General features: G+C 37.7%; 5 protein-coding genes across 6 annotated transcripts; 2 read left to right on the top strand and 3 right to left on the bottom strand.

The window, feature by feature from the left end:
* Nucleotides 1-12,839: 12,839 nt before the first annotated feature.
* On the bottom strand, nucleotides 12,840-13,469 carry LOC108103056. The gene has a single exon (XM_017208369.2). It carries the CDS (start codon nucleotides 13,357-13,359, stop codon nucleotides 12,961-12,963), a length of 399 nt encoding a protein of 132 aa, XP_017063858.1. The 5' UTR covers nucleotides 13,360-13,469; the 3' UTR covers nucleotides 12,840-12,960.
* Nucleotides 13,470-14,917: 1,448 nt separating this feature from the next.
* On the top strand, nucleotides 14,918-15,546 carry LOC108103053 (selenoprotein BthD). The gene has a single exon (XM_017208367.2). The coding sequence runs from the start codon at nucleotides 15,054-15,056 to the stop codon at nucleotides 15,477-15,479; it is 426 nt and encodes a 141-aa protein (XP_017063856.2). The 5' UTR covers nucleotides 14,918-15,053; the 3' UTR covers nucleotides 15,480-15,546.
* A 21,804-nt stretch (nucleotides 15,547-37,350) lies between these two features.
* LOC108103087 (synaptotagmin-5) lies at nucleotides 37,351-46,805 on the bottom strand. Of its 2 annotated transcripts, none has more exons than XM_017208441.2 (6): nucleotides 46,427-46,805; nucleotides 40,315-40,522; nucleotides 39,539-39,938; nucleotides 39,239-39,473; nucleotides 38,682-39,179; nucleotides 37,351-38,618 (listed from the first exon to the last, which is right to left on the bottom strand). In XM_017208441.2, the coding sequence occupies exons 2-6, from the start codon at nucleotides 40,500-40,502 to the stop codon at nucleotides 38,440-38,442; spliced, it is 1,500 nt and encodes a 499-aa protein (XP_017063930.1). In that variant the 5' UTR covers nucleotides 40,503-40,522; nucleotides 46,427-46,805; the 3' UTR covers nucleotides 37,351-38,439. The 2 variants fall into 2 exon arrangements, with proteins under 2 accessions (XP_017063930.1, XP_017063931.1); XM_017208442.2 differs by having other exon boundaries at nucleotides 39,539-39,935.
* Nucleotides 46,806-49,185: 2,380 nt separating this feature from the next.
* On the top strand, nucleotides 49,186-50,012 carry LOC108103090 (cytochrome b5). The gene has a single exon (XM_017208444.2). It carries the CDS (start codon nucleotides 49,337-49,339, stop codon nucleotides 49,748-49,750), a length of 414 nt encoding a protein of 137 aa, XP_017063933.1. The 5' UTR covers nucleotides 49,186-49,336; the 3' UTR covers nucleotides 49,751-50,012.
* Nucleotides 50,013-50,127: 115 nt separating this feature from the next.
* On the bottom strand, nucleotides 50,128-52,265 carry LOC108103089 (class E basic helix-loop-helix protein 22). Its single transcript, XM_017208443.2, has 3 exons — nucleotides 51,984-52,265; nucleotides 50,602-51,204; nucleotides 50,128-50,535 (listed from the first exon to the last, which is right to left on the bottom strand). Exons 2-3 carry the CDS (start codon nucleotides 51,171-51,173, stop codon nucleotides 50,409-50,411), a joined length of 699 nt encoding a protein of 232 aa, XP_017063932.2. The 5' UTR covers nucleotides 51,174-51,204; nucleotides 51,984-52,265; the 3' UTR covers nucleotides 50,128-50,408.
* Between the last annotated feature and the right edge of the window lie 3,765 nt (nucleotides 52,266-56,030).

The following is a 56,030-nucleotide window of genomic DNA, read 5'->3' as shown; positions in this document are numbered from 1 at the left end:
TAATAAAAAATATTTTTGGAAAAATTTTATATCAACTTGCCAACGTTTCTGATGCCAAAAAGCAAAGGAAAGTGCATTTTCTAGACCTCTTTATTCTTTTTGCCAACCCAATGTCGTAAACTCATTTCGTATCAAATATTTACCTGTCCGTTGGGGCACTTGTCACCTGCCGATGTTGGATGCGATTCACCCACGCAACTGTGACAGGAAACACGTGACATTTGCGCGCATCGAAGAAGACGAAATGGGTAGTATACCGACCCATAGTAATATATTTTGTGTATTTATTTTCTTTACAGCATCCTTGCTTGCACTTTGCACTTTATAAAAATCACGTAAATTTCATTAACAGAAGAACGGAATTTCCAGAGAGTGGACGCACAATGGCAATACTCGCACAACAGAGAAATAATAATTGCGAGGAGATTTAATTGTGCATGGAGAAGTTGGCTGCCAAAAAGATGCGGAAGTCAGCCTCACACAATGTCACAATGGCGGCAAAGGTGGAAGAGGATATGCGCCATGAAATCCATGTGCTTTTAATGTTGAAAAATGAGTTTGTGAGCGCGTCGCAAGCGGCCAACTGACCCATGGGCGCAGTCACCAAACCCCTCTTGCCCATTTTCCACACACTTTCCACCCTCCCAATTCACCTATTTCTGCCCCTCCCAAATCCCCTTCGCCACTCTTTCTGTGTGCAGCGAAGCAATTTGGCGTGTGAAACGGGTCAGGTCAGTGGCGTCCACACTCGGTAACATTTGCAGTCGGAATTTATACTGCACTTTCGAACAAGTGGCCGCCTTTCACCCGCCATTTCCCCTGCCATTTTCCTACATTTCCCTATTTTTCCCCCCTGCCGAACTGGCTTTGTTGTTGCTGTTTTAGTTCAATATGTGCTGCTGCTACAACTGCACTTGGCCAAGTCATTAAGAGTACGTGCCGGCCTTAATGTGTATGTGTGTTTGGTTCTTTAACTACATTTAATTGAAAGAAATTTTATTCCAAGTGGCTTTAATAAAAGCGAAAAGGAAATCATGAACAAGATTTTGATATTTTATTTCCGTGGCTTGAAAAATTTGTAAAATAAAAAATAATTTTTATTTTGTATAAAATGAAATCAGAAATTTTCTTACATTTTACAATTTGAATGGGTTAATAAATAAATTCTAATTATATTATAAAATTTACCAGAATTTTATTCGTTGAATAATTTATTTCCCAATAAGAAGTTATGTTTCATATTTTATTGAATATTTTAAAATCCCATTTAATTCATTGACATCTTAAGTTTATAACCGAACTAGAGCCATTCCCGCACAACTAATATTTCATAATCCTGTCTTTCCCAGAGAGGAAGAAACTTCTCGTTCGCGTTTTCCAATCCTTTGAGCACAAGGCATAATCATAAATACTTGGCTTGTCATTTAGTGTGCAATTTCCGCAGCTCGCTGGGAAAACTTGCCGGTTCCGTCTGCCAGGGTCATAATTCCTTTTGAGTTGACAGTAAAAGTGGCGCTAATGTGGCAAAGAGTCTCAAAGCTAATCACCCACAAAACTGTCGATGATGATGGTGATGGTGATTATTGGACGATAATGCTGCTCCTTCGGCTGCAGGCTGGTTGCAACTTTAATAAGAAAATGATTTCCGTTTGGCAAATTGGAAAAACGTTTGCGGCGTTTACTCGGTGATTTTTTTCATCATTTTTTTTTCTTCCGTATCCGCCGCACTCTATTTCCATCGCCCCTTGCATCCACCTACTGTAATCCATTTATATGGTAATTTTTGCGTCGCTCGTTGCGCATACGCCACGTGGCCTGTCATAACTATTTCAATTCGCACAACATGTGCTGCAGAAAGTGGCAGTAGCATCAGCAGGAGTAGCGGCAGCAGGAGCAACCGCACCAGAAATCAATAAGAAGCAGTTACCGCCGAACGGAAACGGAAATAAACGCAGCAGGTGAATGCTAAGTTGCGGTTCCTCAACTCCATCCGCTATCCAGGCAATAACTACTTTGCGAAGCTCTCCGTCTGGCCAAATGATTACTTACAGTTTGTTCAACTGCTCCGCTTGTATTTTATTGTTTTCAAGGATAACCACTTTTCGCGCTTGGATTCGGTGTTGCTGTGGCTTCCCACTTTTCCAGAAATTTATATTTCGTTCGGTTGTGCAACCAACAACAAGCTGAGAAGAATGAACCAAAACTTTACCTAATTAAAATTACAAAAGTTAAGTTGAACAACTAATTAGTATTTTAGTTTTGCAGATGCGTTAGAAATTCATGGTTTCGACAAATCCTCAGACAAGCTGATTATTCAGAAGAATAAACGAATTTTTATTCTTCTTTATGTGTTGAGAAAAAGTCTTAACTATATAAAATTTTACATAATATTACTAGTCAAATTTTGTTTGACATTTTAAATATATATATTTATACAATTGTAAATTCTAAAAATTATCTACCAAAACTTTCATTTTATCCACTCGAAAATGCACCCTGCTTTCCCATTTCCACATTATTTCCTCTTGCTTTTTAAAGTCAACACACACCAGCATCAGGTTAACGACATTCTGGCAACAACTGTGGGAAATATGGCAATAAATTAATAACGAATTTAATTAGTTTTGTTCCAGCGAAATAGACAGGGTAACATGGTATCCTGCAAAAAGGAAAGATAGAAGGCACACAGAACGAGTTTTGCATCCAAAAAGGATTTTGGGCCACAGTTGCGTTTTAGCTCCTGTTGGTATTGCTCTTGCTGTTTGTTCCACAGACGAAAACTAATTTGAAAACATTTTAACACTTGTTTGTCCATTTTTGTGCCAGCTCCTCTTAACCCACCGCTTTTGGCATTATTAGTGGCTGGTGTTGTCGTTATTTTATTAGATTTCATTTTAGCTACTACATTTACTTTTCACAGACACACACAGTGTGTTCCTGCTGCCTGGCTTTATATTGCAAAAACATTTGTTCAAATAACGAGCATAATAACAATAACAACAGTGCAAACACCAGCAGCAACAGCATAAAATATGTATCCACTTTTATGGAGTTTTAATTTGTTTTGTCGCCAAAAAACACTTCCGAAAAGGGGCAGGGCACCAAAGTTGGTAATATCCGTTCCACGTTTTGACAAAGCTAAAACACTCAAAAAGTGTAATTACCCAAATGGTGTTATAATTTAGAAAAGTGTGTATGTGTGTGTTGGGGGACAAATTGAAAGGGCTCGGCAAGAAAAGTTGAAGAAAGTTGGTCGTGATGGCAGTTTTCAGATTTTTACCCAGAAATTACCAGGGGTAAATACGTGGCGAAGTTTTTTTAATGGCTGGGATTTCCATGACTGCATTATAATCGCAGCAATTTATTTTAGTTGTTCTCTTTATTAGAAATATATAAACCAACAATTAGTTTTTTGCAATTTAATTTTGTTGATTTTTAAAATCACATTTCCATCAATCTTTCTAGGAACAACATATGTATTTGTTGTTTACACACATCCGACATGCATTTCAAATTACAAAACACGAGGGAAAATAAAGAGAAATAATTTAAGCCATTTTAAATAATTTAAAGTGAAATATAATCTCAATCTATTTCAACTTTAATCCAGCGAGGATAAATACAAAATTTTTACTGAAAAGCGATACCCCAAACACACATTCTTTTTTAACGAGATCAATCAACATATCAGATACTATTTTTTCACTGTGTGACATTGCATCTCAATTTATAATTTCAACTTACAGCAGTTTTATTTTATTCCTATCTGGACTATCTTTCCCCGCGTCCCTGGCAGATTTGCAAATAAATTACATTGAGGGAAACGTGAGCGCAAACTAAACTGAAATATGTTTTGTGAAATTCCGCCGAAAAATTGCGCAAACATTAAATTGGACAACATGTGCGCGCCTTTTGCTGTAGCTTTCGCAATAAATTTCACTGATTTACGAGAATGCGATGCCGTCGGAGTGGCCAAGGGGGGCGGAAAATATACAAGAAGGAAGTAACTAACTAAATAAATGTTGCAACTTTGCCCCATCTGGCTGCATATCAAATTATTTGTTGCACTTTAATAGTGCCAAAGTGGGCAAGAAAAACTTTCCTTTTTACCCAGCCATTTTATTTGTCCGTTTTTTCTCTCTTTCCAAATGAATTGCACATTTGACATTTGGCAAAAGCATTTGAATAATGCAACGGCCCTGGAGGCGGTTTTTTCCAAACAGGTGCCAACAGGTGTCCTCCAATGTGTTTGTGTGCGCAGCCTGGCGAAAAGCTTTTAGCATCTGAAGGTATGCAAATCAGTTGCTACACCACAAAGTTGCAAGCACTTCCAGTTGGGAGAAAGGAGAAAAGAACTTGTCATTAACACCCCCCAGTTTCTACATCGTCCACAACCCTAAAAACGTGGAACTCTCCCCAATTGCATTCTCGACCTTCTGCATTCTGGCCACGCCTTTTATTGCAATCTTTGTAGCAAACTTTTCGCATTAGCTGCCGAGTTTGATACTCCAAAAACTATTATAGAAAAATATTTTTGCAACTCAAGTACGGCAAAGGGTGGTACATTGTGAGTGGGCAGGAGGTTTTTCGGAAGGTTGGTATTTGATCCTGCAGCTGACTGGTGCATTCTATTGCCTGTTGAGGGGTGCGTGCCGCAACGCAACAGTGGGAAAATTTTTAAAAGGTTCTTTACGAAATTGTATTCATTTTTGAAGTTCACGAAAAGTCAAATAGCTTTCAATACAATTAATCATAAAGGAAATAATCTAAAAATAAATTTTAATGCCATCTAGTTTGCTCAGTGATTACATTTTTTAAATGTTATATATTTAAACTCAATTATGGTCAGTAAATTAAAATCCTAAAAATTTATGTAATATTGAAAATCGAATATTGGACAAGAATCATACAAGAAGATATTTTCGTATACCTTTTTGGTTTTTCTTTTTCATCCATGTATGAAGCGTGTTTCAGCAAACTTTCCTTTAAAACTGCCGAATGCTTTTCCTACTTTTCACGTCATCAGTCTGTGTGTGTGTTCTAGATATATAGTGTGTGTGTGTGTGTGTGTTTGGGTTGCATTATGTGTGCAGGAGCCGTAGTTGTCGACGTCGTCTAGATTGACACTCGATATTCGCAACTGCATTCCTGCAACCTCACTGGGCTGTCCCTCCCCTAGTTCTTTTGTATTTTCAGCTTAGTTAACACAAAGGCATATTTACATTACCCCCTCCTTACCCAAAAAAAACTAAAAGTCAAAAAAAAAACCCAAAAGTTACTTGCATAAAATTTGATAAATTCTGGCTGAGACTCTAGCATCTCCCGAACTGACGGCAAATCTAATAAAAAATACCATTCAAGCCTTCAGCTCGGTGTGTGTGTGTTTGTGTCTTATGCCTCAAGCTTCACTGCAGTCAAAAGTTGAAACTTTGAGTGCCATAGTAAGCTTTTTGTTGGCTTGGACCAACTCTTTTTGGCCAACGGATCGGAGCTCAAGTGGCTGAATGGCCTTTTGGCATTTTCTGGTAATTTCCAACATCTTGCATATGTTCGTTGACCTCATCTCACTTGTAGGTTCTCGGTCGTTCAATTACCTTTTAGGCTTCAAAATTATCATCCAGCTGGGCAAACATTTAGTTTCTACCCTACAACTTTAAGCTTAAGCCTTGCAGCCTTCGGTGCTGAACTTGAACCAACTGTTGCCTTGTGTTCTGTGATATGTAACTTGTCAGAAGTTTGCTGACGTGCAGATTAAACGCCGAGTAGTCTGCCAGTAGCAGTGGAAACGCTACTGGAGCCGTGGGATCATTTATCATGAGCTGCGTACTCGAAACATTTTGTTGACACTCCTGACGGCTTGCAGTTCATGGATAACGAATTTCGAGGAAGATGCGTGGGCGATGAAAGGGTAAAGGTTAAGCCATCGTGTGAAATATTATCCTATTTTTTCTTCCACTTTAATTGACACTCTAAAATATTGAAGAAATGTTGAAAACAGCGCAGTGGAAAAAAATTAACAATGAAGATTTTAAACTTCAAATGGCTTATGCCATCAGAAGTTATAGCCCCATTAACAAATTACTCCTAGACAAGATTAATATTAATTGCTTTAGCAACGAACTAGACCAAAGGTCATAGCTGGGTATCCCGCACCTGCTGTGATGGCCAATTTAAACCCATCTAACGGCATGAAATGATAGGACATGGCTAGAAATATCCCGCCAAGCGATATGCAAGCATATAGGAGGAAGGATGCCGTCTGTTCAACAGAGCATTACAAATCACAACAATCATGCGCGTTCAATTGCGCATATTGATTGTAAATGTAATGCCTGCTGCTCGTGTTGATTGTGCTCACAGGTCACATAACAAAGGCTGTGACCCATGGCCCACGCCCACTGACGGACCCCGCACTGCGGGTTAACTAGCTCAAGTCCCCGGTCGAGAGGCGTACTTTTGTGACTGCCTGTGTCTCGGCTGTCATTTGTCTGCGTCGGCATCTGTGTCCGCTTCGTGGAGCTTGTGTTTCCTCCATGGACACAAGAACAAGAGGTTCATCCGTCGCAGATTGTTGCGCGGTTAACCAAAGGTCGACCTCGAATGTAGACCCCTTCATCCTGACAGTGAGAAAAACATTAAAGAAACCTCTTATTTATTTTTTCTTACTTATTTGTTGCTAAGATATATGTCAATATTAAACCAAAATAAATAGAATACAAAATAGATTGTTTAACTTTCCGCAGATATATTTATCTCAGTGCATCCGCCCAACTACTAAACGTTGTCTGTGTAATTGTGCGCACTCGTAGCGACCTCGTTTGTCATTGTAAATTATGCGGTTAAATCGTTCGTGGGCCTAGTTCTGTCCTCCAACAATCCCTTTAAATGATATTTTTTCTCGTTTTGTATTAAAGCACTCTCTGCCAGTTAGTTGTAACCCAAAAATGAATATTCATATAGCTGGCAGAACAAAACTCGTCTCCCAACTACTTTTGTACTTCAGTGCAATTCGCTCAGCACTCGGCCACAATTTACATATCTTTCACATATGCATGCGCAAAACTGGCTTAGAAAAAATATTTTATTTGCTTGCCTTTAAATTCCCAACTTCAGCTAGTCAACAAAAATAGTTAAAGTAGTGCAACTGAAAAAATAGATAAAATTTCAAATAAAAATGTTTAAAGCGCGAAAAGCTATTTTTATTTTGTATGCAATATGTTATATGCTCTATTAATATCATAACCAAAAAGAATATATAAGATAGATAAGATATATTATGACGCAATGTGTTATGTTTTTCTTTAAAAATAATAGTAATTATATATTTAATTTGAATATGAAACATGCCTGGTTAATCCAACTCTTTTTGCAGGGTATTTTAACAAAAATTAAATAGAATAGTATGTACGGATACATAATAGCACTCAAGGACCTTAAGTGAACTTTGACTTTTTCGGACCGCAGAGCCATGAATATTTGTGTTTATGATGAGTGCAAACTTTATACCAACATTTGCATATTCCAAACGGAAAAATGTGAGAAATATAGGGTTAGTGAAAAAAACCAAAAACAAACATTATTAAAATAGTCGACGGGGCTGTTGATTACTTTATTCTTTATGATGACCATAATTAAGGGTTAGCCTGAAAAGCTTTAATAATGTTTTCTTCGACAGTAGTATCCCTACACTTTGGACTCCTTAGAAATCTAGGGACCTTCTGAAGAGAAGCATCATCACCATTTTCATGCGGCAGCTTCCACTTTCTGCGTTGATGGATTAATCTCTATCACATGTAAACAATTCACGTGCTCCGAGAGTTTGCCCTTGTTGTTGTGGCTGATGTTGTTTTTCAGCACTTTGCTACTGGTTTTTCGCCAGGGTTTTTCCGTTGCCGGGTTGCATCATAAAGTCATTTAAGCATATAAATTGCACTTTTATGCTCCGCGCCTGTCACACAAACACAATTACTCAGACACGTTCCACGAAAACGGCAAGTGTGTGTGTGTGTGTTAGCAAGGATGAGAAAAAGGGGTTAGTGAAAGAGAAAACATAAGATACTAAACTGACGATTTAAGAACACTTGTCTTTAAAAAAATGCTACAATTTTGAAGTTAAGAAAAGTTTGCATTTGATAGAAAGTTTCCCAATAATCAAAACGATTTTCCAAGGATATCTTTTTAGACATTTATCATCACTAAATTTCCTCAAATTTTCTCAGAAGTTTACGTACAATTGATTAAGTAAAATCCCTAATGGCCATGCAATGCTTATTTACAGTGAGTCATTTGTATCTCCATTGCCGATGGCCTTAATTACACTTCTTTGGCGCTATTGTGAGTGCAACTTTTGGGGCATATTTCAGGCGTAGGCCTGCAGGGCTATCCAAACAGCAATGGGCTAATTAACATAGGGCGGCCGAAAAGGGGCGTGGCTGTGGCTATGGCAGTGGCAGTGAAAAGCGGGGATTCTCCGGTGGCACAACAAGCCAGAGTTATGCATTAATAATGCAATCGCCAGGCAGCCCAAAAGCCAAAAACGAGAGCAAGCTCATTTGGAGGCACACACATACATACATACGTAGCAGCATGGCCATAGGCTTTTGTCAGCCACTGTGTCGTCGGCATGTAGCGCACTTTTCTGGGCAACACAGTAGCAACAATAGCTGCCGTCTGGCAACAACAAATTATAATGCAATTGCAAATTCTCGTCGTTTGTTCATTTCGGTGTCCGAATGCGTATATGCATGGCTAAAATTTATGCGTTCCCTCTGCATTTCCTGCATTGACATTTACTTGGGGTTATTACCAATGCCAGTGGGCCTTCATTTCGCATAAATGCAAACTGCAAACTGCAAACTGCCATCCATGCAACACACCTCTCGTTCCCTGTCCCCAATATTATTGCGGTTTTCGGCATTTTTCCGCCAATTGTTTTCGAACAGGGCATTCAACACTTTTGTTCGGTTTATGCGGTGAACCGCATTTCCTGAAGGATCCTTATCGATTTGATAAAATAAAAACAAACTCACAATAACATCTTCATCTCTGCGATGGCTTTTAACTTTACGCCAAAAAGTTGCCTAGAAATTCGTCTTTTGTTTTATTTTTGAAAGCTTAATGGCAGACAATTCAAGGAGGAAAACATTCGCCCAGGGGAAATTGAGAAGACAGACATTAAGTGTCTGGCTTAATGCAGAATATGCAATGGTTTAAGCCATCAAGAATGAAAAACAAGTTTAAGACTTTAAGGCTTAAAGGATTATCAATAATTTTGTTACAAAAGTATAGTTTTGTTTTGAGTAATAGCCTTATCTATATTTATTTATTATTATTTATTATTATTTTTCTTAATAAAAATAAATGTGAGCTCTGTTAAATATGTTATTGATGCATTACTAAAGAGTATCCAAGGGATTCGCTAGCATTCATGGCTGCAACCGCACAGTCTGCACTTCATTTGGTATTCTTTCCTCAGTCCAAAAATGAAATTTAAGCAACTTGTTGCAATTACAATACTGTTGATAGGAAAACTTTTAATCGGCTTAATGCATACCGAAACTATACAACTAATTTTTCCGTAGGCAAACCGATAACAGCAGCACAACATCCACGAGCGACCGAAACTTTGTGGTTCGAACTCGATGGCTCTCATACTTGTTTCTTCCATAAACATACACATATGTTTTGTACTCACAGCATGAGTTAAAATATTAGGATTTTTTATAAAAAAATATATTTTTCTACTTGTTGTTTATAATAAATTCCCTTGAAATCGAAGTCTGTAATTAAAAGTAAAACTATTTTTTTAAAACTGCTTTTAGTCTCCATATGTTCTTAAATTCCCCAATGACTCATATTTGTTTACCATATTTCTCCTTTAGTTTCTCCATCAGCATAAAGATTCCTATCTCTGTCGCACTTAGCTGAATGTGCATAAAACTGTAATGGTACATAATTTCAATGCCTGCACAAACTTTAATTAAAACGACTTTGCCGAGCGGTAAACATCAGTGTCCCAGGCGAGAACCATTCACGAATACATATAGAACCAGCGGGAAACATGCAACCCCACATAGATACACAGATACATGACATGAGGCTCCTAATGAAGTGCATGAATACCTTAACAAGATGGAACCACCCAAAATCTATGTGGCAATGTATATGTGTGTGTGTGGGCTCGCACATCCTTGGCTGTGTGCGTGCCCATAATCATTTTGATGGGCACGTAAAATTCAAACTAAAATCACTAGAGCGTTGGCAAACACAGCGACGCATCTGCCACAGGCAAGGAATAGTACAAAAAAAAACACCCACACTATCAGACCATCAGGCAGAGCAAACTAATATACAGCATTCGCACGTGACTTTGATATTGAAAATGCTTAACACGACTGGAAAACATCCGAATGTCGGTACACAAAATAGCAGCTCAACGACAAGAACAACAACCTAGCCCATTTCGGATGTTAAGCGGATTTATGCATAAACTTTTGTCTATTTTTAATAATATTTATTTCTATGGTTTTTGTCCGGAAAGTTTTTGTATTTTATCTCCTTTGCCGTAAGTCAATTTATGACCCATACTTGTTGATACTTACAATTTCAAAACTTGTCGGCCATGACTTCACACAAAACCCACATTAAAGTGTAAATAGTTTTGCCATTGATCAGAGGAACCATTGGGAATACATAGTTGCTGCGAACGTGTTTCGAATTTGTGGGTAAGGAAAGTGCTGGCCTCAGTTATTGGGGAAAGTCTTGACCTCAAGCCAAAGTGAAAATCTATTGAGTTTGTGGTTTCGGTTGTCTTCGTGATTAAAGGGAAACAATAAAACCGGCTGGTCAAGCTTTAACTTATAATAGCTACAGCTGTGCGATAATCTGATGCAATAATTAGGTAATTAATCATATCAGAGGCATTTTCACTCTCCCACACACACAAAGCCAGTCCCCGTCAATTGGCCATTAAGTCGGCCCACTCTCATGCAGCCAACTTGAACCAAGGAGCGTGGGCACAAACTAAACTGCTAATTAAAGACAAACAAAACACTTCAAAAATCACAATGAGGCGGCAAAAAAGGGGATGCCAACCACTTATAGTTATATAAAAAGTTGTAAGGGAAATATTTAATAATAAGCACAAGAAGGCAGACAGAAAATAAAGCGTAAAAATGTTTACCTGTTGAAGACAACGGCGGGTGGGGAAAACCCTTAAGCAAATATGAGAGGGGGTAATGGAATTTATTGTTCAGGTTGCCGGTCAGAAAATGTATTATAATGCAATGAAAAACCATTAAAAAGTACGATCAAATGATGTTCCGTAATAGGTGCTTAACTTTTAATCATTTTTGAAAATTGACAACACATTTATTAACTATTCAATGAAAGTCATTCTCTTCTAACACTAAAAGTATTTTTACCAACTCTAATATCGATTTACTCAGTAAACTTAATGTTATTTCCTACTTTTCTTATTTTCCAATCTTCTTTCGTAAAAAAAAACCAGGAAAACCCTCAAAGAGAATTAAAATCCTAGAACGCCCATAAAACTAAATAACAACCATGAGATGGTTCGCCTGACATACCAATTAGGCTAACACTCTTGATTATGAATAAATTGCGGCAACGAAGAGGGGTCCCGGGATGGGTGCCCAGGACTATAAAGCCAGACGGAGTTGGGTGTTATTAAGAACAAAAGAGGGCAGCTAAGACCGAACAATTTAAAGCTCATCAATTCAGGACAAAGCAGCGCGTTGAAAACAATTGAGCAGTTAATGTTTGTTTACCCCACGTCCGCAAGAAAAAAAATGCCAACAAAAAAAAGCAGATACAAGAGGACGGACTCTTGTGAATTTAAAGAAAAAAAATCCATTTGCGAGTTTGCTTTTCGTTTTTCTTCTTTTCTTTTTCCAAAGGCATTTTGGCGGGAAACGTGCTGGCGGCAGGAACTTTTCATAATTGAAATAAATAAAATACAACCAAGACAAAATTGGAGAAACTGTATATATATATATATATATATATTTTTGGGGTCCATCGGGGAAATCCCCCGATGAGCGGCCATCTATGTTTGTGTATCAATGGAAACTCATTTATTCGTAGGATATTTTATAAATAATGCGGATTCGTTTTATGCCCGCCGGACTCGTTGGCGCTGAAATTTAATCAAGCTTCGACCAGGCGGGCGGTGCAAATAATTTTCGCAAATTCATTTACGCATTTCATTTCCCACACCGCCCTAGTTCGATTCCATCCCCCTTTCACTTCCTCGTCTTGGTTTCATTTTTTTTGCCGCTGGCATGCAAAGCGTTTTTTAATCCCCGGCAACTTCTGGATGCCCGAACAAACGCATTGGCCAATTTGTGGGCAGCTGAAAAAAAAAGAAAAAATAAAGCACGTGGGAGAAGAAAATCTGAGGGCGGTGAGCTCCGAGGAAAATGAATAAGTGAAACTGAAGGTTGAAGGCTATGCCACAGCCCTGTGGCAATTGCAGGAGTTGGCCAACATTGACAAATGGGGCGAGGCCACTGACCGGTTTACTCGGTCATCTATAAGTTCCAGCTGACGAGCTGAAAGTTGCTCAATTTGGGGCCTCGTCCTTGCCGAAAGGCATACGATACTGTGTTGACAATTATCGTAATGAGTCCGCCAGCTAAAAATATCATTTGCCGGAAAAACGTATAAAGTGTAAGTACTTTACAGGCGAGTAAATTAATCTGCTGGTTTCATTTTATTTTTCACATCTAAGTAATCCCATCAAAGAAAATATAAATCGAATACAGCAAAATGATTTTTAAATACATAATTTCGTCTATCTATTTTATCAAAAATTTGAATCGTGAAATATGGTATGAAGAAAAATAATCTGTGAAATATCACGTTTTTAAAGTAATATACGGGAAACACGTATTTACAAAACTACGGGCTATATGGATTGAAAATTAGTGAATTTTCTCTTCACTTTCTATTGGAGCAATTGCAGCAAGTTTTGGAATCTTGATTCGGTCGTTCACTATGTACACCTCTGTGAACTGGTTGCTGTTCACAAATATCAAATTCAAACCGCTTAGGCATTTTAGTGGCTTTTACCTTTGTTATAAAGCAGTTGAATACGAAACAGAATGCCATCAATAAAACTAGAACGCAGCCAAAGCAAATAAGTAGAATGGGAATTTTCCAAACTATGTCTTCTCGGACAATTCTTCTTGGCTTTAAGTTATTCTTTATAAGGCTATAGCACTCATCTGCGCTCATAAGATTGCGATTTTTTTCATATTTACGCTGAACTTTAAAGGCTTCTTTTTTCACAGAAAACTTGGAACGACTTTCTTCGCAAATATTGTTAAACCAATTCATTTTATTAAAATATTTTTTTAAACAGAATATTTATTTTCTTTTCTGATATACTAATCAAGGCTTATTGGATCTCAGTCAGTTTTTAATATTTTGTAAAACTTCTTTACGACTTAACTAAAATAGCTTTAAATAATGTAAGAAAACATATTATCCTTTATTTTTTCATAAAAAACAGTAATTTCTTATCAATACCTCTACTTAATAAATATAACAGCATTTATTAAGGAATACCTATTGACCCTTTTTGGACCCTTTTAAAAAATACAAATTCCAACAACCCGATAAGCTCTCGTAAATCTTGACTTTAAATTTTCTTGGCTTTTCTTGAGTTCAAAGTGAAAGGCAAAGGCAAATGTTTGCAATAAACTACCTAGGCAACTTAAAGCGAAAGTCGAGGACATTCCCATGACTATTGGCGACTGCTTGTTGGGTCTTTTGCCAACACAAACTAAGTAAGTATGTTGATCCAATCAGAGGGAACAGCCGCAACCAATCGTCACAGCGGAAGGAGGCAGATCCAAGCCCCAAGATTCGGTGAATATATTTTCCCTGGGATTTGTGGTGGGACTCAGTTTCGAATTCAGATTCTCCTCCTCGTCGTCGTTGTCGTCTGTCAACTGTCATCAGTTGTGGGTCGGTGGTTCACGTTCCGACCTCTAACCCTTGGTTATTATCATGTAGCTGGGACTGCTGAAGCTCACGACTTGGTCTTACTTTTATTTATTTTCATATTATTCGAGAGGCAGCGTGCTGCTCTACTTTCAATAACTGTGAATAAAACCGAATGAATGAACTGGCTAACCTTGCCGCTGGCTCGACAGTCCGATGGTGCTGGAAAATGAGGCGCTCGTACTTTTCCCATATTTTTTTCTCAGCTTTGTGTTTGGTTTATTAAAATATATACATTTTTTTTCATTTGGCTTCCTTTCTATGCGCAGCAGCATTCTATTTGGCTGTGTCTGTGCGTTTGGCATGCTTTACTCTTTAGCTTGGGAAATTTTGTAGAAAAATGGTTTCTTTTTTCACGACGCCGCAGGTCAAAATGTCAGCAAAAACTGGACAATCTGCTAGATGTACAGTATTTACTCATAAATGGAAACTTTTTTTCAGGATTTTTATAATTTTTTCAAAACAACTTATTGGTATATTTTTAAGTATTTTATGTATTTAACTTCCTTTTATATTTTATTTCCTTTTCTTATTGGAGATATTTTGTAATACAACTATCTCGTACGTATTTATGTGGTTTTTATTAAAAATATATTAAATTGATTTAAGTTGTAGCTGACTTATCTTGTGTTCATATCCAAATGACCACTGTATCTAAGTTGGCTGATTTAATTTTTGTATTCGTTTTAAGGTTTGCGGCTTTTGCATATTTCATGCGCATTTGCATGTTCTTTTTTCCGAGCCTGTTTCGCCCTCGAAGATTTATTTGTCAGATACGCTCTTTTGTTTGATTTATGAAGGTGCCCCCTTAACCTCCATCCGCCAGGTTGAGTGGTCACCGATAAGCTGGAGCTGAAGTTCGAGCTGCCCAGGAGAATTGTGTCAAATCTCTGGGCCTCAGATTCTCCCCTTGACCAGGGGACTCTCTCCTGCAATCCTGCCATGACTCCTGTTCGTCGTAATCCGTAATCTGTAGTCTGTCCAAGTTTCCCACCTGCTGATTCTGTCCATCTGTCCATTTCGAGATGCCCGACAAAAGGCCATTGGATCCACTCCAGCCGGTACTCTACATAGAACATTGCCGATATCGGCAGACATATAGGAAACAGGCATTGCATCTGTATTCTTCGCTAGCCGAGGCTTTGAGGGCCATCCAGCCAAGGGTTAAGCTCCAGCTAAGGATCAATGACAGAGGACCCCCGCAAGATGGATCATTTGAGGTGGCAGTTGCTCTGCAACCAACAGATGACAGTGCTGCCCGCCAAAGTGTATGGACTGGACTGAGGAGAATGCCAAGTGCATCAAAGGTACCCCATGTGGACGACATAATCACTCCGGTTTGCTTTGCCCTTAAACTCAGGGATCCCCACAAAGAATCACATCGAAGGATGCTAACAAATTTACGGCGCAACGAAGGCAGTCGAGTTAGGAGAGGGAAAGACTTTATATAAATCTTACAAAAACGTAATTTATGTTACGTCTTAGCAGGGTAAATTTAAATAAAGTTATAACCGGGTATTTGTATTGTTAGTTTACTCCTTATTTAATATTTTTGCTATAAAGATTGCAATCAAAAATGTCTATCCCAGGTTATGATATCTTTCCTTTAACCCAATTAGAGTCAAGCCAGTCAACCAAAAATTTACTGAGCTAAAAATGTATCTTGCCCTTAAAAAGTAAATTAAAATGGCCAAAAAAAAAAGCCATCAAAAGGTCAGGCTTCATCATTTCGTTAAAGCCAAAGTTCATTTGTAAAGTTAGCCCAACGAATTCCGTTTTTTGGGCAGACACTCAGAAGATAACACTAAAACCCGAAACTAATGAAAAGACAAACTCTGCGCCGGCGAAAAGTGCCACTTGGTGCAACTAAAGTGTGATGTGTAACTGCATACAGGCGGCCGTTATGGCAGCTCCAAAAGAAGCAAATGAAAATTCCAGAAGGCATCCAAAAGTCCTTCGCCTTATTTCCTGCTCATTTTCGACGATTCCCAGTTCTCAGTTAAGATTTTCGGCTCGTAGCAGGGATCTTTGAAGGAGCGACAGAAGCTCAAGTTGAGTGCTGCGTTTCGGCTTCATTGCATCTCGGTGAGCACACAGTGGGCGAAATAAGTTTGTCCCCGGGTAAGGCAGGGACATGGAGGGACGGAAAAGCAACGGCGTTGCATTGGCAAAGGCAAAGAGCACAATAAATCCCCCTTCTTAAAGTAGTTGTATACTATTTTCCTTGCCTGACGGCCCGCCTTTTGCTTTCGTGACTTAAGTTTTCAACACACGCATTGTAGACACATACACACACAGTTACACCGGTGCAGGAACACACGCACACTCATTAAACAAAGAAGCATCGAAGGATCCATAGATACAGTGGTGAAAATAAATATATCTTGAATGCTCGTTTTTATAGTTAATATATATAAAATCGAATAATATATAATTTATGTGCACGTTTATTTTAAGCTTAAATAATTTAAAACAAAAGGTAATATTTTTCCAAAAATCCCATGAATACTACACATAAAATTGCTCAACCAAAACGAGATAATTAACCATTAACAACGTGAGCATAAATAAACGTTAAGCATAATTGTGCAAATAGGCAATACAAATTTAAAAATTTTTTTTACGTCCTACAGTGCACCGTTTCGTGTGTGTGTCCTGACAGGACGTGCCGGACCTGGTACTGAAAGGCAGCATAAGTAGTGGAAAGCGGAAGCATATTAATCTTGCAAACAACAACAGCTAAAACAATAGCAAACAGCAAAGGCCACGAGACATTGCAGTAGAACTATACATGCACTTTTCGTTTTTTCTTCCGCCAGCCAACGGAACATGAAACTAAACAGTTTGTGAGCCCCTCTTTTTTATTTTCATTTTTTTATATTTCTTCACAAAGTAAATGAACTTCATTATAAGTAAAACATCTCTGGAGTTGATTTCTTCTGTTGGCGGCTGCCTTTTTTTATTTTATTTTTCCATCTTCGGCTTTCGGTTTCAGTGTCAGTATTGATAACACAAATGCCGCATTTTGTTGGTGTCTAGCTGCTTGAGCGGCTGCCAAAAAATGTTGCATACTTTTGAGTAGACTGCAATATTTTTAACAGCCCAAAAATCTCGTTTCGCTTAAAGTCTGAATTAAAGTTTATATTACAATTATTATATTACCTATTAGAGCTTAAGATACGTTTACTTGCTAAGAAAAAGATGACAGCATATGCTTTTTAGCCTGCACCCATGATATTCTTTACTATTATCCCAATTATTACTTCCTTGGGTAAAATCTATAACTTTAATCTTGTTAATAAATCAGATTTTATTATTAGAATACATTTATATTTACATCCTCTTAGTTAATTTGAAATTTTAATCTCAAGCTTTAATGACTCCCTTTAATCTGATTAATAAATCAGATTCCACTTACTGAAACCCTTCTTTCTTTCGTGATAATTCTTTCTCCTGCAATTTTAATAATCTTCTTGTCATTTACATTTTTGCTGCCACTGCAAATATTTAAAATAAAAGTGAAAAAAATGAAGAAAAAAATTAAAAAGAAAGGAAAACGAAAGGCAAATTTTATGCTGTTTACGCACATTTTACGACTCATAGTTGAGATCCTTCAAATCCTTCAGCTTCTTGGACATTGTTTTATGAAAAAGGCGAGAAGTGGATGTAAAATGATTTTAATAATATTTCAAATTGACATTGTCGATGGCCCGGATGACATTCAATTAGTGAGCAACACTTTTTCGAGCTGCAACAAATGGTAAGTGATTGGTTTCTGGTTTAGACATCTTTGCTTTTCGATTTTGTTACACTTCATGCGCTCTTTTCTACTGACCCCATTAATCAATTTCGAGAATCCTTGATGGGTGGTTATCATATTTCTTGCTCGTCATACACTACTATCTCTGCCAAAAAATTCCAAAAATTTAATTAAACACAATTCAGATCAAAAAAGCGCTCTCATAATTAAATTAGTTCTATTTTTAAATTCATCTCAATCACTATCCATTTCAAACTGAAAAGTTAATTAAATGTTCCTTTTATATTCATTGATGTATGGATGAAAATAATACAGAAAGCATCGAACACATTTTAAATAACTGAAAATGTTCGTTCATTGTTGCATTCAATTTATATTTGCCAAATATTTTTTAAATGCCTGACCAAAGTGGGAAAGTTTTGAATAGGCTAATTGGCATTGTGTTTTATGTATATTTTGGTGCCAGTTTTTGTTGGCCATGCAATGTTTGCATTGTGTGCATTATTTGGAGGATATTGATATTATTCAAATAATAATCATCAGTATTCTCCGCCTGCCACTTATTTAATTAAAAGAGTTAGCGTTGATACAAGCCACATGTTAACGGCTTTGGTTTTAATCAGCCGTATTAAAACTTTTAAATCTTTACTTGGTTTCACTATTAAGTTTAGCAACAACAAAAACTCCAGAATAGAACAACTGCCGTAAAGTCAATTTCAATTTCAATTAAAAGGCAGAAAATAATCCGGAATATGGCTCGAATACAAATACCATTTTTGACATTTTTCCAGGCCGAATGTTGGTGGTTGGGAGAGGCCAAGGTGAGTGAATGGGAAAGTTCACTCCAGCGCTGCTGACCGATTGACATGTCTCGCAATCTCTGGCAGTCAACCGTGAGACCTTTTCCGATGGCCAAGACATATTCAGATACGATTCGTACATCGGAATCGCAACCACACCGGTCCGTCCTTTGATCTGGTTACCCTGACACATATGGCAAACAGGGTGGCTGGGAAATATTTATTTTACAAATATTTTGTTTAATTGCCACAATTATTTCATAAATGAAATACTTAATATACAAAGTTTCTATAAAGTTCATTCAAAAATTTAGGTCATCGAGCTAATTAGTGATTAGTTAAAAATGTTATAAATGCAACGAAAATAAAATATATACAAAATAGTACGCAAATATGGCTCACAATAATATTAGTAATTAGGCTAAACCTAGTTTCAACAAACAAGCTAATATTACGAGTATAACTGTTATTTTCCAAATATTTGAGCAACTTAATTGGTTTTAAAAAGAAGTCCAACGTTCCGAACAATCCCTTCTTCAATCCTTTATCGCTGGTCGAAATGTCAGGCTATCCGATTGCCAAAGGACATGCCACACACACACACACACACACACCCACAAATATGACAACAACAACTGGCCCTGTCCAAGTGTCATTCGGTGATGATCTATGGATAGGAACATAAATTTTGAGTGCTCAGCTTTGGGGGGCGTGACGGCAGCAAATCGAACATCGATGCTGCGACGAGAATTGAATTGAAATTTCAAATTTCAAAAGTGATTACAACTATACTCGGGCTTTTTGGGGCTCGGCTGTTTGCGAGTTTCAGGCGCTAAAAACTGATTGCCGGAAATGCCTGTAATTGGTTGCACATGCAACCAAATGGGGTGGTGTCTTTATGTTTTTTCGGGGGAAGTGTGTGGTTTACTGCTGATTGGGTGGCCTCCACACATGGGCATTGTGGCTGCAGTGGTTTCGTTGCAGTTTTTAGCATTATTGTTATTATTTTTGCGGCGAACGGAGAACGTTTGTTAATGATTTATGCATTCATTGTGCATAGAAATGACATTGCAGTTGTGTGTGCTGGTTTGTGTGGAGGGTTTAGGGGGGTCCCTTGCTAATTTAAATGCACATTTGGGACACTTTCAGGAGGTTCATGCATAGGGGGAGGTTTTTAGTGGGAGGTGCTGACATCGCAATGCAACCGCATTGCCGTCGACATCGTCGACTTCTGTGATTTATGCTGCGTTTTGGCCATTAGCTTAACATTCTTGTGCCTTCTACAGTGCAGATTTTTCAGTAACAGGAAGAGAGAGCCGAAAGGTAATCTTTTGTAAGAGAAAATTTCCCAAAGAGCCATCACTGTTAGCCGCAGTTTTCTCTCTCTTAGCCACTGTTAACGGATTTAAGAGTTTTCCCAGCTCTTCGACTGTTAGATTTAACATATTTTGGTCGCTTACACTGTTTAACAGCACAACATAAGGTTCGTTGTTCCATTAGTTGGGCATAGGTCAGTAATTTTGGTTGAAATAAATACAAAAAGCAAAGCACGTGGGATCATAAATCACTTTCTTTCGCTTATAGTTCTTCCTGTTTGCAACACACATCTGCATTGAAATTACTCAAGACAGTTTATACTATGAAAAAAGCTGAAGTAAATAACTAAATGATTAAGGCCTTCAAAAGTCACTTGTGCATTTAATGGATTTGTTTTAAAATCTTTATTGTGACTAATTTTAAAAACGCTTCCTAAAACTAACATATTTACCATGAGGTAAAAAATTATCTCGCATTTGATTTATTTAGTTTTAAAGGTTACATTACAATACCTAATTTCTGAATGTCTAAAACTAATTTTCTGTATCTGTACAAAACGATAATAACAAAGATTTACAGCTTTTTCGATAACCAAATTGTAAATTTTATTCTGCTTAAAACCTTAAAATTTTTCAGCAAACGATAAATATAAATTGACCATTAATTACCGTTTGCCAGTAGTCTCCATAAATATTAATTTTCAAAAGCCGTCAGCGTTGTTTTAATTGTGTTTCGATTATGGTCTGCCATTGTCCTGATAATGACTTAATCTTAAATATGATTTGATGGCTTTATCGCTGCCCCTTTTTATGGTCACTTCCTGGCCAGCAAAACGTCCAAAATCCCAACTCAAGCTAGAAGGCATTAAGAATTCAGCTCAGTCATCGGAAGATCTAAGCAAAAAGCCACCAACAAAAGGAGTAGCAATGAAAAGTACAAGGAAACCCGAAAAATAAAAGAAGAAAAAGGATACTTTAGAAAGGCTACCAAGCGAGTGTGTGATTTTCGTATCTGTGTGTTGCTCACGTTGCTATTTAAGATTCATTTAACTGCAAAACAATGGCGGCAAATGGCCAGGATAACTGCAACGAACGTTAGATACTCTGGGCGAGATTTTCCCGCGGAAAATGCACCTTCGTGCACAAGCCTAATCTACTGTTCCTACACTTTTCCGGCTGGGCTTTCTAGTGTATAATAGCGACACGACAACACATTGGCTTCGGCATTGGCTTTGGTTGTTGGCCCTGGCTTTTGGCCGTTGTCGCTGCTGCAGTCGCGGCAAATTACGTGAATCAGCGAATTTGGCAGCAAGATACGGCCAACGATAGCGGCAACAAAAACAGTTACCGGCAGCCACATAACGACGCCGCGGCCAATTGCCGATTAGCATCACTCTTGGCCAAGGCGAAAAGGAGTGAGGGAAAGCTGTTAGCAAACAGCAGGGGGCTGGAAGCGGGGAAAAGGGTGTGAGGCACGGATCAGGAACAGGAGCTACAGGATATTGGTACAAAGGATGCCAGGCGGATATGCAATTGCAAAAGAAAAGAAAACAACTTGGGTATGGGCAAAGCAGAGGACGTGGCGTGGCTGTAAGTGATTGTAAGTGAGTGCGAGTGTCTAATGAAGCCATCGCTGATGACCAAACAAGATGAAGGACCATAGCACTGTGGAAAATTCAATATAAACTTCAGATAGCCTTCACTTAAAAAATGCCACCTACTTTACTTTTAAATTTTGCATAAAAGTATAGCCATGATTTAAATGTAAGGGAATATAAATATATGAGGGAAATTGACTGTTAGCACTTTTTTGTAATTTTCAGTAGTTCTACATATTTTGTTCTTTACTTGTATTACATTTTTCCAGTGATATTGTCCCTTTTTCTTTACATCCTTTGACGTTTTTTCTGGCAAGGCTTTAAGAATGACAACACAAAGGGTGGGCTGCCGTAGGCTGGGCGTAGACAAAAGGACCCCGGCCAGGAGACAATGATGTCGCCAAAATCGTTGACGAGGATCTGCCACAGAGGGTGCCGAGCTTGGATTTGGAGAACTCAATGCCTGCCGCGACGAGTGTCAATATGAAAATGAATGCGTGTGGTTTTCCCATTTTTTTTTGACTGCCGCACCACCTCACTGGTGGCTCTATGTGTGGATATGAATTATTCATAAAATGGCAATGGCACTCTGAGCAGCGACAAGAACAAGAGCAAGTCGTGACGATGCCATTGGAATGTTTGTGGTCCCCAAAAAAGTGGGTGAATAACACTTTTTTGCTTCAGGTTTTTACTAATACTCTTTCAGTATTAAGGGCTTTTAATTTATCTTCTTTAGCTTAAGCTTAATTAGATTTATATTTTTTAACATTTATTAAATATTTTCTTCTAATAGTTTTAAATTTGTAAAAGAGTTTCCGAGTGTGAAACACCTTATAAGAACTTAAAATATTTTTACAAAATAAAAAGAGTATTAGCGCTTACAGTATTTTCCATCCTTTCTCTTGATTTCTGCCGCCGCGACAAGTGCACAACACACGGCAACAACAATGAGACGCCATTTGAGATGCCTTCCACATAGCACACACTCAGACACACCAGCATTTATGCATATATGCAAAAGTAAGTATGTGTATGTGTGGGAAAACTATGCGACATAAAATGTTACGAGGATGGAGAAAAAGGCGGAATTGTCGAGTCACCGAGATGGCCGAGGCCTCTTTGTGGCAGGTTAACCCCAGGCAGGCAAGCACCCTCAACTTTAACCCCCATTTGCCAAAGTGAAATTAAGCCAGAATCTTGTTGCAAACAACTTGCTATCTTTCTAGGAGATTGAGTTGCAGGCCATCGAGTTGCATTTGAGAACCTTGGAGCCCGACTTAATCTCCCCCAGCGAATTTTCACTTAAACCAGCCAGCTAATTAGTAAAATGGAAAAGCTTATTATGCCGATTGCAAAACTTCTACCCTCGTTCGCTGCGTAAATCAAGTGCTGGAAAATGAATGAAAAGGGAAAACGTACCTGACGTTTTCGTTGAAACTCTCGCAATCGACACGATATGAGAAATGTTAAAAATTGGCAACAAGAACTATGCAGTCGACAACAACCCAATTATAGTCATCATCAGCATTAGCAAGAGTTTCCCGCATCTTCAAAAACCCCCCTTAATGCTTAACCCCTCATCCACTTGGCTTTGCATGCATAACAACAACGCCAAATCCATAATGTTTGCGTAATCAAACGAAGCTAAAAAAAATTAATCGAACCACGGCAAAGGGCAAAGAAAAATCTTCCAATAAAAGGCAAAAAAAAAAGGATTCAGAAAAATGAGTTGCGTGTGCTCTTTCTATATATTTGCATATACATTTGCATATGGCTGTGAACAGTGGTAAAATAAATAAAATTTTTTATCAGAAATAATGGATTTGAAAAAATGAAGAACATATTTGTACTAATAAGATTAAATTAAAAAATTTTTTGCAAGGACCAAACATTTTTATGGTTTTATGGTTAATAGCCCAGAAAGCTAAGCTTGAGTTGACCTAAATAGTTTCTATTAGAGAAAAAAGATGATTTATAATTATTTTATGAGCTTATGTTTAATATTTTTATATTTTATATATTATGAAAAAATTTATTTAAGTCGATTCACCTCTGTCAAAAATATTTCTCTTTAGGTTTGCATTGCAAATGCTCGCAACTTGACTAAGGCTTATTCAAATGATGTGAAGAGTGCTTTAGCCAGATAGCAGAAGAAATCGAGGGAATGTAAACAGAAGGGAGTATACCATTGTAGGCCAAGTTGGCCGAGACCTAGAATGGCAGCTTAGTAATTAGCTCAATGCTTCAGAATATTTCAAAATTTCTGGCGCAGTTACCATTTCATTGCGGTTCAACGAAACTTTTAAGACCACCTTTCTCCTCTATTTTCTAACCAAAAACTCTCTGAAAACATAACACCCAGTCACTCCCACTTTCTGCCTAGGCACACTTCATTTGCGCTGTAATAGTTATTTGCGGACTGTAAAAACAAAAAGAACATAAAACAATTATAGTCCCGGCGCTGCATGGCATAAAAAGGAGCGGGGCAAAAACCTTTGACAAATTTTTGTCGCTGCTGCGTGGCAAGAGCTTTGCACTTAAGGACCCGCACAAACCAGAAATACAGTAGTCAATCGATAAGTTAGTTTCTTCAAATAAATATTAAATCTTCTAAACCAAAACTTGTACTCTTAACAATCGAATATTTGGTCCATTCACTGCTGCACTGCTAGCTTACATTTTTATTTAATTAAGCAAAAACATTGACTTGACATTTTTCTTTTCGTTTGATTATGTTTAGTGACTACAGTACTTTTTAAAGCCTTTTGTCGCGGGCAAACAACAAACTGACTTGCTAATGAAAAGTTTATTGCTCCAGGGCTATATGTACTTAGATGCCCACACCGCCCAAAGAGGTTAGCCTGGGACGTCATGGCCTGTCGTCTTCTGACGAGGTCTGTCATGGCAATGGAAATGGCTCTGGGTGGTGATGCCCCTGCATATGCATGCCCTGGAAAAGGCTCTCTAGCTCTCCCATTGTTTTCGTCTGTTTAGTGCTAATATTATTTACACCAACGGAGACCGAGTGGGTGGCAAATGACAAAGCGACATAGACGCATAAGCACTTTATGTGAATGACGCCCCCAAGCATAAACTAGAATTATAACACACACATACACACAGTCGGCGTGAATGTGCTGGAATCTAGAAACAAAGGACTTTTGCCGAGTTCCTCCCGCAAAAGTATGCAACAACATTTTATAAAACTATATTTTAAAGGCAAGCCGAACAAAATGGCAACAGTCAGTGACAGCGGAAAATGAGCTTTAGACATGACCCACAGCTAGCCAAAATGGAACCAAAAGGGTAAATTAAAGGATGGCAAATTATATGAAAGCATCTGTTTGTGTATTTTCTTTGAGGCTAGCAACGGCGACCTTTCTAAATTCAATGACGTTTCTGGTTAAAAATCAATAATGGGAATTGCATTTTTTTTGGAAAATATTAATTTAAGAGCTTTCAAATTATTTATCAATATTCAAGTTTGGCTTTTACCGAAAAACCAAAAAAATAAAATATGTTAAAAGCATTAATTGGGCTCTCTACCGGCAATATCATGCTATAATTTAAATGCATATGGTATCAGAATAGCTTAGCTGAGTATTAATTTAATATTATCATATTTTATGTGTTCAATAAGTAGGAAATCCGTTGTCAATCTTCTTAACATAATCAGATAATCTTGCCAGGATCTTAGTTGATAAATTTCCTCCCCATTTTTGTTTTACCGAATCAAGCAAAATAACCTTTCGCCCCATAAATCGCTCATCTCTAGCGTACACACACCAACATTAACCGAAGGTCTGCTCCCCTGTTCAGGTATTTTACGAGCTTTATATTGATAAACAATAAAACCACCCATCGCACCAATTCACACACACATGTGGCAAACAAATCCCTGAACGCCCTCTTGCCACGCCTCCTGACGCTATTGCTTTTATAAATTTTTATTTTAATTTTATTTATTTGGTTCGGCATGGCTTTTATGTATTTATGGGGCAACATGCAAATGCAAATTGAAAAGGAGCATGAGCAGCGACACGTAGATGCCTCAGCGAAAAATGATTACGGGCATTTGTATGTATATTCCACTCTTTTTATATTTTTTTATAATGCAATAAATAATTTTATTATGTGCCGAGGCCAATAAACACATTTGAGGCAAACAAATAATCGAAAACATGCAGATGCAAGGCGACTTCGGCGAGATCCGCATATAAATCAAGGATATGCAAAGGGTGTCCTTACGCGAATTTCCATCTCTTTTGTACTTTAATTTTTTATATATATCTAAAATACAAACAAAGATTTTTGCAGAATTTTGGCTACTCTAAAATGTTATCTGGTAGAATAATAAATATCATTATTTGATTCCTTGAACTATGGTCTTTTATGATTCATTTTTTTAAATAGTTTAAATTTTTTTACCAATATATCGCTGAAATATCTTTTCTTGATTTTCTTTAAAGAGCATTTAACTCTTCGTTTCAACTCTTTATTACCCACTCAATCTTTTCGCTTCACATTGACATTAGGAAATGAGTTTTGCAATACTTTAGCAATTTTCACAGGCTCTCAAATGCAGAAGAGACAGACACAACGAGTGTGGGCGATGGGTGGTGGGTTGGCTACTTAGCCACGCCCCTCCTTAACATGCTTTACGCTTACATGCCAGGCCGTAATGCTGGGAAATCCACAAAACCCTGTTAGCTTAAGCTCATTGGGTAACTGAGGGATGGGGGAATGTAATGGGGAATTCTAGGGATACGGTATGTGGGGTAACTTAACTGAAGATGGCTAAGAAATTCCCTCTTATGGCAGTGTACAAATGATATGCGTATTTAAATGGAATGGTAGTAGCTTTTCCGAGAAAGCCAAAAAGGGGGAACACACGAAAAACGCCAAACGATGTCAAAGTCAAAGTAAAAGTTGTAAGGTGAATTCGAAGGAAAAGGCTCAGAAAACGAAACGCTGAAAATGCTTAGAATAAATGGCAGTAAGGCAGTAAGAAGAATTATCATACCAGTAAGATGATTTGGGCTTTGCTTACTTACATTAGTAATCGTCTATTGGAAGATAAAAATATACAAATTTTGTTGAAACTTTCTCAGACATCTACTAATGTGGTTAAGATTAAGGGGCCCATAAAACTATGTACAACCTATAAGTTGTTATAATTTGAAGAAAAGGATTAATAGGTACGAGTATACCTTATTATTATTTAAATAAATAAATATCTTCCGGCAAGCATTTTATTATTATTTCTTGTAAGATTAGTTAACATACTTTCAAGGATTCATGAGCATTTTTGTCTGTCTATAAATGAACAGTCGTTTGCCCTCAAGAACTTGAAGACTGGCTCGTATTTTACCATAAGGCTCGACATGAGTTACTCTTGAATTTCTTTTGGGGCCAGCCAGACTCCTAAAACACTCTCCATCGCCATCTTTCGGCCAAAATTTGTAGACACTTTTTGGTCATAAAACATAAATCTGCAACACCACAACAGCAGCAACCAAGAAAAACCATACACAAAAAAAATAATAAAAAACAGAGTGCAGTATAAGTTCAAGAGCTCACAACTGGCTGGAAACACTCGTATATCTATGTACGTATATCTGGGCCTGCCCATTCCTTCACTTGTATAATGATGCCAAGTTATGTTTCCATGTGTTCTGTTTTGTTTGCTTCTGTTTGCCTGCTGAACAATTTTTTTTCGTTCAATGTTTGCTAACTTTGGCCGATAGTCATAAATTCCAAGGCATCGAGAAATTGTTCTAACTGCGAATGGAAAGGAAGAGTATTTTTGTATGAAACCTCTTTATTGAAAACTAAGAACCAACATAAGAAAGCTTTTCTATTTATTTTTAATAAAATTCATAATGAAAGAGATATGAAAAAATATGTATATATATTGTCAAAAATAAAAATCTTCTCTCTTAGTTTCTATTCTTTCTGTTCTATTTCTTTAACAAAATAGAGTATAACGTATTTCATTTTATTGAATCAAATAGATTTCTCATCCTCGTCCAGTTGCAAGTTCAGTTACCCGAATTCAGTTGGCTCTAGCCGAGTGGGCCATAAAACATAAGCCGGTGGAGAAGACGCGAAAAAGATGAGAACTCCACTAATAATTTTGGGCGTTTCTACTACATTTTTTTATTTTTTGTGTTCCAACCAGAGGCCACGCCCACCCAATTTTATCGTTCGCCGTGGCATAAACTAAAAATTGAAAAAATTGTGCCCCCGCAAAACAGCAAACGAGAAATAAAACGGAAGGCGGGTGGGTGACCGTAGGAAAAGTCCGGGAAACTGCCAAGAGATTTTTGCCGCCGTAATGATAATTCTGGTGGCTTTAGTTGCTCTTTTTTGGGTTTTGTTGTAGCTGCGGCTCGGACGTCGCCACAACAGCCGCAAAAGCCGCAGACAAACGTGATGGAGGGGGGTTGACTGTGGTGGGAATATCGGGTGGGGGTACCGGCTATCATGCATTTTTGGTTTATAAATTCAGTTTTGGTCTGCAAGCGTTCAGCCGGAAAATGCGAGAATTCCGGCCAACCAGACCGAAGGAAATGGGCAACGCACATTTTTTGCGCTTATTTCTCAACACAACAAAAAATTCAATCCTAAGTTGTTGATGGGAGAAATTTGTTTTTATTCAGTTTTACAATTTGTTGACCCATTAAAATGTATTGGATAAAAAGAAAAATGTTGTTTTGGCTGCTTGTTTTGCATCTCTTTTTCAAGCTCTGTGTCTGTCTCACTCGCTTTCTCGCTGTCCGGCCAATTTTAATTGGCCTTGCCTACTCTGTTGTATACTTTCAAAATGTTTACATTAAATTAAATAATTAATTTGAAAAAGTCAAACAAGTGGTGTGCGTATATTTGCCATGGACTTTACTTTGTGAATTTCAGTTAATTAGTGGACAATTCAACTGCTTTGATTTCAAATTTGCTAAAACGTTGAGGTACATGTACTTACTTCTCCATTAATTAGGTGTCTAGAACATAGCTATCCGAAGCTTAGCTTTTTAACCCCCTGTAAGTGCTGCACAGTGTAGGTAATAAGAATAATGTCTAGCAAATTAAAAACTTAAAACATTCTTATATTTTTAAAGCCACCCAATGTGTATATAAAATTAACGTGTTTTACAAAAATGTTTACAATATTTAAAGTTGTAGATTTTCTTTATATTTTAAGTTAAAGAAGAAACGTCTCTACAGTAAATTATCTATCTGGACAATATAAACAGTACAAAACTACAATAGGTTGATTACCCTTATTTAATGACTGAAATATGAAAGGAAATAAAGAAAATATAGATTCATACTCTTTTTTTAGTTATACTTTACACTAAAAACTTCTACGCACACTTTCTCATTCCTTTCTGGAAATTGCATAGAATGGCAAGGAAAATTCTGATCACGCCGTTCAATTATGGCGCTAATATGCACTTGACAATGTAATGACATTTATTGAGCGGCATTGGCATTCCCTTCATGGTTGTCAGGAGGGTGAAAACGGTGGGGAAAACCAGGGAAACGAGGCAATGGCAACGGGAATCCTTGGCGGACTGATTGAAAGTGTCAGAGTTGGGAATTCGGATTCAGCAGCCAGACATTTGTCGCAATGTGAAAGAATTCCTTGCATGGCGCCCTCCAGGCTTGAATAGCGTTAATTTCATGTTGCTGACAAGGCTTATTGACAGGAAATCGCAAGCAGCGGTGGTTAGGTTTCGTTGGTTTGGGCTGGCTTATGGGTGGTTTTTGGCCCAAACCGGCAATATTTGTCAACGAGCCACAAAAGCGCGACATTTATTAATCAAGCTTGTGAAAATTGCATTGCCTTGGGCGCTGTCTAATCAAACTAATTCTACATTTCCACGTTGCTACTCCTTGCAGCGTATGCAATTAAAATCCATCTATTGAGTAGATTGCTCAAAGTTATTATTTATCAATATGTGTAAGCAAAGAGTCCAATCCCAGCGAAGCTTGAAATTAAAAAATAACACGCAATGCAGGCAGAGACTTCTTGGCTTTTAAGTAGTTGTACAAGTACAGAGCGTTATGGGCATGCTATTTTGACTCGGCATTTTAGACAGCTTAATCTTAAAGCAAACTAGACAATAATAATGTATTTCAATAATACAATTTTATATAAACAATATATACATGTACTTACCTCATTTATCGATATTATTTTTGGTTTATATAAGTAATTTCTATTTTCATACTCTATTTTACAAAGTTACATTAACTTAATATCAGATTAGCAAATCAAAACAATACTAGAGCACGATAAACCCTTTGGCTAACAAATATTTTATTATAAATATCGCGCCACTATATCAAACAATAAATGTTTTGGATGTTCTGAAAGCCTTTCGGGCTGTCGGGGAAATTGTATTCTATGTCGAGTTGTGAACTGTGACTGCAACAGTAACCCGCCAGCCATGTCAGCCATATTTGGCGTTGTTGTAAATACACTCAAAAAATAAACATAAGTTCTTGAACATACTTATAAAAATATTTAGGTTTTATAATAACATTCTTAAAAATGGTTAGTTAGAAAGTTGGTTTCAAATAACTTCTGTATTCTTCCTTGTTTCATTACAAACAATATAATATCTTCAAGTATATTAAATTATTTTCATAACGTAAGGCTTAATTTTCCGTGTGTTTGGGCATTGTATTTGCTTGTTTTCACGAAAATTTCCGCGTGGGCGCGGTGCGATAAGTGAAATCAGCTACGCTTGCAGCGACAAGCAAAACACGAACTACAAATTGTTTAACACAAATCGCTCTGCCATTGTCCCATTGTGTGTCGCCTGTTTAGCCTGCTTTCGGATGTATTAGGTGTTGCTGTTAGGTGTTGGCCCAGCCAAATGGGCAAGTGTCGGCCTGATAACAAACTGGAACATTTTCGTTGACAAGGCCGAGGGAAAATGCATTTTGACAGGTGCGCCGGTTGGTTAAATTACGATAAGGAAGGGGCCGTCTGGTGCTAATGCGGATTTTTGGGAGATTGCACAACATTGACATTGAATGGATGTGCAATAGAAAATTGGGATTTAATGCCAATTGGACTATTTTTTAATACAATATTAATATTATGTAATATAGGTAGCAAAACTTGGCATCAATTGTTGAACAATGCACATCAACGTTTTCCTTAAGCTCGTAGAAATTATAATTATTAAATCTCAAAAGTAGATTATTATTCAGTTCGTCTTAATTAGTGTTAAATATCACCGAATCTGACTTTTTTGTTGAGAACCTAATAGTTGGCTAGAGTTTCCTTTGCCTCAATTTCTATTTAAATTATAATCCAATCCTGCTTGGCGAAATTAATTACGTACCTAAAACGCTTGACAAACTTTTAAGCCAACTTAATGTAGACATGAATTTACACTTCATTAAACAGCCAAGGCTGAATCTTGTGCTGGCAGTGCTTCTGATTGGAGTGCCTTGCACGGAAAATGGGAAAATCTATCGGGCAATTGAATGCTTTTCCTGACTGAGAAAACTTATCGCCTGCCAGAGTGTCAGGAACACCGCTGTCCACATTATCCCCACCGCTCCTTGATCTTCAATGAATGATGTCTGCGTGTCACACTTTTGCCCAAAGTGCAATTACCTATTTGTGTCACGTGCAATTTCGAAGGAGTGTTGATCTGAGAGCGGAGCGGGTGGCAAGGAGGCGTGGCAAGGCAAGGCTACCCGTTCATGGGTATGCACATAAATAGTGAGTGCATCAAAGTCAGAGCGGTATTGCATGGCTGCTGCTGATTAGGGTACTGAAGCAGTTTGGCTGCGTTTCGAGGTGGTAGCTACCACGGCAACAGCAACAGAAATCGCAACTGCAGCCCAACAACAATAACGAGCATCAGCAGCAGAGCTATTGTCAAAACATCAGGACGGAGTCAAGTACACGGCTAAAAAGGAGTAGACTTTTGAAAAGTTTAAACTATATTTAAATAATATAAAATTTAAACTTAAATAAACTTTATGTAAAATCAAATAAAAGTAAAAATGAATGTATAAAAATTAAGTTAATGGAATATGTAAAACATAACTAATACAAATATAGACACTCCAATTTTTTCGAGTACTTTGGTAGGCATCCCGGTAATTCTGTCACTTCGCCTCCTTCTTCGGCCGCAACGACGTGCCAATTGTGCGGCCACCAAATGCCAGTCCTTTCTGTTCCTTCCTGTTTCCCTGTCAGCACCAGTACCGTCTGCAGTTCCCCACTTACCTCCTTGGATGCACCAAATTTTCACCCGTTTCGTGGCTTAAATCACGTTAAGATTTCAAGCGCTACGACTTGGCATGTTTGCTTCATCCTGCCCATCCACATTGCATCTGCAAAATGCAAACATCTCTCTGACTACAAATGTTCCCTGGTAACCCACTCCAATCTACAACACCCACCCAACCATTTCACCGCCCCTACCACTTTTGAGGGGCGTGTCGTGAGGCGAATGTGACAATGATTTCAGCTGCTGCTCCAAGTGTCGGGGTTGTTATGGCCAAGTTATCGGAGAGTAAACATAACAACAAGATGGGCGTGGGAAGAGATCATTTATAATTAGCTATATAACAAAATTTAGATTGTTTTCACTTTCTGTGTGAGTCAATTTTAGTTAAAGAATATAAAATATATTCATTCTTTATTACTAAGTTTATCTACTTGAAAAAGCAGAATTTTAAACTTTGATTATGTTTTTATCCTATATTGTCTTTTAGATGTATTTACCAAGATGTCATATTAAAAACTACTGCAACCTGACCGATTACCCAGAAAAAAGTACACATTTTGCCGCACATATATATATCATTTTTCATATGCAAAGCCCACACATCCGTTTCAAATCCTATTCCGCCACTCACGTAAAATCCTGGTTGGTCCACGACTCAACTATGTACATCCTGCTTGGTGGCAATTTTCGAGTCCGTTATAGCCACACGATTCCTGCCATAAACCACTCGAAACTCCAATATCGGCGTTCGAATAGTGCAGCCTGCACTCTGAATTGAAAACGTGCGGCCCTTTTATAATAGCCAGATTTCCTTCCGGGCCCACGACAATAATATTTACGGTTTTTCGCCTAAATTCCAATTAAAATTGGATGCCTTTAAGTGCTCGACCCGACTTTCTGCTGCGACTTATTTTTTACTATAGCGTTCAGTCTCGTCAGTGGTGAACACAGACAAAAAAAATAAAAAAAAAACTGAAAACAATATTCCAGCGATTTGTGCGCATCTAAAAAATGGATAGGCCACCTTCGCATGTGTTGGCCACTGCCGAGCAATTAGAGTTCTACAGCGCGGCTGACCGTTGGAAATACAACACAAGAAAAAATTGCACATCAGGAAATAGCTCTGGGAAAAAAGCGGAAAAATCGAGGAAAACAGCATGAATGAAAGGAAAAATGCACAGCAAAGTAGAAAATCGCACAATCAAAACGAAACTGCTGACCAGCATCGATCTCTGACGACGACGACGACGAATCGGAATCGAAATCGGAATGGCAATGGCTATGGGAATCGGAATGGGTATGGGTACACTGAGAATATTAAAGAAATAAATACATATTTCAAAAAGTCACTATAAACACAATGTTGGCCCCTTTTAGGCGTCAATATAAATTGTTTTAGAGCCTTAGTGGTGATCATTTCTTATTTCCTGTGTCAGTTTAATATTATTTCGCGGTTCAAATCGAAAGAATATTTTTATAATATATTTAGTTCGGTGTATAGAAATGGTAACCGATTCAATAGTGCTGTGGGCCATTAAAGTGTGGATGTTGTCGCCGTCGGGAGATGGAAAACGGGGAATTCGAAAAGGAGGTAAGGAGCCATCGGGTAAAACCTGCAGCCGCAGAGTCACCGACATGGTAAAAATTCATGTTTGCCAATGTGTCCTTCGAATAGATCGATGTGCGAGTGTGTGTGTGTGTGTGCGTCCTTCTAACTTGTGGTGCGTTGTCCTATTTACGCTGTCGTTCTTCATGCATTTCAATCACCAAACACAACACAATTTAAATATGCTGATTGGGTGGCTGAAATTTCGGTTGGTCGTCAGGCTCGCCAGGGACATTGTTTTAGTCCCATTCGTTGGGGATTTTTTGGCCATCTTTAATTGGCTTTGACCACCGCCTTTCTGTTGCACTTTCCTTCCCCTCTTTTGTTGCCGTTTCGGCGGTTACCATAAATTTCGTTTATTGATGAGCTGCATCGAACAACCACATGTGACATTGCTTAGCTAAAAATAATTTAATTAATTTTTGTTTGCGCTTTTTAGTTTAAACTTGCGTGCACTCTGTTGACATGCGAAATGGCTTTTTTATAATTGGTTTATTTCGCAACGGTGCACGAGGATGTTCCCCCTTTTGGATTTGCGGGAAATCGATGCTTGAAATTCGAGCTGAAAATATAATTTTACCGGCTGAGTTTATTGGATACTTGCTAAAGTAGCTTTTTAGGCATTTTATCAGTGTTTAAGCTTTTGATTGCCAGATGGTTGAAGAATTAAACTAATGTTTTAAAAAGGCTAAACAGTATAAATCTGTCTTTTGGCTGTACATAAAACTAAGAATTATTTTTCCAAAAACTAAATGCAATTGTTTTTTTTTTTATTTTGAAATAAAGATCAAACTTATGCATTAATATTATAAAATAACAACTTAACAAGCTCTCAGTTTCAATCAACCTGAGACAAACAAAAAGACTTATTTAAGGTAATCACGAGAAATCCATTGAATCGGAATCCGATGAACTTTACTTTTTTCACCGTTGGTAATGAAGAATGATCCAAATATACACCTCTGATTTCCCCCGATAATTGAAGAAGGGGTTGGATGCTGGTTGCTGTTGGTGGAAAATTCAGCGGAGGCGTCGCCGAGCTAATCTGCTCGCTGTCAAAAGTCATTGAAACAATTCGAAATGACAACAAATATGGAAGTCGCACAGAGATACAAAGCAAACACCTACACAAATACACACACACGTATACAGAGAGGAAAGTCTGCGAGAATGTGGTGATGGGGGTTCAGTGGGAGATTGGAAAAACTTGGGGCGAACGAGGAGCGAAAACTGCTGACAGTTGCATAAACAATAAAGGCAGCCCCCAAAAAGCGAACTCAGCCAGCGAAACGAGCCAACGAATGCGGTCAACATCAAAAGAAAGGACACAAAAAACAAAAAAAAAAAAAAAGGAAAATAAAAGGAAAGGAAGGGTTGGAAAAGCGGAAGAAAGGGGCTGAGGAAAAGAAAGCGAAACGAAACTAGAACTATTACTGCCAATGCAACACACATGCAACGTGTGGCAAGTACAGGAGTGGCCTCCATACCACCCACCAATCCGCCCATCCCGCCCTCATCTCCATGATGGCTAGAACAACAATGTGACATTTTTTCCGCTTTGACGACAATTTCCCTCGCGGCACAAACGGCAGTAGTAGCTGCAAAAGCAACAGTAGCTTGTGCAACACCATTGCTATCGTCACTGCCGAAACTAAAGCTATACAGCAATGGCAACTTAACGATACAGCGGCAGTGGAGAGCCCAGAAAATAGGGAAGAAATTTATACTTAAAAGGTCGAAGTTAGAAATACATTTCTAAATGCAGTATTTAATTCATCATAATAGATTATTTTCTAAGAAGAAAGGCATTTTTATCATGATTGTTGATCTAAATGATATACTTTTTAGTGTCTTAGTCTTCCATAACTATATCATATTATAAAATATTTTACTTCAAAAATTCTAGATTATATATATAATGGTATATGTAATGTTAAATTCAAAATGTTAAAATATGCAAATTTGTATATTCATAAGTATGAATACCTTTCAGAAAGAGCACTGCAAAGGAAAGTCCAAAGATACAGAGGATGTGTATCCACATCCACACGCAATGTCGCCTGGTAAGAAGGATGCTGCAAGGATTCGCTGTTCTCTTCATTTCAACATTCCCGTCCGCCTTTGCCCGTGGATCACAAAAGCACGAAATTGATTGTGTAAATAAGAAAACGAAAATGTCGTTAGTTTACGTTTTCCGCTGACAAGCTTTTGAAACTGGCCAGAACCCAGAGCCCAGGACTGAGGACTTGGAAAAGGGAAAAAACTACTGGGAATGTGTAGTAGTAGCAAATAAAACCGAGATGATGCAGAGACCAAATGGCGTTGAGATAGACAAAGAGTGCGACGAAATTAAAAATGGAATTTACTCGTTAGTCGCATTTCCAGTTTATTGCCAACTGACATTGATGCCAGGCATTATCGGTGAAAAATTGATAGCTGCCGTTCCAAAGGAATCCCAGCGATTGCCAACGAATAGAGTGAAAAATTGCACAAAAGCACTTTGGCCCGAGTAGCGACAATTGGCAGACAGAGTCTATCAATAAGTCAAAAATGTACATAATCGGAAGAGCACTGTAAAGCGAATACTTTATGAGAACAGCAATTTATTGTTCGATGCTGACTGGATTAAACAAAGGCTGAAATACTAAAAAAACTTTAAGCTGAAATATTGATGATCGAAAACCTAAAGCGAAGGCCTAGCAAATCAAACCAAAATTAAGCAGCCAATAAATTTGCAAGTTCAACTTTGATAACATCCTTAGAATCTCTTTTCATTCTTAAAAGTTTATCAAAGACTGACCATCGACCTTGGCCACAATTTAAAAGACCAATGAAAGTGGTTAAACAAACTTTATAAAACCAAAACAAAAATGAAAAGGAAAAATGTTAACTTTGTGGAAGAGGCATTTGGGAAAAGGACCGGAAGCTAAGGGAAATGGCAAGCAAATAATTTAACTATCCTTGCGGTATTTTCTGCCAGTCCTGGCGACTATCTTTGAATCCAATTTGAAGCGACTATCGGTCAATTCACTTTTCCCTCGCCTTCCTAGGTCACTATGTAATGTGGTCGTGGACCTTGTTGGAGTTCCATAAGTATGCTTCCTGTGCCGTTTACTAGAGCTACTGCATTCACTGAAAACAATTTTAAAGTAACATAAAGTTTTTAACTATCTTGGTTAACTGTAAATTTCAAGTTTTTTTAAAGAAAGAAACTAAAGTCCTAATAAATAAGTTCTTTAGTTTATAAATTTCGATAGATATCGCCTTTTTCAGTTTGATTTTTTATTTTTGTTAACTTTAAGTTTAAACTATTCTTCGGAAGTAATTTTATTTAGAATATAAAATAATTCATAATAATGTATTACTCAAAAACGTAAAGTTTTTCTATATGCACCGCCCAACCTTACGGCGCCACCAATTTCTGGCACCCGTTCAAAGTTGCCTTTGCAGTTTTTCCCTCGGGCTTTCCATATCCCCCCGATGCCAGAAGTAAGGCTACTTATGCCCGCCGCCGCCTTCCAAATTGAATGAAAGCACATTTTGATTGAAAAGGAAATTTACGGTGAACTTATATAGACACAGACAGGAACCGCAACAGTTCGCAGGACCCTGGAGCATGTCCTGCATGGCTGCTTTAACAGCAAATGCGACGTTGCCGTCGCAGCTCCCGGCGGATTTATCAGTCAATGTTGGAAAATTAGTTAACGGGTTTTCCGGTAACTTTTTTTGCACGCCAACTTGGCCAACAAGTTCGTTTCGCCCACGAAAATATTTAAGGCTCAATGTCCACAAAAAAGGAAAATGAGGGCAGGGATTTCTTTGGTTTCGTTCTACGGAAAATTGAAAACCTCAAACGTTTGATGTTCTTGGCTAAAATTAATTTAAGGTTGGCCAATAGAAAGTTTGATAATTACCCTTAAAGCTAACAGGACTTAACCCAATTCTTTGGTTCAATAGGAAGGCAAAACAAATGATTTGTCTAAGATCTAAGAACTTTATTTAACATAGATAAATATAAGGTAGTTTGCGATTAAGAAATACATTGTGTGTTTAAGCTAAGTCTACTAATTAGACACGATTTAGTTTATATAATATATATTTAGTCACTACATTAAGTATAATGTATATAAGAATAGTTCTGGTTACACTCACTTACTAGCTTTGCAATATATTTTCAAGGAATTTTCAGTAAACCGGAAATAAAATTAAAACTCTATGGATCTTTGTGCCCTCTGTGCCCTGAAACCTTCGCCTAAAAATTATAAAATCAGAATAATAATCATCGCTTGCGTTCCGAAAATATTTGTATATGTAATATAAATATTTATTTAGTTAATTTAATATAGTTGGTATTTTGCATTTTAGGTACTTCTTGACATTTCTGACGCATAAAGGGTATATTAAATATATTTTCTTAATTGATTAATTGATACCATTCAAAGCACATTCATTGAGATATATTTGATTTGTTTTAAAACTGTTTAGTGATCGTAGTGTGACAATCTTTTTCGACTCCCTATCCTGCTTAAAACATATCCCTGCAAGTTCCCTTATTCCGGTAATTGTTTTTAATAATTAACCAATAATCTTGGTTTATATTAAATATAAAATGATATATTTGTACAGCCGTTCTCACAATAATAGTAGCTTCGCAATGCTTTTAAAGAAGGTCAAATATTATTTTCTATTACTTCTATTAATTTGGAAACAGCTGTACATGTTTTCTGAATTTTCATCCTCCCACGGAATTTTCTATATTTTTTCTTTTGTATTACAAAACTTTTTTTTAATAATAGTTGTAAGGGTATAAGGGTATTCAATCAATCGATTCCAAATCTTACGAATCTCTTATTAATTTATCATCCGATCATCTATCGAATTCAAAAGAAACGGAATGTTGTTGAAATGTTAGCATACAAAAGGTTTAAGCATTTGCTTACTTCCTACTACAACAAAATGTTGCGCTCAGCCACGACATAACCCTTATACGAGACTTACGCTTACCCAAGACAACCACCGCCGCCGTCTCTACTTAGACACGAACCAAAAGCAGCCGACAACTGTGGAAGCTAGTTCTTGCTGGTTGAATTTTTCGCGGTAGTGGCTAAGTTGTTTGCCGGTTCCTGTAGTGGAACCCATTGGGCCGTAGCATTTTTGGCACGGAAAATTTCTTCAAAAAATATTTTTTCCTCACAGCGGACTTCGGGCGAATTTCCAATAAGGGTACGACCTAAAATTTCACTTGATCCTGTAATAAAAATGAAATGATTTTCTGAAATTTATAACTAAGGTTATCTATAAATTAACTAACCCAATAAACCATCGTGGACCACGGTGAATTCAAGTACACAATTTTTCAGAGTCTCCTTGGCGACATCAAAAGCCAGAGCTTCATTGTAAACCGGATTGAGCGTGCCCCTTTGAACGCCCGTCTTACGCTTCTTCATCTTCTTTCCACCGGGGCCCAGGAGAGTAACCTTTACATATGGATCCGAAGAGTTTCGAGCATCGTCAACAATCCGCAGATTTCTGGCCTTGATCAGGACCACCATGAGACGTTCCGCAGATGGTAAATAAGCCAGTGACACCATTATATCTCCCAAATCCACTTTCATATCCTGAGCCGAGGCAGAACTAAGAGGAGTCCAGAGCTTCAACGGTTCGCTCAGATCCAAATTGGCCAAATGAAGCTTAGTTCCTCCAATGCACACGTGTCGGGAATAGGCATCAAAGTCGTAAAGCAAAATTTCTACTGTACGCTTGTCAATTACACCCGCTGTGACCTCAAATACAAATTGTTCATCAAAGACTGAAAAAATGTAATTAATTTTTAATTTTTTTAAACATTGCTTTTTTTTTGTTATTCACCTGGATTCAAGGTCCTCTTGTGTATCCGAGTCTGCCAAAAATTCTTTTTGTCCGGCAACAATCTGACTTTGGCATAGGGATCAGCAGTTCCACTAAACTGTCTCGGTTGCAGATTTTGAGCCTCCAGTAGTCTAACATTTAGCAAGCCACCAACAGGATCATAGCCAATGCTGACATGCAGGTTGCCACGTACTTCGTTTAGGGAAACTGGATTGATGGTCTTCGGCTGAGAGTGCTGAAATATAATAAACAACTACTAAATATTTGAAAGGAAGTATGAAAAAATCCCTCTTCACTTACGCTCCTATACAAAGTCATATCAATTTTTGTGTGATCTAATTTGGCATTCATAGAGGAAACTCTTGGACGACTTGGGTGCATGGCTAGGACCACGTGCTTATCAGATCTGGCAATTGGCACTGAGGTGGTGGAGCAGTAGGACAAGGTGTTTGACTTCAGGCTACCAGTGGGCGATGTGGGTGTGGGCGGGGCCGACTCCTCGGTGGTGTTTGAAACCTGTTGCTGGATGCCGGATGCCGAGGTGACCGAAGCTGGTACCCAAAAGGCCGGGTCATTGTCCTCGCTTTTCAAAGATGTGGGACTAAGGTTGCCGGCATTTCCACTGCTGAATTTCCCACGCGACACCTCGTTTATATTGTCCACATTATAGCCCACGGCACCGGCTACCAAGGCCTCCCTGCTGATGTGAAACGAAAACAATTGAGGACATTATATACGGTTAGTACCACCAAGGGTGACCAAAAAAATGCAAACTGAAGATGGAAAAAAATTTTAAAATTATCTTACACAGGTTTGCCATTTTCGAAATGAGAATTTTTTGTCATTTACTTTTTTATTCGAGTAGGAAAAGCAAACAACATGCTAATTTTCACAATTTGTTAAAATGAGTTTTTGCCGGGGTTCATTTTCAGGTTGAACTTAAAAAAAAATCATGTAAGGATAAAAAACGTAAGAGCACAAAAATAATATTTTCAATTGGTGTTTTCCAAAAAATAACTTTAAAAGAGATTAATTTATACAGTTTGTTTAACCTTCAATATATTTAATATATTTACCTCTGTTGATCCTCATCCTTTTCATTCGCAGACTCTAGGAGATTTTGCTCAAACCAATTTAGGCGATACCTTTTCGAGCAGGTGGTATAAAGGGCTGCCCCAACAGCGGAAACCACCAGAAAGGATACCGAGGCGTAGACACCAATTTGTGCCAGTGAAATGTCCTCCTCACGTATGACAATGTCCATTTCTTCGGCTATAAGTGAATCTGAAGAAAGCATCATCGATTGGTCAAAGAATGTAGCAGCAACTCTTAAACAAATAACACATGAGATGGCAACGCGGGTCAATTACTGGGCATGACCCCACATCGACAACTCTCCACCTGCCTAATGACACCCAAACTAGCCATAAAACATTCATTAGCAAGTCAGGACCTCGGGATGTGAGTCTCATAAATAAATCAAAGCTCGGGGCCCCACGTCCGACATTCATCTTCTCCGCTCGCTGGCTTTGTGGGTTATTAATTGAGCGGCTTAAAGGTGGTGGTGTTTGTGTGGTGGCACCACAAAATCCTGACCAACGGCACGTGCTCACAGCTCCCCACCAGCTTCAAGGATCCAGCAGTAGGATAATGAAGGTACCGAGGCTTTGTCTTTGTTAGACCGCAACCACACAAAATTGCCATAAAGGCGCCTCGGCCTCGGTTAGTTCGCAATTAGCCGAGCAAACTGGCAGGTGACCCTCATCCCAGGCACCCCAACTAAATCCACCAAATTACATCCACACTTAAAACAAAAAATGTGGAAGGGTCGTCATTAAAGTTGCTTAACAGCAACAGTTGCAAAGCAGCTTTATAGTTCCGGTTTTTCCTTAAGGTATGGCATAACAGAGGAGCTAGGTTATCATATTCTTTTGTAAGTGAGATATTTTTATACTCAAAAAATCTCAAAATTAGAATTTAAAATGTAATGTTTTAGCAATAATAATATTTAATTTTTTTCTGTGCAAAAGAAATGCAAAGAAAGCGAAGAGCTGCCACCAAAATGAAGTGATGTCTGTTGAAAAAGCAAAAATTTATAACCGACTTGGTAATTAATTAGTATATTTATATAAGCCACCTTTGGATGAGTCCTACGTTCCCTTATTTACCTCTGACCCTTTCGCCTACCTCACCCAACCGCACCCTTTTGTTGGCCAATTTCTGCAAATTTACTTTTCACTCATTATTTATTTATGGCCAACTTTTTGTTTTTGGGTCTACGCTTTCTTTTATGGCAATTACATGAGGTGTGTATGCGGGTTCATTTCCCTGGATACCCTACTCCTCCTCCTTTTTTTGGCTTCTTGAAAAATCTTGGGGAAATGATTTATGTTCCCTTATGTGCATATAACAGAGTTTCAGCCTTAATGTGCCTGTTTGGAAAATTTATGAAATTAGTTCTAATTTAAACTTTGACAGTTGCAAAGATAAGCCGCTATCGGAAAGGCTAGAGCCCGTAAATTAAAGGGAAAATTCGTGGAGCAGCATTTAAGCGCTTTATGTAGACTTTTCCACTGAAATATATTTGCCAGTCAATCGATGGTTAATCCCCTGGGAAATATGGCAAAATGCCACCGAACTGATATCACCTAACGTTTTTCCAGACTCTGGGCCCCTGTAAATCACATATAACCCAATCAATGTCAAATTGAGTAGATCTCGCACATCATCAGTCAGTCATTCAGTCATCCGAGGTGTCCTTCATCCGTCTGTCTGTCCTGACATTCATGACCTGACACTGGCAGCGCGCACAAAATGTTTGTCCCGGCCCATGTGGTTATGTGAGTTTAAATGAATTGTCATACCCTTTTTAATAGAATGGGGATTTTTATTTTTGAAATTCAATTACAAGAGGATTTTATATACAAAAAAAGTCTCATCAGTTCAAAAAAAGTAAGTATGTATATCTAATGTATGTAGTGTGAACTTATTCCAAAATTATCTTTTTGTAAAAGATTGCATACCAAAAATAAGTCATTAGAGAAGGAAGCTTCTGATTAACCCAAAATTATATAACCCAATTATATCTTAATCCCAGTTCAAAGGCTTATGTAACCCAACAACCTAGTGAGAGTACATATTTTAAAGAATCTGTTCCAGGGCACTACCTCCGAAGTGTTCCCTTGTTGAACCTGGTATTTGCCCACATGCATCATTCACACATGTGTGGGCCTGTGGGCATAGGGATTTATTGCTCCTGTCATAAATTTTAATACAAAAACCGCGACTTTGGCCCTTTTGGCCCGGCCGTCTGGCTTGGTATTTGGTTGGCTTTGTAAATCATTTTGCGGCTTTTATCGTGCACATTTTCACTTTTCGCTGAAACCCCTAGATAAGACCTCACTACTTCCGCCTGTGGCTATATCTTTTTTTTTTTGTGTTTGCGTCGCAGCAAAATCAAGGGCAGAAATGAGTCCCTCGAATGTCCCACAATGTGTTGACAGAGCGACTAAAATTAAGTTTATCTAATCGATAAAATCAACCGCATGGTTCATTGAATGCCTGGGAAAACGGTAGGTATGTGTGGGCCAGCTCATTCCCGTGATTTCTCTTGGCGTCGTTAGCTGGCGATTTCATCATCCTCGCTTAAAAAATTAATAGATAAAGATGGCTCTCAACGGTCGCAGCTCCTTTGAATGGCGCAATTATGGCAAATTATGCTCATTAGTCTAATGAAGTGTTTTGTGACTGAAAAGCCCGGGGAATGGTCCCAGTTGCCAGTCCATTTCTTGGCCACATTCACGCCCTACTGTGCTTTTCAAAGAACGTCGACAATTGCAGTCGTCAGCAAGTCAAACGCCCTATTATCCTGTTGCTAGGTCAGTTAGGGTTCAGTCAGATTAAGGGACTGTAGATTTACTATATGGAAAGTTTCTGTTTAAATAACAGAAAAACATCCAAGTTTCAAGCCTGAATTGATATAAATTCTTTTCACTCAGCTTCAATATCTACTTTTGTATGTATGCATGGATTAAGCGGATGTAACTTAACTCACATAAGCCAGCTTCATTTCTGCACTGAACAAGTTCCATTAAACTATACTTTTTCTTCGACTTCCGGAAGCACTTTGCCCCTATCCTTCCTGCTTTCCGTAGACATTGTTCGGCTTATCCTGCCATAGAGTATTGCGAAAACATTGGCCAAGTGCTGGATGCACACCTGTCCCTGGCAACTGTAATTAGATTACGACATCGGGTTCACGTGCTGTCCTGTCCTGAAATGTACTGGGCAAAAGACTGGCCAGGACAAAAAGTAAGAGTTGCTCCGATACAAATTTGCATTTCCTATTAATAAAAAATATGAATATATTCCTAGCTAAACCTGCTAGACTTAAGAATGTTAACTTTGTTATGAAGATAATTTGAAAATAGATCACAAAAATACTAATGACAATTGTTTCTTATAACTGCTTCCTCCTTTTCTTGATATTTTCTGTTTATGTATGTTTCATAAACACTGACCTACAGCATAAGCAAACCTATAAAAGGCTCCTGTACCGAACTGGAAATTCTTTAACAGGTGGCCTTGTTCACCTGGAATAAAGTTTCCCTTGGCTTTAACTCATCCATTGCAGTTTACCCAGGGCTCCCACGAGCAACAAATGGAAAAACCTTCAGTGCGCATAAACAAGCTACAGAAGTTTACCCAACATTCACGGTGTGAGGGCCACGTTGGCCTCCAGGACTCAGACTTGACGGATCCGGAGGTCCTGGCCGTCAATAATCAGGCATCAGCAATTTGTAATTCACTCCATAATTATACAGTCGAGGCGCTAGTTTATCCACATCAGCAACATCATTATCTTCATCATCATCCCCGTGCCCCCTCTTTGGACTCACAGTAATGGTTCTGTTTTTGTTATTCGAGTTGATTATCTCCCACCAATGGCATCGTCAGTTGTTGTCCCCAATGTCAATGGGATCAGCGGGGCAAATTGAAGGCTGACCCCATCGTTGTCTTTCCTAATTAGCCATCAATGAATATTTATGGCTTATGGCGGGATTAAAGGGGATGTTCTATGAGCTGCTGAGAACTGGTTAAGATATTGGCATAAATGGATTAGTAAACTTTGCAGGAAAAGAAAAAACTTGATACTAAAATGTTATTCCTTTTGCAAAGTTTGGGTTACTTGAATGAGAGAAGCCCAACCTTCTATGAATATTTATCATATGGTTTCTGTAATGTATACCTATGGATACTTTAAACATTAAGTTTGAAAAAGTTTGAAAATTTGCAAGTCCTTTCGCATATTTAAAAGCATTCAAAAAGTCAAAGATCTTCTTCAGTCATCAAATGTAAGCCATTCAGTAGAAAATTCCTAGTAATCCTTTCACTTTCATTGAAATACTCTGGAAACCCTCTTATATGCGATAAAAGTGGAATAAAAGATCCCATTAAAATCAACAACCATATGTCAATTCGCCACAGGCCATTAAACCATGGGACCCGGGGCCAACGGGACACAGAAAAAATATTGAAAATGAGAAATAAAACATAAGAGAGAGTGAGCAAGACTGTGGCAAAGATAAACAGCAATTTAATAAAGTGACCCAAAGTTATGCGCCTCCGGTATTAGGGCGAGAGCATAAAAATAAACAATAAAACGCTCATTAAAACGCTGAAAATGCCCAAGAAGTAAACAACGAAAAATGTTTACATGAGCACTCAGGAAGGAAAAAAAAAAAAAGAAACGGAAAAAAATAAAGGAAAATACATGTCCTGGCGTGGGCTACGGAAATAATAAGTGTGATATTAATACTTGTGTTTGGGACAAAGGGAAACCTGCTCGACAACCCACAGAAAGGAACCCCAGTGGTGGGCCAGAGGCTAAAGAGCTGCCAATAACTCAACAAGTTAACAAACATGGCTGGCTGGGTGAGCTTCTTTATGGCCTCGTCAATGTTGCCCGTGGCTTTGGGCGACGTTTTTGCATTAAAAATACATTAATCTTTGGACACGTGATAAATATTCATTGCTCTTCGACACCCAGAAATGTCTATAATAAATGCATTTCTTTAGTGCAGCCTGTTGACTGCTTAACACGCAATATTCCAGTCAAAGAATATATACGATGTATTATGAAGGTCGACAGAAGAGAGCTCTATTCGGCAACGGAATGGAGGTCGGGGGTCACGGCCATATGTACGGGTGTTTCAAGGACATCCTTGTTGTTTTTGAGTGGCTGGCAACGTGGCCAACAAGTCCTGGCTTCTCCGCCAGGTTCAAGAGCCCGCGGCACAGAAATTCCGTACAAAATCCTTACTGTCTTTTCAAATGGAAAACGGAAAATGGCAAATTGGTTAAAGGATCCCGCATATGTGTGAGTACTTTTCGCAAACGCTTTCGACTGATTATATTTTAACACTGTACTTTGTAACAATTTATCACAGCCAATGAACAACGCGTGCCACGTGCCGTATACGCAATGCAATCATTTCAGTATCAGTAAACAGCTAAAAAGTGGGTGCTCGAAAAGAACTCTCGATGAGCGAAAGGGAAAACTCATTTTCCAAAACAAACAATTTTCGGAAAATCTGATATGGATGTGACGTAAAAGGTGATTACTTAAAAATATGGAAATTGTTTGTTTAATGAAGTTTCTGGTAGACTTTGAAAGCTAAATTGTTTTTGATACATTAATAAATGCTTCTCAATAATAGGAAAAAATTTATTATCACATTTGATGGCTAATTCAGACTACTAAAACTTCAATTCCCTTTTCACATTAGCCCAATTTTTTTTGGAAAACAATTTGCATAATTTTGTTGGCCAACTCCTATGAGAATGTCAAAAGATCACAACAATTTCACATAGAATATTTGACCAGAACTCCATTCCAAAAGAATATCCACTAGCTTAACTTTTACAATAAAAGTTTGCCAGCTTACATTTCCGACTTCGTCCAAGAAAATCAATTTACTCTGCTCAACAAGTTCGAATTACATTGGCCCCACAAAGGCATTGTCCAATAAAGATTTCACTTCGACTTCAAAGCAAATAAGTGAAAAGCCATTTAATATTGAATGACTTGTTTTCCAAACGTGCCTTAACTATTTTTCCAGATTATAACAACAAATTTGTATGCAAATTGAGTTCAGATATGAATCAAACAGCTGTGTCAGCACTTACCCGTTGAATATTTGTCAAACGTTCAAACAAATAAAAATTGTGCAAACAATTTTCTTATTTAAATTGATACATGCAATTTTCCGCAACAATATGTTTACGAAATCCTTTTGACGGTCCAACGTGGCGTATACGCAATTTGCTCTACACCGAACAACGCATAATGTGCGTGTTTTGGGTTCTTAACGAGTTTTCAAACCAATTTCCTTATTAGCGGGCTTTCATTTATTTTTAATTCAATAATCCCCTCTGCACACTGGTAAATTATTTGTATTTCGGAATGAATTTATCCACGGTGAAAGATAACTGAGGTTGAATTTTCCCTTTATTTTAATTTCTTTTATCTTTTTGGTTCACGCGCCTCAACAACTTGGCCAGAGCGTTGCTGAAACTCGACTGTGTTTTTGTTCACCAAAAATTACACGCAGTTCCCCGATGTCATGTCCCATCACACTCACACATTTGCAAACCTCAAAACACAGATGGACGCATAGAAACACACAAATACAAATGGGGAAAGTTCGAGTCCTCGCAGTAATTTTCGTCAAAGATCCCTTTTTAAAAGCTGATATTTTAAAAAGCTTAATCATATGATTTTTAAACTTTGTGTTATAGTTAAAATTTATCAGGGACCGGCTCTTTTAGCTAAAAAATAGTATTACTACGGACGGAAAAGCATTTTTACACGAAAGCTTATCAAAGAGCAACAGCTGTCCCATTTTGCATGAAAGCCCGCCAAATCCCAAGCGGTTCATTATTCATAACGTTGCCAAAAAGCTTGTGATTTTGAAAAGCTTTCCAGGATTTAAGTTACTTTAGAGTTGCCACTTGGTTTTGTTTCAAAATGCTTAAGATTAACTACAATATAAACTAATAATAAGCGACCATCCATTACGCATCATTGTGCTTACCTATATAATATAAAGTCCGCTTTTTGCTGATTGCAAATCATAATTTAACAGCTTGCTGGGCTAAGGTTCGCCCCAAAAAAGAAAAATAAATTAAACAAAATGTACGAAAATTTGTATTTCTTAAAGATTAACTGCACTTTTAAGCAGACTCATTATACATCTTTTAAATATTTTATTTTACTTATTTTCAAAAAGCAAATTTAGATTGTAGGAACAATTTATAATAAAGTGATAACAAATTTCTATAGACTTTTTGGTGGACTTGTATATTTTTAGAAGTGATCTTTTTGGCACTCTAAAATGTAATATAAAGAAAAATGAACAATCATTGTTTCTTTTCTAGCTTACTATTAAAATGATTCCGGCCGTGGACTTGACAATGCTTCTGAAGGTTCTCCTACTTAATCTCAAAATATTCGCAAAAACTCATCAGGAATAATCTTTGGTTTACGCTTCTACACATTTTTAGACAAATCTGATAGTACTACACACTTTTTAAATTAAAACATTAGAAAAATTGACGCATGTTTAGGAATCACGACGAATTATAATGATAACCCATCTTGCGGGTTCAGATCCCCTTATTAGCTTTGCTATTATCATGCCTTTTCTGTTGATCTAAAGGTATTTTGATACGGTTTTATCTACTCAAATGAAACCTCAAAGTCAAAGTCAAATATATTAGCCCAGTTAAAGAGTTCGCAGTACTTTTGATTACGACATTGAATATTTTTGCGGTTTTAAGTCATTATCGAACGTGATGATGCTGATCTTAACACTGAGCTGCTGGCATATTGGATTTCCGAACATTGTAAAAACCACACATCAAACTTGAACTCAATTGACAATCTTATATGTTCAATAACAATTGAATTGTGACGTCTTTAAAACTAATTTAATAATATTTTCTTTTCTTATTTGAATAATATTTTGATTGTATGCGACGTAATTAAAACTAAACACATAAGTTTGCAATATTTCTATTTCTGAATTTCTGAACTGCGTGCTGTCTGCCGCCCTTTTTTAATAGCAATTCAAGTAGGCTAATTTCATCAGCCCTTTTATTTCATAACAATAGCTGATTAAGCATACTTTACTTACTTGGAAAAAAAATCTCTCTAACAGTTCAAATAGTTCAAAAGCGTGGCATCATTTTAGAATTCATTCCAATTTCAAGTTCAAAGTTGTACTTAGCGATTATAGTGAAGTCATTATCTCTGTTCCCATTAGAGGCTGCTTCAGCAATTTAGAGCAAACGTCTGTGGCCTGACACGAATTTCCATTCTTTGCGAACTTAGAACGCATTTAATTAAAATATTAAAACAAAAATACAGGAATACAGGCTATTAACCCAAAAAGTATTTTGATTGCCTGAATGACTTGTAATCCAACGGTTCGAATAGACGTAATTGATTCGCCCGGTGCACATTTGACTTGTGCCAATAAATCAATTGTAATGCTGATAAGCTCGTTAACAATTTCCCTTTTAAATAATTGTTGGCCCATTAAATTTAAAAGGTAGCAAGTAATTAGCTCACTGAGAATCCAACATTCGAAAGAGAATAATATCACTTATGCTCATCTGCCCGAGCATATTGGGAAATTGAGTCATATGCTTGCGATTGCCCATAAAATATATATTACACAATCTAACAATCTCAGTGTAAAGCCTAGGCCTCCCATGAATATTGATGCAAACAAGTTTGCCTATATGTTTCTATATATGTAATAAACCGATCTATGATGCTTCGTTTCTATAGACCCGAAGCCTTATCACTGTGGTTTCGGCTCCATCGACCGATTCACGTGTTGTCATTTATAAAACGATTACAATCCAAGGCATGAATGACACTCCAGTACCGGTGGCTGCACAAGACACACAAGACCAGAGAGAAACTGGAATCATAACCAATCAAGCAGAACTCAACTCGAAGTGGTTGTCGTGCGGCATTACAAATCGTTATATCAAATATAAATAAAAGTGAAAGTAATTACTAACAAAATGTCATCTGCACTGACGAACCTCTTGCAATCTCTGAGGATTGTGCCCCTGGGACATGGCAAATCAAGCAATCAAGTTTTGGTTGTATCAAATCAAAAGGAACGTTTAAAGGTGGAGGATCTGCCGGAGATCTCATTAGAAGAGGTGGCCCAGCACGATAGCTTCGATGACTGCTGGGTGGTTATCTATGACAGAGTCTACGATGTCACTCACTTTCTAAGGGACCATCCCGGCGGCGATGATGTCATTATGGATCATGCAGGACGAGATGCCACCATCGCGTTTCATGGTACAGGACACTCTGGTGATGCCATTGAACTGATGAAAGATTTCTTGATCGGTCAACTTCCCACCAAACAGCACATTTTTCGCACTGGCAAAAACAAGGTGTTGTCCCTGGGCATACCGGAATAGTAATATTAATATAATGTCAGCCGATTTCGCACCGATCGCCTTCGCCGCCGTCCCCCATGTTGTACGAGTAAATGTTTATATATTTCTTTAGAGTATTCATTGATTTTGTGTCTAGTTTTAATCAGCTTATTTCGCATTCCGCAAAACGGTTTTCGCATAATCATCTAAAAACCATCCAGCCAACTATATGTATATTTATATATTGATGTATATTTTTGTCAAGACTTGAAACGGATCTAAGATTAAATTATTTTAAATGTGATTTTGATTTTTAGTATTTGTCATTTGGTGATTTAAAATTGTTGGGAATGTTTTGGAAGTTTTAGAGAAATTATTACTGTCCATGCTTATGGTGAAAGAAAAGGAAAACTAATCAATCTTTTTCTTCTTTCTACTTTAATAATACTTTATTTATTAATACATCATCTTACATATAGTGGTTGACATTATGTAAATGCACAAATAAGAAATGCTTATGACAAAAATAAATATCACTTAACAGATTTTCACTTGGCTGCTCTGATAAGAGGCTCTTTATCAACCTCCTTTCGCCTGACTAGTACACAAATATTTGGCATCTTCCTCCAATTGACTTAAAAATATTGCTTTTTTATGGATTGCTTATCAGGAGAACCGTGGTAGTGGCTCAGACTCTTATTTAACTGCTGCTGGAGGGCGGTTCGTTGTGGGGTCCTTGGAGAAGGGCCTGCAGTTTGGCAGCCGCTGGGAAAGCACCCAAATCCAAGGGTGCAGCTCCCGTGGTACTTTGTATATAGGCCAGTAGTCTGAAAGGTAATGAATATGGATGTTTTAATTTCCTTATCTTAATTAATTTACCCTATTTAACTTACCTTCTTAACTCTTCCAGAGCATTTTGCTGCATAAGAATGTAGTTCTTGGCCAACAATAAGGTGGCTATTTTCGATAGCTTCCGAACTGATGGGGAATGGGCATAGGGAATCACACTCCTCAGCTCATCCAGGGCATCATTTAAATCGTGCATCCTACGACGTTCTCGGGCATTAATATTCAGCCTAACAGTCTTTCCTTGGCGATTCTTCTGCTTGCCATTGTTGGAACCACTTCCACTAGCGCCACCACTAGACACAGCCACCGTGGTAGTGCCACCACTGATGGCAATCGCTGCAATGGCAGCGGCCGTGGGACTAAGTGGTTTTTCCGGTGCACTAGGTCCTGGTTTATTCTCATCCGTCGGTGGCTGCTGGGACATGCCCATGCCTTGGGCATAGAAACCACCCAGACCTACCGATCCAAGTGGCGTCCGACGGCCGGGAACGCTTTGTGGCGGACTGGCGGTGGGTGCAGGATGCTGGCCCCCCAGCATATTGGCGGTGGGTGGTATTGGCATGTGTCCATGGTTGGGCAGACCGGGGAAACCAAAGGCCAGATTCGAAGGGTCCATATTTATTTATTTTCGTTGAATTTTTGCAGCTCTGAAAAAAGAATGTTGAAGGGATGTGTAATACTTTAGGGTAGTCAAAGCGAGTCAAAATAAGACAGGGTTGCAACGGTTTATAGTTATTAAGGGTTGAAACACTCAGCTGTTCGGTGGCGCCAGCTAGAGGATTTTTATAAAAGGAATAGCTTCCCAAAGCTCCTAATAGGTGGAGCGTTTCTATGTTTATAATTTAATAGTTTAAATAATATTATTTTAATTAAATGAAAGGCCTTAACGAAAATATTTTTAATATACGTTTGACAGAAATTGTTCAATTTCGTAAGCCTTCTAAAAAAAAATTTTTAACGATTTTTAACAACAAAAATAATTACGAAAATATATTTTCAAAAATGTTAAGTACATAAAATAGTTTTAAATAATTGTTCAAGCAAAGTTATTGTTTGCCAATAATTTTATAGATGGCGCTTTAAACGATATGGCTTCTCTGTTTAAATCGAGCATTTAATCGGCTTTATTAAAAGTCTTTAATTAATAAACACTATATAGAAACTAAAAACTCTCGAATCAGAGGGGATTTATTTTGTTTGCCAATATTAAAGTAGAAATTTCTTCTATAAAATCTTTTATCAACTATGCAGAATCGCCGCAGCACTTTATTTAACTGGCTGTTAATTTATGGCGCACTTTAAGGATTATTTATTTAAATTAACCACAAATCACAAGTTCGCTGGTGTATGAAGGAGACGGCAGGGCGCACGGAGCACGGCAAAAAGAAATTGGGGATTTAAACATTTTATAAAAAATCGCACGCACCACAAACCAGGAAAAAAATTAAAATGCGGCTGCTATGTCAGAGGATTCAGATCCTGGAATCGCAATCGCAATCGGATTCGATGCGCGAGTGTGAGGTGCCCGGCAACAACAGAGGCGACCGCGATTTTGTGGTGGGTTATAGTAGTCGCATAACGATTTTCCGATTTTTCTCTGTTCGCACTCTCTCTCTCTCTCTCTCTCGCATTTGCTTTGTCTCTTTCACTCTAGCATCTCTGTCGATTATAAATTTTTTGCCACCAACGCCACCGTCGTCGTTTGGTGTTAATCTCTTTCTGCAGAAGGAACATTATGAGCCACTATATAAAAATGTGGGTCGGGTGTTGACGCCGGTGGTTGACGTTTAGTGGTTGTGCTTCGCATAATGCAGCATCCAAACCAATACATATACCAGTACCATTACCAATACTAGCAAAGGTGAATGAGTCACTGTCGATGCACTCGAAAAAAAATTATTTAGCTTTGAAACAATTTCTCAAAAGTTTAATCATCACAAAAAAAAATTACATTTTGAATCAAAAACTTTAGTTTATTAAATATTAATATTTAAAATTTAAGTTTGCTTATTTTCTACCATCATATAAAATATGTTATAATATTTAAAAAATATACAAATATATTTTTAAAATATATTTATCTTTTATACACTATTCTTAATCAACGAAGTTGGAATTTTCATAATATAAATCAAAATATTTATATAATCGCATAGAATTATTATTTTATTTAGGTATATTTTAGATCTTTTCCATTTTTTACTGCAAACATTCAAATTTATTAATTATTTCTTCAGGTGTAAGAAGTTTTTAATGCCTTTGCCCTGGCTGTCCGAAAATTCATTTCTCTTGTTGTTCAGGATTTTTATCGTTTCGCTCCTTTTCAACCCCGATGGCCCAGCAACACCACCCCTCCTCGCACCCTGAATCCCCTTGGCCCCGTTCCTTTGTCTGTGATTTCAATTTCCATTGAAACTGAATCTAATCACATGCTCACTGCCTGCTGATCCTGGTCGTCCAGCCTAGTCCTCTAAATTCCTGTCCTGGGGGGTTGAACCAGGAATATGGCCATAGCCATAGCCCGTGCATCATAGCTCATCGGCTATATAGCATATAACATAGCACAGAGGATGCCGCATCTGCATGGCATTCTCTACGTAAGCGAGTGTGTGCGCCTTCGAGTTGCCTGGAAATTATGGTATCGCATTGTTCAAAGTTGGAACAATGCCATAAATGGCACATGCCAAATATTTTCGTTGGCAAAGGCATACTCCAGGAAAGGGTATGGAAAATGCTTTGAATTCAAACTATATTTCAGGAATACCCTTACTATTTTTTTAACACCTTTTCTTTTTATATTATCTTTTCTTGTTCTTTTTCTGTTCTTTAAAATATCTGAATATTATTAGAGCAAATATTAGAACGTGTTTTTAAGTTGTCCTTGTCCTTGTCCAATCCAGTCACATTTTTGAAAACTTAAACGTCTTTTAATTGGTTATTTAAAGATATCAAGTACAAGTTTTTATGAGAACGTTTTGATTACTACTTCACGGTATATTCTGAATAAATGACATTTTTACCAGATATAAAAAAAAGTTTACTAGCCAGAGCTTAGCATCTCTAACCTCCTGTCAACTGCAATGCCCACTAATGACTTTCCACACTTCAGGCTTCCCAGGATATTTATGTATCAGTGGCGGCGGAGTGTGTGTTTTAGAGCTGCCTGCAGTCGTTTAGTCCTTAGAATAAGTCAAAGTACGAGCACGGGCGACAGACCTAATGACTTCGCGCATAATAAATTTAATAATTTGCGCTGGCAACTTTTCCATTTTCCCATTGTTTGCGTTTCCCTTCGTTTCGTAGGGGAAATTATTGTGTCAGATGTTCGGGGCAGTAGCAGAACCACCGTATGCCATTATTTTCAATGAAATCCGGAATCTGGACAGCCCCTCTAGGCAATGCACCATTTGCTTCCAGGATTGTGAGAGAGTTTTTTTTTTTTTTTTTTGGTCGGATCTCGGATTTTGGGATTGTATTTGCTTTCGCAGTGCACTTTCCCTTATTGTAATTGTTCTGCGACTAATTCAGTTTATATGCAGCATTTACATTGCAATTTACGGCATTCAAGTCCGGGCCATCAAAATAATTTCGACTTTTCAACCCTGCGGACCCTGGACCGACCGAAATTTTAATTTTCGGTTTTTTCATTTTATAGCCACATTTTTATCAATCCATATACATATAGATGGGCATTTGTCGTTTTGGTATCCCCGGGTACTCCAGGTCCGGCCATGAGGAATTTCATTATAATTTGCATAATTTATGCGCGACCGTGATTTGCATAATTAAGATTTGTACATTTGTGCATGCCAGTCATCATTAGCTTAGGTTCCGCACTGCGGACCAATTGTAAATGGCCAACCCAGGGATTTTTTGGATTCCTACCTCGCGTTCTGTTAAGGGGTTTTCAGGGGTTAATGGTTGGCCATCGAACTATGTCACTAGAAAGGTTTTAAATCGCTTGATTCGTTATGGGTGGATATTTTAATTTAGATAATTTAAATTAGAGGTATTTCTTAAATATTTTTATTTTATTACAATTGTCTTGATCTTTTCCTTCTTAATAATAGAAAGAAAATATGATATAGATATAAATTTGATTATTTTTGCTTATTTAAAAAGTATTTATTAACAAATCTTATTAACTTTAAAATGTATTTTATAATTTAAAAATTTTAGCTGCAGCTTTTCAACCATAGCACAGTTTTTTTTCTGTTTTTCAACCTATACTTTAAAGTTAAGGTATCTAACTGTCGAGTGAGAACAAAACAACAACCCTCACTTGTTCGTTAGTGGAAATTACAAATGCAAAAGCCCAGAAACCCAAACGAAACCCCAATTTAATGTTTGGGTATGCGCAAATTAGACAAAGCCATAGAATCCTTGGTTCTAAAGGGGCTTGAACGAAACTAACGGCACTCCATGGGCCAATACGAATCAATCATTAGCATTTTATTGTTGAAAAACCAATTTGGCATATTTATGAAGAGGGCTCACTCCGTCTCGTTGGAGATTCAGTTGATTTTTGGGTTTATGGCTTGCTAACCTTATTATCGATGGGCTTTCGTTATATATTGGCAATATTTATGTGCAGCCCATGACGTTTCACCTAATGATTCCCTAGGGTATCGTTTTCAAGGTAGCAACTTCGATGCCTAAGCCACAGATATATACACACTCACTCTCTCCTGATAGTCCCATATTTTATTTCGTTATTTTTATTGGCAGACGTCAACGAAATACAAAAATGTGTCAATTGTACGCTGGGGAAATCGCTGCCGACTTTTGTTCGAAATAAGAACCGAATGAAGATATATTTATCGCTCATTTCCGTCTTGACAAGCCTGATGTGCTTTTGCCATTAGCCAAAAGTTCTTCAAGCCAATGATAAAGTTGGCCCATTTCGGGTAACAAACGAAAAACATGAGAAACATTTGGAGGATTTCATTTTATTTGTCTCACAAAGCAGGGAAGATTTTAAAGAGGATTTATTTAGTGGAGATTTGTTTTGTAGAAAAATACGAAACATGAAGAAAATACGTTTTTTTCTAAATCTTTTTTATGTTTTATAATATTATTCTAAAATTTTATAAAGATAGTATTATTTAATATACAAAGACTATATATATTCATATATTCCTATATTCTAAATATAATATCATATATTCCCTTCAAAATAATACATTCTCTAAAATGACAAGAATCATCAAACAACTTATAGATTAAATAACACCCTAAAATACCCTTTTTGTCGTTTTGTTTTAATCTAACCCCTCGTGAAAACCTTCACACTCCAAATAATTACGAAGTCGCACATAAAACGTGCCTCGGAAAACGGAAACTGTAACGCACAGCATTTGATTTCCTCATTTCATAGGATTTCTCATCCATTAGCCGAACTGAATGGATTGTGTCGAGCTTTTATTGATTACATCTAATGCTCATCATATGCGCTGTTCCAACAACAACCCAA

The sequence above is a fragment of the Drosophila eugracilis genome, unplaced genomic scaffold (assembly GCF_018153835.1).
Source record: "Drosophila eugracilis isolate 14026-0451.02 unplaced genomic scaffold, ASM1815383v1 contig_1197, whole genome shotgun sequence".
NCBI classification, from domain to species: Eukaryota; Metazoa; Arthropoda; class Insecta; order Diptera; family Drosophilidae; genus Drosophila; species Drosophila eugracilis.
The sequence above is the reverse complement of the archived record's forward strand: the minus strand, read 5'-3'. Positions and strand labels throughout refer to the sequence as shown.

Bases quoted from the DNA above. Each gene is read 5' to 3' on its own strand.
- LOC108103090 (XM_017208444.2), top strand. From the start codon at position 49,337: ATGTCATCTGCACTGACGAACCTCTTGCAATCTCTGAGGATTGTGCCC.
- LOC108103089 (XM_017208443.2), bottom strand. From the start codon at position 51,173: ATGGACCCTTCGAATCTGGCCTTTGGTTTCCCCGGTCTGCCCAACCAT. The intron at 50,536-50,601 runs GTAAGTTAAATA...ATTACCTTTCAG, and splicing joins GCTCTGGAAGAGTTAAGAAG to ACTACTGGCCTATATACAAA.
- LOC108103053 (XM_017208367.2), top strand. From the start codon at position 15,054: ATGCCCGACAAAAGGCCATTGGATCCACTCCAGCCGGTACTCTACATA.
- LOC108103087 (XM_017208441.2), bottom strand. From the start codon at position 40,502: ATGGACATTGTCATACGTGAGGAGGACATTTCACTGGCACAAATTGGT. The intron at 39,180-39,238 runs GTGAATAACAAA...ACATTTTTTCAG, and splicing joins CAAGAGGACCTTGAATCCAG to TCTTTGATGAACAATTTGTA. The intron at 38,619-38,681 runs GTTAGTTAATTT...TTTTTATTACAG, and splicing joins GGTCCACGATGGTTTATTGG to GATCAAGTGAAATTTTAGGT.
- LOC108103056 (XM_017208369.2), bottom strand. From the start codon at position 13,359: ATGAATTGGTTTAACAATATTTGCGAAGAAAGTCGTTCCAAGTTTTCT.